Source organism: Mustela erminea, chromosome 5, assembly GCF_009829155.1.
Source record: "Mustela erminea isolate mMusErm1 chromosome 5, mMusErm1.Pri, whole genome shotgun sequence".
Classification (NCBI taxonomy): Eukaryota; Metazoa; Chordata; class Mammalia; order Carnivora; family Mustelidae; genus Mustela; species Mustela erminea.
In genome coordinates this window covers 103,428,931-103,479,850 of record NC_045618.1, presented here as the reverse complement: position 1 = coordinate 103,479,850, position 50,920 = coordinate 103,428,931, and the positions used below count along the sequence as shown (strand labels likewise).

General features: G+C 37.8%; 1 protein-coding gene and 1 non-coding gene across 3 annotated transcripts; both read left to right on the top strand.

The window, feature by feature from the left end:
* Positions 1-9,561: 9,561 nt before the first annotated feature.
* On the top strand, positions 9,562-48,697 carry DLGAP5 (DLG associated protein 5). Of its 2 annotated transcripts, none has more exons than XM_032344287.1 (19): positions 9,562-9,712; positions 11,117-11,355; positions 15,097-15,290; positions 17,803-17,865; positions 19,551-19,635; positions 19,746-19,868; positions 20,843-20,913; positions 23,238-23,512; positions 24,587-24,717; positions 25,048-25,177; positions 27,794-27,879; positions 28,623-28,783; positions 33,284-33,376; positions 36,375-36,594; positions 40,480-40,672; positions 43,549-43,606; positions 44,176-44,422; positions 46,261-46,307; positions 48,322-48,697. In XM_032344287.1, exons 2-19 carry the CDS (start codon positions 11,118-11,120, stop codon positions 48,460-48,462), a joined length of 2,556 nt encoding a protein of 851 aa, XP_032200178.1. In that variant the 5' UTR covers positions 9,562-9,712; position 11,117; the 3' UTR covers positions 48,463-48,697. The 2 variants fall into 2 exon arrangements, with proteins under 2 accessions (XP_032200178.1, XP_032200179.1); XM_032344288.1 differs by lacking the exon at positions 9,562-9,712 and adding an exon at positions 9,770-10,234.
* On the top strand, positions 19,121-19,226 carry LOC116592161. The gene has a single exon (XR_004286346.1). It is a non-coding gene; the product is annotated as a U6 spliceosomal RNA (small nuclear RNA).
* Positions 48,698-50,920: the final 2,223 nt, after the last annotated feature.

Below are 50,920 nucleotides of genomic sequence, written 5' to 3'. Positions count from 1 at the left end.
ATCTGACTTTTGATCTCAGCTCAGGTCATGATCTCAGGGTCGTGAGTTTGGGCCCCACGTTGGGCTCTGAGCTGAGTGTGAAGACTACCTAAATAAATAATAATAATATAATATAAAAGAACTACTATGATTTAAAAGACTGAAAATAGCACAATGTTCAGAGGTTACTAGTATACATTAAAATAATAACTAAATAATAAAGTAACCAAAACCTCACTAATTTTAGTTTAGTCATTAATAGCAGGCCTTCACTAAGCAGTTCTGGTTAGCTGATTAAGTGATTGCTTAGCTGGGACACCTGGGTGGCTCAGTTGGTTAAGCAGCTGCCTTCGGCTCAGGTCATGATCCCAGCGTCCTGGGATCGAGTCCCACATCGGGCTCCTTGCTCAGCAGGGAGCCTGCTTCTCCCTCTGCCTCTGCCTGCCATTCTGTCTGCCTGTGCTCGCTCTCTCCCCCTCTCTCTCTCTGATAAAGAAATAAAAATAAAATCTTAAAAAAAAAAAAGTGATTGCTTAGCTAAAAAAGGTGATTAGTGCCGACTGGGATCTCCCTAGCTCCTCTGGATTTGATACGAGGTATTTATTTATAAGATCACCGTTGGAAGAACGATTTGAGGGCAAGAACTGTATCTTACTCATTTATGATGTCCCCAGTGCTTAAATAGTTCTTACAGCTCAATGAATGTTGAACTAAATTCTACAAAAAGATTTAAAAGTTAGGTAACCATTTATCAACATTTGGTGGCTTCTATAACAGATGTTTTTAAAGGTAAATAAATAAATACAAATTAATACTACAGTTTGGTTAATTGTAGGTCATTGAGCTCATCCCCGCCGTCTTCCCTATTAAAGGTGGTGTATCTGCCAAACTGAGAAAGTACTTTGAGACAGAAAAATGATGCAAGCCGCTCCGTTCTGTTTAGAAACTTTCATCCAGGGAAACTTACAGACAGGAGGGAAATCCAGTAGACAAATGATCCACTCAGCTCTCCTCTGCCCTATTCTCTGCCCAGTCCTGACCTTAATCGCCAGGGCGTGGTAGTGAGGTCACAGGGTAGTTCTCTAAAGTGGCACCATCTGAGAACCGGTCATGGTCTCAGGGTGATGAGATTGAGCCTCCTGATGGGCTTCCTGCTCAGTGGAGAGACTGCTAGAGATTCTTTCCCTCTCCCTTTGTCCATCCCCCATCCCTGTTCTCTCTTAAAATAAATAAATAAATCTCTAAAAAAAAAAAAACATATATCTCTCAAAGATCCTATATACTATATCAGAACATAATTAGTAATTTTGGGAAAATAGTGTATACAGACTATGTTATTTCTAAACATCCTTTCCTTTCTTGCTTTCTCTTTCTCTTGCCAATCAAAAAATACTTTAACAACAACAGCAGATTTTATCTATACAGAGCTTTACAGTTTTCAGAACATTTTCACATGTATTATTTCCATTTCATCTTAAACACAACTCTATCAAGTGTGTATGTAAGTAGACATGATCACTCCCATGGTTTGTATATGGGAAGACAAAGCTTCAGAACCATGAAGGTTCAGGTGTGATTTGGTTAAAGATAAACATTTCCTATACCTCATCACAGGAAATTATAGGGCTTTCTCCCGGGATATCTACATTTGCTAAAAATTTTGAGAATAACATAACACTTTAATATGAAAATAAATTCCATATAGAATTCACATTTTATGGAGAAAAATACATCAATATGATTTTTAAGGAAAAACATAAGTTTGACTAACTTTAGAATGAGATGGACCATGCTGGGCTGCTGTCTCAGGCCACTGAAGATACCACCAACACTTCTCTACACTTAGATCTGTGCAAAGGAAAACATTTAAGAAATACAGCTGGAAAAAAAAAAAAAGAGAAATACAGATGAGACTGCAGACATGAAGCAGAGGTGAGTTGTCCCACTGATATCTGCCCAAATTCACAAACCACTGAATCAAGAGCAAGTAAAATGGATATTGTTTGATGCTACAAACATTAGGATAGTTTGTTGCACAGCAGTAGATAACTGATATAATCCTCCTTGTATATTTTCATTCATGATATTATTTGTGTCTCTTTTTTGGATCCATCTTACTAACATTTTATTTATTTTAATTTTTTTAAAGATTTTATTTATTTATTTGACAGGCAGAGATCACAAGTAGGCAGAGAGGCAGGCAGAGAGAGAGAGGGGGAAGCAGGCTCCCTGCTGAGCAGATAGCCTAATGTGGGGCTGGATCCGAGGACCCTGGGATCATGACCTGAGCCGAAGGCAGAGGCTTTAACCCACTGAGCCACCCAGGCGCCCCTCTATTATAATTTTTATAAAGAATCAAGTTTTAACTGTGTTGATTTTTTTTTTAACAGTGTTGATTTTCTTAATGTATCTTTGCTTTCTATTTCATTGTTTTCTTATTTTTCTTTAACTATTTCTTTCTATATTCTTTTTTTAAACTTCATTTTTTAATTAATCTCCTCACCCAATGTGAGCCTCAAACTCATCACCGAGATCAAGAGTTGCATGCTCTTCTGACTGAGCTAGCCAGGTGCCCCATTTCTTTCTATTTTCTTTGGCTTTATTATTTTATTTCTGATTTCTTGAGAGGAACACATAGCTTATTAATATTGATATTTTTTCTTCTTTTCTAATTTAAACATTTAAGGCTCAAAATTTCCCTCAAAGCATCAATTTTCCTTTCTCCTACAAGTTTGATTGCATTTTTAAAATTACCGTTTGGTTTTAGGCATTTCAAAATCTCCCTCATAAGTTCTTTTTATTTTTTTATTTTTATTTTTAAGATTTTATTTGTTTATTTGACAGAGATCACAAGTAGGCAGAGAGGCAGGCAGAGAGAGGGGGGAAGCAGGCTTCCCGCTGAGCAGAGAGCCCGATGTGGGGCTCAATCCCAGGACCTTGGGATCATGACCTGAGCTGAAGGCAGAGGCTTTAACCCACTGAGCCATCCAGGTACCCCCCTCATAAGTTCTTTTTAAAGCAAGAGTTCTTTAACAGGAATTTTTTTAAAGTTTATTCATTTACTGAAGATTTTTTTGTTTGTTTATTTAACAGGAATTTCTTAATTTATCATTATGGTCTTAATATCTAACTTCATTGGAATCTATTCATTGAAGTTTGTTGACATTTCTTCATGGTCTGCTATGTGATCATTTGTAGCTGTTCCATGTGTGCTTGAGAAAGATGGATTCTCTTATTGGTCCTTGTTCTTCTGGTCAAGTTTGTGAATTGTTTTGATCAGACCCTTCGTATATCCTTGCTAATATTCTGTATGTTTGGCCTATCAGTAATGACAGAGGTGCGCTGAATCACAGACAATCAAGTGGACTTACCGGGTTTTTTCTGTAGTTCTATACATTTTTGCTTCATCCATTCTGAGTCTATTTTATCAGATGTATACATGTTTCAAATTACTCTACCTGAATGAATAGAAACTTTCATCATGACACTGTGACTCTCTTCATCCCTAACAATGTATCAGCTTTCTTTTTGGCTAGTATTTGCCTGCCATAATTTATACCATCCATTTATTTTTCACTTCATGTCTGTGCTTTGGGCATATGTCTTATAAACAGCACATACCTGGATTTTTAAAATTCAATATATCTTCTGATTAGAGATTTATTCCACTTACACTTCCTGTACTTGTTGATATATGTATAAAATTTTCTATCATCTTAATCTGTAATTTCAGTTTCTCCCACATTTTCTATTTCTTACTTTTAAAAAAGTATTATATGTAAAAGCCCCTTATCAGATGAGAATTTGAGTACACCCTATTATCCCTTGCTTTCTCTTTACTCTTACCTTCTTTATCTTGATATTATCTAGAAACTTTCTTTCTAGGTCATTGTGAATGTATGTTATCTTTCCTCTGGTCTTAGCAGTTTTTAAACAACAACAAACATTACTAATGTGTTTGTTCATTTTCAAAAATCTTTTTTTTTTTTTAATTTATTTGAGAGAGAGAGCGCACAAGCAGGGGGAAGCAGACTCCCCGCTGAGCAGGGAGCCCGATGTGGGACTTGATCCCAGACCCTGAGATCATGCATGACCTGAGCTGAAGGCAGACACTTAATCGACTGAGCCACTCAGGCACCCCCAAACACCTATTTTTATATTCCTCTCTAAATCTCCTGGAGCTCTCAGCTGCTGCTATATAGGAACAGGCTCTGTTGTCCCAAGAGAATGGTAGCAGAGACGTGAAAGCCAAATTTTTACCATTTCCTATTTTACTCTCCACTGCCTCCTGTCCCAAGCCATATCCATCTTCCATAAACACCAGTTCAGAACAGCCACATTGCCCCAGAATTTCCTCTTTCCTTGGTATTTGGATGTTTACTAGGTAACTTGGCATTTTTCCCCCTCTGTAGCTCCTTTGAGGTTGATCTTGGAAGAAGGAGGCAGCAATTTTACTTGGTCAGCATCTTGGTAGGAAACAGAACTACAACTAATTATTTTATTTAATCTTCCCAACATTCCTAAGAGGTAGATAAGGACATGGAGAATTGGGGAACTTTCCCAATGTGAAGCTGCAATTTTAAAAATATATATATTTATTTACCTGAGAAGGAAAGAGAGTGTGCCTGTAGGGGTGGGGTGGGAGGAGGGGCAGAGGTAGAAGGAGAGAGAATCTTAGGCAGCCTCCACGCTGAGCCTCTGGTGCAGGGCTTAATCTCAAGACCCTGAGATCACAACCTGATATGAAACCAGGAGTCAGAGGCTTAACTGACTGCGCCACCAAGATGCCCCTAAAGGTGCAATTTTAAACTGCATCTATTTGACTCCAAAGCCCGTGTGCTTTTTCATCCTCAAATTAACATTGAAACAAGCCGTATTTTCAGCTAGGAAGATAAAAATACCTTGGTTTGAGTCGTGGATCTGCCACTTAAATAGCTGTGGGATCTAACACAAGTCATTAGTCCTCAAAGTCCTTTCCATCAATAAAACATTATTTCTTACTTACACTCTCTGCCTGTGTTTCAGTAATTCCTAGTGAAGCTTTAGTTCATTCCACTATGGTTTCTGCCACCTTTAATCTCAATTGAGATTATTCTCACCAAAGTTGCCAATCTCATCCTTGTTGCTAAATGGATTGAACATGCAATGTTGTGTCCTTCCCATATACCATGCTTTGTTTTATATATATATATATATATATTTAAGATTTTATTTATTTATTTGACATAGATCACAAGTAGGCAGAGAGGCAGGCAGAGAGAGAGGGGGAAGCAGACTCCCCGCTAAGCAGAGAGCCTAGTGTGCGGCTCGATCCCAGCACCCTGGGATCATGACCTGAGCTGAAGGCAAAGGCTTTAACCCACTGAGCCACCCAAGTGCCCTTGTTTTATATTTCTTAATACACTAAAGTACTACAGTTTTAGTTAACTAAGAAAAATCGCCCGAATGGCCATACTTACAGATTTCATTTATATGCAGTGCTGGACCTTTGAGATTAGTGAAAAAAGATTAGAGATACCACACACAAATTAATTTGAGATGGATCACAGACCTAAATATAAGAGCTCTAACTAAATTTCTAGAAGAAAACAGGAGAATAACTTCATGACCTTGTGGTAGACAAGTATTTCTTAAATAAACAAAGCACTAAGATAAAATAAAACATTGATAAATTAGACCCATCAAACTGAAAACATTTTATCTACTAATGATGCTATGAATAAAATGAAAACCAACAGAGTTGGTTTTCCAAGTTTTCTGTTCTTAGAGTGGGAGATTACAGATAAGCAAAGGGAGAAAACTAGAATGATTTATGTGGTAGTGGATTTCAATTGGAGACATCAGCATGACTTCATGATTAATTTAATATAGATACAGGTGGTTATGTATAGAAATATTTATAGATACAAATATGCATACCTTAGAATAGAAACCGGTATATTTCTTCCTTCTGTCACCTGAGAGACTATCCAGTAGCAAGAAGCCCATCTCATATCCAGAACTTGGTTTCTAGTACCATTCTCCAATAAGAGGAACCAAGGCTCATTAGAGAAATGACTGGACCTAGTAGTGGGGCAGTGAAAATGCAAGGTATGCTCAGAGCATCCTGCAGAGTCAGAAAGTAAGGAATTACTAAAATAAACAAAAACAAATTAAAAACAACCAAAAAAAAAAGTTCTTCGATCATGAAGATATATTAAAGTGACAGAAGAATAAACTGAAAAAGCTACCAATGGCCAAAGTTAGAAACATTTGAGCATAAAAATAAAGTAGTGTTAGAGTATAAAATAACATCCATGGGGTACCAGGGTGGCACAGTCAGTTAAGCGTTTGACTCTTGGTTTCAATTCAGGTCATGGTATCAGGGTCGTGAGATCAAGCCCCATGTAGGGCTCTGTGCTGGGTATGGAGCCAGCTTAAGACTCACTCTCTCTTCCTCTGCCCCTCTCACTATGCTCTCTCTCTCTAAAATAAATAAATAAATCTTTGAAATAAATATCCATGGGTCCTGATATAAGTGATTAAATAAATAAATAACAGAGAAAAGACAAATCTCCCATGCAAACCATTCCAAATAGCTTATGTTTAAAATGTCTGTCCTTCAGAAGATGGGGCATAACCTCCTATTCCTTAAGAGTAGGCTGTCCATAGTTATTTCCTTCCAAAGAGAACAGTCTGGAAAGGAGGAAAATTAGTAATCTTTCAGTAGAGAATTCTGACAAACACCACCTAAAAAAAGTGGTCAAGCTTAACATTAACAGTGATAAGTCATGTTGATATTACATACTCGATGTGATATAATGGGGATGATGCTTCACCTCTATGGTCTTCCTTCCAAAAACCCATAACCCCAGCTTAATCATGGGGGAAACATTAGACATATTCCAACTGAGGGGCATTCTACAAAATATCTGATTAGTACTCCTCAAAATTGTCAAGTTTACCAAAAACAAGGAAAGTTCTGAGAAACTGTAATGGGAAAATGGATGTGGGACTTACAGGAACTCTATCATTTTTATAATTTTTCTGTTAATCTGAAATCATCCTAAAAGTTTATTATTTTGAAAAAGTCAATCAACAGCCTGGAAGAATACATTCAAAATACATATATATATGACAAAGGATTTGCACTCAGAAGAGATAGAACTACTACAAATGAATACTTTAAAGACAACCAAATTTTAAAAGATAACCCCAATTTTAAAAACAGGCCAAAGAACTGAAGAAATATTTCACAAGATATAAAAATAGTTAATAAGTACATGAAAAGATGGTCACCATCATTAGACATTGGGGAACTACAAAATTAAAACTCAATACCATTTCACACCTATGAGAGATATTTCAGGATTTCTTTCCTAGTGCCCACGGCTCTTGGTCATGCTGCTTTGAGGAATGAAGAGGTAGATCAAACAGAGAAGTGGGCTGCAAAGCAAAGTTTATTGAGTGATAGTACACAGCTCCCCAAGAGGGGGGCACCTGGGTGGCTCATTGGGTTAAGCCTCTGCCTTCCTCTCAGGACATGGTCTCGGGTCATGGGATCAAGCCCACAATGGGCTCTCTCCTCAGCAGGGAGCCTGCTTCCCCCTCTCTCTCTGCTTGACTTTCTGCCTACTTGTGATCTCTCCCTCGGTCCAATATATAAATAAAATATTAAAACAAAAACAAAAACAAAAACAAAAAGCTCCCTAAGAGGGAGGAGACCCAAAAGGGTTGCCACTGGAGTTTCTAAGTCTAGAGGTTTTTATGAGAATGTTGGGAGGCTGTTTAAATATGATTAACTCTCCATGCTCCTGTCACCCAATGCTTTTTTAAGGGTAGTTTCCTCTTGGTGGTGAAGGGGGTGGGGAAACGTTGTCCCTGCCTCCCTTTCTTACACTATCCTCCATTAGAGGAGTTAAAATTAGAGTGATGATTCCAAATGTTAGCAAGCATATCCATCAACTGGGGCTCTTATGTATCACAAGTGGGAAGGTAAAATGGTCTGACCATTTTGGAAAACTTCTTGTCAATTTCTTATAAAATTAAGTTTACCTACAACGACCCAGAAATTCCACATCCATATTTCCCCAAGAGAAATAAAACATGCCCACAAAAAGACTTGTACAAGAATGTTTATAGCAACTTCATTAATAATAACCCAAAACTGGAACAATCTAACTGCCCATTGGTAGGTGAATAGGTAAGTAAAGTACAGTTGATCCTTAAACTACAGGGGGTTAGAGGTATGAACCCCCTCACAGCAGAAAATCAGAGTATAACTTTTGATTCTCCCAGAACTTTACTAATTGATAGGAGCTTACCAATAACATAAACAGTTCATTAACATATTTTGTATAGGTATTATACACTCTATTCTTACAAGAAAGTAAGCTAGAGAAAATGTTAGAAAATTATAAGGAAAAGATAATACATTTACAGTACTGTATTTATATTTAAAAAAGAAAACAACAAACAAATGGACCCATGCAGTTCAAACCCATATTGTTAAAGGGTCAGTTATACACAATGGAATTCTTTTTGATAATCAAAACAACTAAATGTTGATTCACTCACAATAGGGATGGATCTCGAAAACATGAGAGAAAGAAGGAGGATGTGAAAAAAAAACCTACCACCTTTATTTTTATGATAGACATCAGAGTGGTTGTCTAAAAGGTGGGCAGTTGGAAAGTGGCTTGAAGGAACTCTTGGGTGGTGGTTACACAGCTCTTTATATTTAGTAAAATTCATCAAATATACACTTTAAAAAACCTGTTTTTCACTCTATTTGAATTTTACTTAAATTAAAAAAAAAAATGGAGGGGCGGGGGAAGACTGGGGGGTGCCTGGGTGCCTCAGTCCTTAAGCATCCAATTCTTTATCTCAGCACAAGTCTTGGTCTCAGGGTCCGGGGTTCAAGCCCCAAGTTGGGATTCCCTGGGCATGGAGCATACTTAAAAACAAAACAAAAACTGGCACCCTTAAAAAGTTGACACTAGGGACGCCTGGGTGGCTCAGTGGGTTAAAGCCTCTCCCTTCAGCTCAGGTCATGATCCCAGGGTCCTCCGATCGAGCCCCGCATTGGGCTCTCTGCTCAGCAGGGAGCCTGCTTCCTCCTCTCTCTCTCTCTGCCTGCCTCTCTGCCTACTTGTGATCTCTGTCTGTCAAATAAATAAATAAAATCTTAAAAAAAAAAAGTTGACACTACACAGTAAAATGAGAATTTGATGGCTTAAGTCCCTCCTTTGAAACGTTGAGGAAAACAGTCCGATAAACTCTGATTTTTGTGACTAAACAGGGAATTAAAAAGCCCTGGAAACTCTAAGCTCCTCTTCCTCCGGAAGCCAAGGTCCTTTCTCGGACACTGGGGATCCTGGGAGTACGTGTGACTCCTACGGCAGTTACGTGGGCCCAGGCCCAGAAATCCCATTGCTCCGCCTCTCATCAATTGCAGACCCGCCCATTCATTCCACTCACACCCATCCTTTGAACCGTCCGTTCACCTTTCAATCAATTCAAATATCGCCAGGCGCAAACCAATCGCAAGCCTCTTCGAAGGGAAGAGGCGGGCATTTTCCCGGAAGTATTGGTTAAAACCCCTCCAATCAGAGGCTCGGTGCGGGAAGTTTGAATTTTGCGGAGCTCTGGATTACGGGCCTCTGTTCCTGCTTCTGAGGCGGCAGTGTCCTTCAGACCCAAAGGTTCCTTTACTTTTAGTTCAGTTGAGGTGTGACTCCAGAAGCTGTCTCAGGTAAGTGGGTGCTGGGGAGCGGGCGGGAAGGAGCGGGCCCACTTTGTAGAAGGTCTGGAAGTCTCGGAGGACCGAGACGGTGGGCTAGACGCGCAGCTCAGGGGAGTCTCCTCGAGGACCGTGTTACAAGTCCTTCCTGTAGTTGATGACGCAGCCCTCCAGGAGGGTAAATATTTGTTGCCCTGACCTGTATGGTAGTAGTCTGCGTTTCGCCACCGGGGCGTAATTAGCCTTCGGGGCGGGACAGTATTTGTAGGTACCGCTAAGTCCTGTTGGCCCCAAATTTAAGTTCCCGTAGCTCTTCTCAGATCCTGTGAAAACTGAAAACATCCCGGCTGAGAACTTCTAGGCAAGCAAGACTAAGGTATTTCTAGATTTTCAAGCTCGAAGAAACTCCAGGAAGTCAAAGAACAGAGCTTAGATGTATGCGAAAAGCCAGGCTGCCTGACCTGGGATACCAGCTCCACCAGCCTTTAGCCGTGCTAACCCGAGCAGTTAATTTACCTCATCTGTATAATGGCGGTAATACTATCTTTTAGGGTTTAAGTGATTATTAAATATCCCTTTAGTGTTCGTTCTCTTTCTCCCTCTCCTTCCTTTCTCTGCGGTGTATAATGCTATGCTGTATTTTAAAATAACTAATCATAAGTTTTATTTTTTTTCTTTCATATGTAGTAAATTCATACTTGGCAGGAGGTGACAAATCAAATAGTAAAGGAGGATTCATGAAAAGCACAGTCCTTGGGTCCCTGCTGGCCCAGTTGGTAGAATGTGGGACTCTTCACCTCCCTGTAGGGAGTTCGAGGCCCAGGTTGGATGTAGAGTTTACTTTAAAAGAAAGAAAGAAAGAAAGAAAGAAAGAAAGAAAGAAAGAAAGAAAGAGAGAGAGAGAAAGAAAGAAAACAAAACCACAGTCCTTTGTCACTTCCCCATGGCTCTTGAAGAAGAATCTTATTGGCATCCAGGTCATATGCATTCTTATTTTTAGACTCTGTTGATTGCTTTAAATCCTGTAACATTTTAATTTGTTGCATTTCTTTTGCAAATTTTTCTTGTATCTGGAGTTTTCTGGCAGACTTTCTTAATTATTCTTGTTGAATAGTATAGTGTGCTTATAATTTTTTTTTAACTTCTTAATGCCTCCTGTTTATATTCTGGACCATAGCTTCCTGGGCTTCCCTTCATCTGTCAAGCAAGTTCCTGTTTAGAACTAAATAAGAAATATGTTTTATCTTTTGATAATCTCCTTCCCTCTCTTTAGTGTTACCTACTTATTCCTTGTGTGTGTGTGTGTGTGTATTTTAATGTTTTTATTTTCAAAGACTCTGAGATAGGATGGGAGTTGGATTGAAATCTCAGTTTTTTAAATAATAAAAATCCATGGTCTCTTTTTTCCGCTGATAGGATGTCTTCATCACATTTTGCCAGTCGACACAGAAAGGATTTAAGTATCGACATGATTAGAACCAGAATTGCTCATAGGAAATCACTGTCTCAAAAAGAAAACAGGCATAAGGAATATGAACGAAATAGACACTTTGGTTTGAAAGATGTCAACATTCCAACCTTGGAAAGTAGAAGTCTTCTTGAATTAGATGAGACCTGTCAAAAGCTTGTTCCAGAAAAGGCCAGTGTCAAGCCAAGTAAGTAAAGGTCCATTGTAACTTTAACTGCTTTGAAAAGTGAATAAAATTTGGTTTAATACCTGAGATTAAGAAAATCCTGAACAGAAGCATGGAGTTTTGAAACATTATTCTGGGTAACTTGGTATTTTCTACAACTAAATGCTCTTTGTTCAAGGTAAAGGCTGTGCAAGTCCCTGGCTAGGCTAAAGCCATTCACTTATAGAGAATTATAACACTGTATTATCTATATTGACTAATAGGAATCCTAAAGTTCTTACTTTTGGAGCAGTTAAGATGACTATTGACAAGAGAAATTGATTAGGGGCATTAAAAATAGAACTGAAATAAGGATACCTTATCAATGGGAAAGTTTCTCGGAAGAGCAAAGAATTTGCCCTTGCGATTTGTTAAAAGGACTTAGAGTCATTAGAAAGGAAAAAGCCAATTAAAGAAGAAAGGAATGACCTCAGCAAAAGATAAAAATAATAAAAGTAGAGTGTCTTAGAAGGCAAGGGATGCTATAGACAAGAAGGAAGAAAACTGGGAAATGACTTTCGAATTTTGCCAACAGGAACACTGGACCCCTATTTAGTTGCTTTATATAGCAGGCATTAGGAGTTGGATCGCAGTGAAATAAAGCGGGGGTAAGTGCTGAGTAAATGACAGAGATAGTTTTTTTTAGAAGTTTTATAGAGAAGGAAATGGGATGCTAAGTTGTTTAACTGTTCACTACTTCAATTTTATTATTTCTAGGACCATTGTAATATGTAGCACTTACAAGACTCCCTACATATTCAAGCTTAATCAATTCTCTAAATGAGAGTGTTGGGCTAAAAGATTTCTTCTGGATTTATCATGTTTGTGATTCTAAAGGAAAGTGAGAGAAAAGAATTGGATAAAAGTGTTAAAGGATTTTTTTTTTTTTTTTTTTGAGATGAGGTGATCCATGCATGTTTGAAGGTCAAGGAAATGGGCTGGTAGTTGAAGGGGAGAAAGTAAAGAGCAACATCTCTTAGAATTTGGGAGGAAATGAAAATGGGGTCATGGAATGATAGTGGATGGCTTTTCGAGAAGGAATGAGACATTTTTTTGTCTGGGAACCAGAGGTGTTATGACTCCTAAGTCATCTCCTTGCCTCTTCTCTTGCTCACTCAAATGCTCTATTCCTTGACCAAAATCTCAAATAAGTCTAACTCTTTCAGTATGCTATTAAAGTATCTGGTTTATTTTCCATTTGCTGAGGACCAGAAGTGGGAGTGAGCCTGGTGTGTTCCAGAGAAAGCAAGTAGGCAAGCATGGCTAGAGAAAAATGAATAAGGGGTAGTAGCTCCCACCCCTGTGGAGCCCTCAGGGGACATCATAAGGACTTTGGCTTTTCGTCTGAATGAAACGAGAAGCTATTAAAGGATTAAGAGGTGTTTATATAAATTTGATTTATGTATTAGAAGCATCACTTTGGCTGCTGTGTTGTGAATAGATTATAGGATAGCAAGCATGGCCTTAGGAAAACCCAAGTAGGAGACTATTACAATAATTTAGTTGATGATGGCTGGTCAAAATGATAGCAATAAAGATAGGTGGTTGCAATCTGGATAGACTTAGGAGGTTGGACCAATAAGATTTCCTAATGGATTGGATGTAGGGTTGATAAAGAAAGAAGAGCAGAATGACTCCAAGGTTTTTGGCAGCATCACTCAGGACACAGTCTTGCCCCAAAAGTTAAACTTGAGTCTAATCAAAACCTTAGATATAATTTCCAGTTTATAGAAAACATGAAGGCTAGAGGAATGAATAAAAAACATGAGAAAGCAGACAAATATACAGTGCAGGACATTCTGTGGGACAACTGACTAGCTTTTTTCAATAGGATCATAGCATGAGAAGTAAGGTGCCAATTGTGTTACAAATGAATACAGATGTGACAAAATATTGACGTTTCTGGAAGGACATGGGTTGGTCCGAGATCTCTCTCTGGCTGGTTGTGTTTGGTCACAAGCAAGTCTCTCTGTTTGCTCCAGTGTGGTGTGTAAGTGTTACCTTTTACAGCATCAGAAAGATTGAAATACTGGCAGGGATGTGACCATCGGGAGATCACTGGAGGAAAGAAAGCCTGAGAATTGAGAAGCCCGGGTATTGGAGGGGTCATCAAGATTTGTACTATGATAGTGACAGAGAGAGTGAGAGTGAGCTAGGAGCTAGAGCCTTCGAGGGACAAGAGGAAACTTGGAGGGCCTATAGAAGACAAGCTGGGGTACTGGATAGTGGGATCTGATGACATGAAATGTAAAGGTGGGATCTTTACACTGGAAATCACGGAAGCAGTGATGAGGACACCTCCCCTCTTTGGGTCCAGTGATAGCACTGGTGTGAGATGAGAAAACAGTCAACCGTGTGAGAGGACTGCTGGGGAGACTGTGTTCAGGGAGAGCCAGGTTTCAGTCAGATCAAGAGATGACAGGAACATTTAGAGGAGAAGTTGAGAATCCAGAGGTTTTGTTGCTTAACCATTTCAGCATCTGTGCTTTTGCATGTTCTGTTCTGGCTTTTTTTTTTTTTTAAACAACGTTATTGAGGTGTGATTTACATGGCATAAAAAAAATCTACCTATTTTTAAATACATGCTTATTTTTTAGTAAATTTACTTACTTGGGGTATTATTTTCATGAATTATTTTTAACCCTTACCCAGTAGGCAAATAGAATCATTCTTCAGAACCTTTCTCAGGTATTCTCTTTTCTGAGGAGCCTTTCCTGGTCTTCCCATAGAGAGGTTTTTTCTGATTCTCTATTGTGTGCATTCTCCTATTTGTTTCATACTAAACCAGACTGAAGCTGTTCATTTCTCCAGGATGCTGTGAGCACTTCAAGGGCAAAAACTTACTTATTCACACTGCCTAAGCATGTCTTGCACATAGCCTCTTCTTCCCAAACCAGTTAAAACAAACAGTATGTAGATGGAAACCCAAGTTGAGCTGAAGAAACTGACAAGTAGCCCTAATATTGGGTATTCATTAACCTAACACTTAGTGGCTTAAAACAATTTCAACATTTATTATTTCACACAGTTGCTGTGGGTCAGGAATTGGGGTGCAGCTTAAATGAGTGGTGCTGGAGGTCACAGTCAAGATGTCATCCAGGGATGCATCTTGCAGGCTTGACTCAGACTGGGTGGTTTGCTTCCAAGATGACTCACTCCCATGACTGGCTAGTTGATACTGGCTTCTGGCAGGAGGCCTTAGGACTTTGTCATGTGGGCATCTTTATAGGGCCATTCAAGTCCCCTTAAGACTCTACAAGGCCATTGGCTTCCTCCAGTGCAAGCAGTCCAAGAGGGGCCAAGGCAAACATTTCAATGTCTATAATGACTAGTCTTGGGAGTCAAAACCATCATTTCATGGTATGTTGTTGGTTACCAGGCCAGCCCTGTTGAGTGTGGGAAGGGATGACATGCAGGCATCATCACCAGGAGGTGAGAATCATTGGGGTCAACTTGGAGGGTGGCTAGCATACAAGCACATTAATTCAAAAGTGAAGTAATGCATGCTTACTGTGTAGCAAGCAGTTAATAAATATTTGAAAAGACAAAGGCAAAGAAATATAAATTTTAAAAGAAGAGAGGTTGAAATAACTTGTTTGAGTGATAAGGAATTAACAGAAGTTACTGAAAGCATTTCTTAACAGTAGTCGAAGTTAGAAGTTAGACATTTGCCTAATTTTTTTTTCTGAAATGTATTATATACTGTGGGTTTTTTCTACCTAGGGTCAGTGAAAACTCTTCTAGGTGATCAACGAAAGCAAATGCTCCAAAAATATAAAGAAGAAAAGCAGCTTCAGAAATTGAAAGAGCAGAGAGAGAAAGCTAAACGAGGAGTATTTAAAGTGGGTCTTTATAGGCCTGATATGCCTTGTTTTCTGTTATCAAACCAGACAACTATGAAAGCTGAGCCAAGAAAGGTAAATTTACTATCCTTATTAGTAAATAGTAAATTAGTAAAATCAGGTCTGTTGATGTAGTTTATAGGTTCTTGAGATAGGAAAAGAGTGGGCAGAAGTCAGTCTCCAGTGAGTGACTGAGGAAGACTGGTCTGAGTGGCTGGAGTACTGAAAGAAAATGGTCAGTGAGTCAGGAAGGATGAAATTTGAACTGGGGCAGTGGGATTTGTAATTTAGGCAGTCGCTGGTGATGTGCTATTTTAAAGATAAGTATAAAAGATCTTAGACTGTGTACTCATTCCTGATTTAAATATGAACTGAATAACATAAAACCTATTGAATACTGCCTGTTTTTCTGGGCTTTCACACATCTCATTGACTTATTTAGATGATCTTTGATTTTTTTACTATTATCTGTGAATGACCTTCAGATAAGGGGGAAGGGACCCAAAATCAATACAATAGTGTTTAGGTAGGATGATATAGATAAATATATTCTATATATCAGAGGAGGGAGAGTTTATTTATGTTTGGAGGAACGTCAAAGAAGACTTGGAAGGGATTAGATTTAAGCTGACTTTTTGAGATAGGATACCAATCATTGGTCTAAACTATAGACAAGTATTTAAAAATGTTCAAAATATATGTAAGGGGAAGCAAATGGACAAAGGAAGAGAGAGAAAGAGAGATAAGCAAAGAAGCAGACTCTTACCTCTAAAGAACAAACTGATAGTAACTAGAGGAGAGGTGGGTGAGGGGAGGGGGTCAAACAGGTGATGGGGATTAAGGAACACACTTGTCATGATGAGCATGGAATGATATATGGAATTGTTGAATCACTATATTATATACTTGAAACTAATATAACACTGTATGTTAAGTATGCTGGGAATAAAATGAAAAACTTAAGGAAATATATATATTATAGTGTGTGTATTGGGAACAAGAGACCCATCACAGTATTAAGTAATAAGATTCACCAATAATTTTTTTTTATTTTATTTAGATGGCCACTGTTGAATGCTGGTGGCCGTGCAATCTAAGAAGGGCCTAATTTCTTTAGCACTAGATTTCCCCTGAGATTTAGGGAAGAAAATGACTTCTTATCTAAGAGAGAAATCTGATTAGGTCTAAGAAATTTTACAGAGTTGGGGTGCCTGGGTGGCTCAGTGGGTTAAGCTTCTGCCTTTGGCTCAGGTCATGGTCTCAGGGTCCTGGGATCGAGCCCCACATTGGGCTCTCTGCTCAACGGGGAGCCTGCTTCCCTATCTCTCTGTCTGCCTCTCTATTTGTGATACCTCTCTGTGTTAAATAAATAAATAAAACCTTTAAAAAAATTTTTTTTATAAAATTGATAAATATTGATAAAATTGATAAAGATCGTGCCACTTTTTTTTTAAAGATTTTATTTATTTATTGGACAGAGAGATCACAAGTAGGCAGAGAGGCAGGCAGAGAGAGAGGAGGAAGCAGGCTCCCCGCTGAGCAGAAAGCCCGATGCACGGCTAGATCCTAGCACCCTGGGATCATGACCTGAGCCGAAGGCAGAGGCTTAACCCACTGAGCCACCCAGGTGCCCCTCTTGCCACTTTTTAATCAGTCTTTCTCATGTTAGTTTTTTTCCACATTTTGTGATCAAGTCTCCATTTTCTTATTGACAGTGGAGAAATGCATAATCATGAGGCTCGAAGGCAAACTGTAAAAGCCGGGAGAGTAAACTATATAGTATCTTTTCATTAAACAGAAAACAAAAGATCCTAATACTCTAGTCTGTTCATCTACTCCCTTCTGAATAAGTCCAGCAAATCTTGTTAATGAGGGTTCAAATACCTGGAAATTATGGTTTGAAATTTCTTCTTTCGGCTCACCAAGAAATGAGCTTTTGGGGTTTTTTTTAAAGATTTTATTTATTTATTTATTTGACAGAGAGAGAGATCACAAGTAGGCAGAGAGGCAGGCAGAGAGGGGGAGAAGTAGGCTCCCTGCTGAGCAGAGAGCCCGATGTGGGGCTCGATCCCAGGACCCTGAGATCATGACCTGAGCTGAAGGCAGAGGCTTAAACCACTGTGCCACCCAGGCACCCCAAAAAATGGGTTTTGAAGCTGCTAATTTAAATGTACTTTAAGCCAAGCCAGAACCAGAAAAAATAGGAATTCAAGTTGGCAAGTATCTTTTGCCATAAATGATCAAGGATAAAATTTAACTTTAAAATGGAAATTTTAGGGACGCCTGGGTGGCTCAGTTGGTTAAGCAGCTGCCTTCGGCTCAGGTCATGATCCCAGCGTCCTGGGATCGAGTCCCACATCGGGCTCCTTGCTCAGCGGGGAGCCTGCTTCTCCCTCTGCCTCTGCCTGCCATTCTGTCTGCCTGTGCTCGTTCTCTCTCACTCTCTCTCTGATAAATAAATAAAATATTAAAAAAAAAAATGGAAATTTTATTTCAAGAGAGACATGAAATTAAACTTTTGCCAATTCATTTTTTTTTTTTTTTGCCAATTCATTTTTTAAACTTTATTTTCTTTGACTGTTTTAAGGCTGTTCCATCTTCTGAACGGATTACAAGGTCAAAGGCCAAAGACCAAATGGAGCAGACTAAGGTAGAGTTGACAGTTAGTAGGTAATTGTTTCAAAGATGACAAATTGTACTTTTCTTCTCAGAGTAAATTGGTTTTTAATCTAATACCAGTTTTAAGTGTGGTGATTAATTTGCTAGAGTTAATGATACCAAAATCTGTATTATTGTTAATGGTGATAAAACTGTCTTGGCTACTACTGAAATACTCACTGAAAATATCTTTGCATGACATCTTTTGTGAGATGTATGCTAAACCTATGTCACACTCTTTTGTTTACTGGGCAGTTACTGTTATGCATTCTGTTATGTCATCGTAAAATATGATAAAAAATAAAATAGAGCACCTAGGGTGGGTGTTATAAACTTACAGGTCTTCAAAACACCATGTGACTGAAGTTATTAGGAAGATTACTAAAATAAAGGGATGTGGGCAAGGAAGAAAATAGTATGCCTCTTCATCAGGTGAGGAACCTGAATTTCATGTATTCAATAACATTTGAGTCTACCCCGTTTCTCTCTAGGGTATAGTAGTGAACAAAATGAACAAAATTCCTTGTTTTCATTGAGCTTACATGTGAGATAGACAATTAAAAAAAAATGTATATAGCAGATCAGATGGTTGTATTATAGAGGAGGTTAAAAAAAAAAAAAAGAGCGAAGGGAGAAGGGGAGTACTAGAGTGGGTGTCAGGTGGAATTTGGATTGGGGCAGTCAAGTAGGGCCTCACTGAGATGGTGGCATCTTGAGTGAAGTCTTGAAGGAGTGGAAGAGTGAACCATGGGAAAGAGCTTTCTATCCAGAAGTTTCTAGACACAATTCAAAGGTCTTGAAGTGAAAACATGCCTGGTATGTTTAAGGATTCTCAGAAGATTATAGACAGCTATTTTTAATAGCTCAGGTTATTAGCATTTTCTTTTTTTAAAGATTTTATTTATTTATTTGACAGACAGAGATCACAAGCCGGCAGAGAGAGAGAGGAGGAAGCAGGCTCCCCACTGAGCAGAGAGCCCGATGCAGGGCTCGATCCCAGAACCCTGGGATCGTGACCTGAGCCGAAGGCAGAGGCTTTAACCCACTGAGCCACCCAGGCGCCCCTTATTAGCATTTTCTAAAGTCTAAGATTCTAAAGAAGCTATGAGGAAAATTTCCATTGTATAATGCAAACCTTTTTTCTTCATCTCATTTTATTTGGGGAAGTAGATTTTTTGCCAGGTCATTTACAATAAACAGACTTGAGAAATGGGGTCAATTTACAGATAAAATATGTAGCAATTTGAGTGCTTACTTCGCTCGCACATACGCTAAAACTGGAACAATCCAGAGAAGGTTAGCTTGGCCCCTGCAGCAGGATGCATGCAAATTCATGAAGGGTTCCATATCCACCCCACACCCCCACTGCCCTCCCTGGCACTGCCTCAGCCTTGTGTTTGTGGTTCTGTTACCCCTCATTTATTCATTGCTATTTTTACGATGTCTCCCCCCTCCCCCATTTCCCCCTTTTGTAAGTGACCCCTGGGGGGATGGGGTTTGCTCAATCCTTCTCTCCATCTCACTCCACTCCTCTTCAGAAGAAGGTGGGGGTAGCAGAGATGTGTGGGAGTCTGTATGGTTGAATGACTAAAATGACTTGGAAAACTGCCCCCCCAAAAAAGTGGCAATTTGATTCATTATGCAGTTAAATCACATAGCACCTAATCTTTTAAATAGATTAATAATGGGAGTGATGTTCGAACAATCCGACCTGGTCAGAGACAAACTTCTGAAAGAAAAGTGTTGGACAAAGAGAAAAAAGGTAGGAATTTAGCAGTTATTATATTATATATCTTAATAAGCGCTGATGTTGCCACAACAGTAATTTAATAATAGCAGCAAGCATTTGATTTGGTTATTTTTTTCTCACAGTCACACTGCCCGTAATGACCACATCCATGAGAATGACTCGATCAGCCACTCAGGCAGCAAAGCAGATTGCCAGAACCGTCTCCTCGACTACAACAGAAAAGCCAGTTGCAAGAGCTACTAAAGGTAAGAACTATTTCTTGATCAATGGCTGTTCTAGGATGTTTTGGTCTTTGATGCTTTTGAGTTCAGTTTTAAAAATCATCATGTACAACTCTGGATAAGAGGCAAAGAAATAAGAGATTCCAGTTCCCAAGGTAGTTTCCATGCCTCAGCAGTCAACTACACACAGTGGGTGCTCAAAGATGGAAGTACCTGATCTGGTGTTAGCAGAGCTTCAAAGAGAGAAATGAATAACCCAAATAAATTAGAGCCCGTCCGTTTGGCGAAATACAATGGAAACCTCGCAGAACAGTGTTATGAAAGAATTAAATAGATTAAGTGCACAAAGAATAACAGATCAAATTCTGAGCACTATGATCACAATCCTAAAACATGTATGTGACTATGTGAACCTAGGATAAAACTGGAAAAATATATCCTAGAGTGTCAACAGTGATTGTTACTGAGTAATGTAATCTTGGGTTTTTTTTTTTTTAAGGTTTTATTTATTTATTTGACAGAGATCACAAGTAGGCTGAGCAGCAGGGCAGGGGGGGTGGGGCAGGGTAGCAGGCTCCCTGCAGAATAGAGAGCCTGATGTGGGGCTCGATCCCAGGACCCTGAAATCATGACCTGAGCTGAAGGCAGAGGCTTTAACCCACTGAGCCACCCAGGCACCCCTTGGGTTATTTTTTTTTAATTTTGTGGGGGTTTTGTGCTTTTCTTTATTTTCCTAATTTTCTATAACAAATAGGTATTTGGTAGTCAGAGACAAAAGTAAAATATCTTGACACCTTGGTTTTGTTTTGAAAACAGATGGCCTATACTTGGCAGGAAATTTCATCTGTTTTTATCTCATTTATTACTCTTTATCAAAAAATCCTTTAAGATATACATTCTTCTTGTTGCCTTTTTTCCTTTTCCAAATGACCTGATCCTTTAAAAGCAGTATTTTCTATCTAAGTCAAAATGGCTGTCTTATTTCACTTTTATTTTAGATAATGAAACAGAAAGAAAGACCCCAAATCAAGGAAGACCTGCCAAAAAGATAGAAACAAAACCTGACAAGGTAAAGTATAAACACCTATTTATTTCTTGATACTTTGAAAATCTTATTGCTATTTTCATAAAGTTGAAATTAAGCATACTGAACTGTTTCAAGAGGTTTAAGCTACATGTGTGTTAAAACGTCTTGAGCCATTAAGAAGCATCAAAAGGATTTACTTTTGTAGTCTTTCAAGTATTACATCCTCAGAGCTTTATAGCTAGAGAAAACATAATTTGGTTAACGGGAGATAAATATAATAACACAGCTGACAGAAACCTTCACACAGAAATTCACTAAGAGATAAGATAGAGTAGAGTGAAATATATTGACTTTGGATTCATTTAGGCATGACTTTGAATATTGTCTCTGCTTCCAATTAGCTAGATAACCTTGGGCAAGTTATGAGTTTGTTTTCCCATCTCTAACTTGCACTACTTTACATAAAGTAGTTTTAAGAATGAAATAATCTGGGGACGCCTGGGTGGCTCAGTTGGTTGAGCGACTGCCTTCGGCTCAGGTCATGATCCCAGCGTCCTGGGATCGAGTCCCACATCAGGCTCCTTGCTCAGCAGGGAGCCTGCTTCTCCCTCTGCCTCTGCCTGCCATTCTGTCTGCCTGTGCTCGCTCTCTCTCCCTCTCTCTCTTTGACAAATAAATAAAATCTTTAAAAAAAAAAAAATGAAATAATCTGGGACACCTGGGTGGCACAGTCAGATAAGCATCCGACTCTTGGTTTCAGCTGAGGTCATGATCTCAGGGTTCTGGGGCTGAGCCCTGCGTCAGGTTCCATGCTCAGTGTGGAGTCTGTTTGAGATGTTTTCTCTCTCCCTCTCCCTCTGCCCCTCCTGCTCGTGCTGTCTCCCTCTCAAATAAATAAATAAAATCTTTTTTTTTTATAAATAAAATCTTTTTAAATAAATATGAAATAACACAAATTTCTTTAAGATTTTATTTATTTATTTGCTAGAGAGCACAAGCTGGGGGAGCAGCAGGCTGAAGGTAAAACAGGCTCCCCGCTGAGCAAGGAGTCCCCAGGACCCTAGGATCATGACCTGAGCTGAAAGCAGATGGGTAGCAGGCTGAGCCATCCAGGTGTCCCATGAAATAAGCTAAATTTCTGACAGCATCTAGCATAGAGCCTAGTAGAATCTTCAAAAAAGAGACACCAATTTGAGGACCCAATTCCTTGGCTTATGATCCACGTTATAATTCCATAACCCTAAAAACAAAAGTTTTGCCAGAGTGTACGAAACCTGGCTAGATTCTCATAAGAATCAAACTTAGCTCCTCCAAGGAAGGCAGTATAGGATAAATCTTTGTAAGCAAGCAGCTGGATCTCATAGTTCTTCCCATAAGATTGATTTCCTCCATAAGGGTTAACCTAGGTTTTTACTTTCACTGCCATGTTGGCCTCAGGGACGTTGTCACCCTTAAATTCTTGTCCAGGTTGAGATACTCTGGTTCCTGTTCATATCTTGTCAAAAATCAGAAACTTCTAAAAATTATATTTAAATGACTACATGAAATGGATGAGGGGAAGTCAAAAGTTACAAACTTCCAGTTACAAAATAAGTAAGTCCTGGGATGTAACATATTACATGGTGACTGTAGTTAATAATTCCATATTGCATATTTGAAACTTACAAAGAGAGTAGATCTTAAAAGTTCTCATCACAAGAAAAAAAAACTTTATAACTATGTATGGTATTAACTAGACTTACTGTGGTGATCATTTCATAATATATACAAATATTGAATCATGTTATATACTTAAACCTAATGTAATGTTATATGTTAATTTATATCTCAAGTGAAAAAAAAAAACAAATTGACTTGAAAAAGAAGATATGCTTCACATTTTATATGGTTCATCTTACTGTATAACACTGAAAAATAATTTTGCTTATATGACAAGGTTATTTATAATCAAGATTATTTGCAAAAAGGATTTGGTACTGGACAGAAGTAGTCATCTAATAAACATTGGATTTCTGATTCTGAAACTATTGTAATTATCAGCATAATCTAAGTAAAAAGATTTTGTTTTTGTTAGGTGAGTTAATTTTTCCACCTTAGTTTTCATATATTTTAATGTGTTGTAACACCTAAAACTATTATTTATTCCTATAACGAAGATTGGTTCTCTCTCTTTCTGGATCATAGTAATGGTTTATTGCAGGTGGTCTTATGATTCCTTCTATTCATTTCACTGTGTTTGTGTTTGTCTTTTTAAATTATGTTTGTGGGACATATATCTCAGTTTCCACATTTTCAGTCCTGTAAGAATCGGTCAACTGTATCCCCAGAAGAGGAATTCTCACTCTATTCTGTTTACTCACAACTAGGTCGTTTCTTTCAAAGTCGATAGTGAAGAAAATACTTTGGGTTCACAAACCAGTGCAACTAAGAGAATGGATCCAGATGGAATCTTACCAAAGATGGAGAACTTACCTAAGACAAACACTGCAAAAATGAAAGGGAAGAAATCCTTTGCACCTCAGGATTTTATGTTTCAGCCGCTGGATGGCCTGAAGACCTATCAAGTAACACCTATGACTCCCAGAAGTGCCAATGCTTTCTTGACACCCAGTTATGCCTGGACCCCTTTAAAAACAGAAGTGTAAGAATGTAATGTTAATGAATTTCTTGCAAAGATAGGTAACAAATGCCTTTCTTAGATTTAGCAAGTGCTTTTTAAAAGTTCTTATTTAGTTTATTTACTTGTAAATCGTGAAATTTTGGTTTTTAAAAAAATGCTTCAGGAAGCTACAATAATCTATTTGACACTTTTGCTATTTCCTGTGCATTGTTATTAACATTATTTTGACAGTACAATTTGTGTTTTGTTGCTTTTAATAAATGACTATTTATCACTTATAAATAAAGTTTTAGAAAGAAGTAATTGCTATAATACTGTAGCTCAGACATGGGCTTTTGTTTGTGAGAGTTACTTTAGAAAAATTACCTCTAAAGGCAAAAATGATTAACTTGCAAAATGAGGGGCAGGCCTTATGGTGGGATCACTTGGAATCTTTAAAAGGGAAGATTGTTTTGTAGACTGGCTGTTGGCAAATTTACTAGAAACTGCTCAGCAGCAGCAAGACTATTAAGTGTTTGTTCCGCTAAGATCTTCAAATCTTTAGATCTCATTACAATTAGTAAAGATGGGCATCCCCACTATATAGGTGTTTAAATTTTTCTGCTCTGGAATATAAATATATATATATATATATATATATATATAAATTTTTTTTTAAGTTTTTTTTATTTATTTGACAGAGAGAGATCACAAGTAGGCTGAGAGGAAGGCAGAGAAAGAGGGAGAAGGAAGCATGCTCCCTGCCAAGCAGAGAGCATGATTCGGGACTCAATCCCAGGACCCTGAGATCATGACCTGAGCTGAAGGCAGAGACTTAACTCACTGAGCCCACCCAGGCGCCCAGATATGTTGTTTTTAAAATGAACATACTTCTGGGGCACCCGGCTGGCTCAATCAGAAGTGCCTGCAACTCTTGATCGTGGAGTCATGAGTTCAAGCCCCACGCTGGGTGTAGAGATTAAATAAACAAACTTTAAAACACCATACATTTCTATTTTTATCTCAGGTTTTTAAAAAGCAATGTAATTTTGAAATCCTTCAATTAGATGTATAAGATTTATGGTTCAAGAAGTATATTTTTGCTCTTGTTTTCAGTGATAAGACTCAAGAAGTGACAAAAGAAATTTTGGCTCAACAATGTAAAACTTACTCTATGCAGACAGTACATCAAGATTCAGATAAACTACAGTGTACTTTGGGTTCTCTAACAGTTTGGAATAAAGGTATGGTATTTTAATTAAATATTTACTTGCCTTCTGGATTGTGATTTATCAGAGATTTGTTTTCGATCCCCACAAGGTTAGAAGAGATGGGAAACATGGGGAAAGACATCTGGGATTAGGAATGCAGACTGAGAAAAAGGAGAAAATAAATGTAAATTTGAAGAGATGAAATCATTGAGACCTTTTAGAGGAGATGTGGTAAATGAAATCATTGAAGCAGAAATAAAATGTTAAAATTCAACAACAAAAGAATGAAAGGATTTTTAAAATTTGTCTTTTGTAGGGAATGTCATTTTAAAAATGTTTCTTTGACATTTATATGTGGTGTTTTCTTTGTAGAACATGTCTTAAATAAAGATGAGACTACTAAAAATTCAGATGGCCTTACAATAAAAGAAGTTCCATCACTTGAAATAAATGAAGATCAGGTATCTCAGCCCCACCACGATGTGCCATATTTCAGGTTTGTCCAGGTGTTCCTAGTGTAAGAATTTGTATTAATGTGTAGATATTTAAAACGGAAATTAAACTATTTTAACCTTGATATAATAGATAAATTAGACTCTGGGTGATTTTCATTTGTTTTTTAAAATGTATTTTTTCAGTAGCTAGTATTTTCTTTCATGTGGTTTCCAATTTGAAAGGTAGAAAAAGGTACAAGTGAGAAGCCCTTTCTCAACTGTCTCCTAACGCCGCAATTCAAACCTTCCATGGAGGCAAGTGTTATTCATGCTTTGTGAAAGAAAACTTTGAGATAGGTAAAATATATAGGGAGACAAACATATGTATTTTTTCCTTTTTTTATACAAATAATAGCTTACTATTCTGTTTTCATTTAATGTTTATTGTAGGAGACATTCCATTTTAATACTTAAAGAGCTTTTTCATGTTGTTATTTTGTTTTTGGGTGTGGGTATGTGTGTGTGTTTAGTGACCACATAGTATCCAATTATGTGGAGGAACCACAACTGACTTAATAGTATATTGCTGTTGCTGATTATTTACATTGAGTTCTGTCTTTTACTAATACACCCAAGGCTGCAAAGAACAACTTTGTATACTTTGCAGTTCTCTCATGTGAAAATATGTAACGACCTCAATTTACATTCCCTTCAGCAAGGGAGTATGGGGAGTTCCTATTTTCTCCTACTCCCCCCGACCACACCAAAAAAAAGAACCAAGTTAATATTTTATAAAAGAAGGATAGTGGGAGATGTTAGGAAACTCTTTGGCCTACTAAATCATGAGATAGGATTACTTTTCTCCAACTGTGAAGAGTGAAAATTAACATCCTATTTGGGGAACCTCAACCATGTCACCTACAGACTTTGGAAACAAGTCAGAGGACTGCATTTGGAGACAGGCCCCAACCTTCCACATTACACAGGAAATGATTTAATGTTGCTATTTTTTTTTTAAGCTTTTTATTGTGGAAAATTTTAACATATATGAAGGTGCAGGGACTTGTACACTGAACCCCCATCACTCATGTTCAGTCTTGTTTCATATTTATTCCCATATACTTCTGACTCAAGATATTTTAAGAATATCCCAGATAATCATATCACTTCATCCATAAATATTTTTGTCGGTATTTTTCAAAGTTAAAGACTCCTGTTAACATAACCGTAACACTTATTGTAGTTAACATAATCATAATAATTACTTGATGTCATAAAATATCCAGTCAATATTCAAATTTTCTAAATTATAGTTCACATGCAGGCATGCACACATACATGTTTATGTATATGTTGTGGGTTTTTGGCATTTTTTTTGTTTTTTGGTTTTTTTTTTGAGAGCAAGCATGTGTGCATGCAAGCGAGGGGCAGAGGGGCAGAAGAATAGGGAAAGAGAGAATCTGAAGCAGACTCCAGCCCAGCGTGGAACCTCACGCAGGGCTCATCTCACAACCCCAAGATCATGATCTGAACTGAAATCAAGAGTCACACCCTTAACTGCCTAAGCCACCCAGGCGCCCCATGCTATTATTCATGAATGAACATAGCAAGAACATTCTCATACCTTTTCCAATATAATGTTAACAATTTTTTGAGCTTTGCCAATTAAGTAGATAAGAAATATTATCTTGCCTATAGTCTCAATATTTATTCAATTATGAATATCTTTTTATATGTTTGAAAGCCACTTCAATTATTTTTAGAGCACAAAATTTTAGAATTATAAAGGATTTTAGCAATTTAGCTAGTCCATTGTGTTTTCAACTATGAGACATTGAGATAATAAGCAATTTACCCAACTAAATGTCAGATCTAAGCCAGTTCTCTTTTCTAGTAAATTAAGTCATTCTCTGTCATGCCACTGGATATAAACAGCTGAAGTTTTCTTCTAAAAAACAAAAACTATTCTCAGTTTCTCCTGTGAGGATGCTTTTCAGAAAGAAACAGATTACGCTTACCTTAGGCCTGTGTTTCTTAACCTTGGCACTATTGACATCTTAGACAAGATAATTGTTGTGGGGACCACCTTCTGCGTTGTAGGTTGTTTGGTAACATCCTTGGCCGGTAGCGCTCCTCCGGTTCATGACACACAAATGCCTCTAGACATTGTCAAATGTGTCCTAGAGGACAAAATTGACCCCCGTTGAGAACCGCTGCCTTTGGAGTGGCAAGCAAAGCCTAATAATTATAGAGAATCAGAAAGGCTCTATCATTGTTGTTTCATACTTAACAGTTTTAACCTTCAACTTACTCTTGAGAGTTGGGTTGGTCTTAGCTCCGTGGACAATAACAAAGAGCTAATAACAGGAGAAGTAAGGAAATCTGATTGTATAAAGTCTTTAAAAAATAAGAATGGAAGAAATTGGAAATACTAGCATGAAAAGCGGCTCTTGGCATTAACCATTTGGGTATGTTTTAGGTGTAGAAAGAGGGACAGTGTATCAACTTGGATTTGTGGATTTTAATGTATCACAGTTCAGAAAGTCAGCATCAACTCTGAAAAATTAACATGTGACTGTCTTTTAAACCTTCCTAATGTTACGTGTGCCAGAATGTGAATACTTAGGTATTAATATAAGGAACATTAAATAAAACTGAAATGTATGTCATAATTTTAGAAATATTCTTCGGTCAGAAACTGAGAAATTAACTTTGCACTGCCTTGAGTGGGACAGGAAGCTTGAATTGGACATTCCAGATGATGGTGAGGGAACATTTATATTTTTTTGTTTTAGTTTTGGTTTTTAAAATATGGTTATATTTATCCAAAACAAAGATCTATGGTTGTCCAGCTGAACTGGCTATATTGTTATTCAAAGCAGCAAGAATTTTTCATATCTCAACATATGTTTGCTAATATCTCTGTACTAAAATGGTACATGATTTCAAAGATTTAAGTAATTAGAATATTGATTGTTATTCCTGAAAATTAGACATTTACCTATTATTCAATTGATATAACTATGAGTGGCATCTGTAACTGTTATTGTCTAATCAAACATAAATATTCTAAATGAAAATCACCTAAATCAATATGGAACAGGTTTTCAGGAAAGTTCCTTAATCTTACTTATTTGGGGAAGCTGTTTAGAAAAAAAATCATTTGTGTTTTGTCAGTGTGAAGTCTTTCATTGATACTGATGTGTGATGAATTCTTATTATAGTTTGTGATTGAATTCTTATTAAATACAAGGAGAGTGCTCTTGATTGTACAGCAATATGTATGAGAATGAATATTGCTAATTTTTAGCAGGAATTAAAGCAGATAGTAAATGCTCAGTATTTGTAAAATAAAGTTTTGTAGTGATATTTTTTGTTTTGCATGAAGGTAAGAATTTGATTCTATAAGCCTGAGGTTATTTACTTTTGAGGTCTTATCAGCTGGTAGGCTGGCAATAAAGGTCCAGTTTTGTCCTTTAACTTTCAAAAACTTCATATTTCCTTTAGCTAAAGATCTCATTCGCACAGCAGTTGGGCAAACAAGACTCCTTATGAAAGAAAGGTTCAAGCAGTTTGAAGGACTGGTGGACAATTGTGAATATAAACGAGGTGAAAAGGAGACTACTTGTACAGATCTGGATGGATTTTGGGATATGGTTAGTTTTCAGGTATGTAGCTAAGCATTTTCTGTGTATTAACTCTGTGGGTCTTTTTGAAAATGGAGTTAGTAAAAATAAAATAATGGGGATAATGGGTGCTTATTTTAGGTACCTGTAATATTAAATGAGATATTAGATAATATTTTTATAAACTGTAAAGCACTGTCTAAATTTTAAAGATTGATTGATTATATAGCAGGAAAGAGAGCACAAGCGGTGGGAGGGGTAGAGGGAGAGAGAATTTAATCAGACTCCCTACTGAGCATGGAGCCTATCATGGGGCTTGATCCTACAGCCCGAGATCATGACCTGAGCTGAAACCAAGAGCTGGATTCCTAACTGACTGAACCACCTGGGTGCCCCAGTACTGTCTAAATGTTATAACTATGTCCACTTCTTTCCTATGTTGTCAGGGTGATTTCCAAAAGGTTTGGAAATTGAGATTATATTCAACTGTTGTATAGACTTTAATAACTATATTTGAGAAAAATGAACAAATTTAGTCTTTACTAGTTAAGATCAGCTAGCAATTACTGAGTTCTTACTGTGTGCCAGGCATCATGCCAGGAGTTGAAAAACAGGCTCATTTTCTCTCCCAGAGAAGTTTGTAACTTATTAGAGAGTCAGACACAACATATAACTGCACTCTAATGTACGTACATACTCTAATGTAATGTATGATAGTGGAACTCACTAGGAAGATCAGGAAAAGTGTGGGAGGACATGACACTTTCTATAGCTTTTTGACCTTAACTTAGAGATTAACATACAAAATACTATTTCAGGAACCAGTAGCCAGCAACATACAAAATACCATTTCAGGAACCACTAGCCATTTGAGGGAAGCCTCAAACCTGAGGGGAAAAAAATAAGTTAAAGCACCCCAGAAAGAAAGCTCTTTGGTTGGAGGAAATGAGGATAATAAAGAAGAAAATAACTTTTTTAAATGCAAATGTTAGTATTCTCAAAGAGACCAGACATTTCCTCTGCCAAATAAGAGCAGCTATTAAAAAAAGAACATTCCAAGAACAACAAAAATTACTCTTTGAAGTTAAAAACTATGAGAGCAGAAATATAAGATTCTATAGAAAGTTGGAAAATGAAGTTAATGTGTGAGGATGCGGAATCTTAGGAAAACTCATATGCTGTTGATGGGAAAGTAAAATGTTACCATCACTTTGGAAAATAGCTTGGCAGTTTCTTAAAAAGTTAAATGTAAATTTACTATATGTCTCAGCAATATCTAGATATTTACCCCATGAGAAATGAAAACAAATGTCCACCCTAAGATTTCTGCGTGAATATTCCCAGAAGATTATTCATCTTCACCAAAGTAGAGACAATCCAGTTGTCCCTCAACTGATGACTAGAGAGTGATGTATTTATACAGTGAAATGCTCCTCAGCAATGAAAAGCAACAAAGTACAGATACATGTTATAACATGGAAAAACCTCAAAAACATCATGCTAAGTGAAAGAAGCCACATACGAAAGAATATATATTGTATTATTCTATTTAATATCAACTGTCCAGAGAAGACAAATCCACAGAGAGTTACTTGCTTGGGGCTGGGTATGGAAATGGGGATTGACTAGCAAGCACACAGGAAAGAAGATCTTTTATGCTAAAAATATTCTACATTTGGATTGTGGCAATGGTTGCACAACTCTGCCAATTTACTGAAAATCACTGAATTGTGCATTTATATCTGCTAAGTTTTATAATATTAGATTAAACCTCAAAATAGTTCTCCCAGAGCTAACTTGAAGAGGCTCCCAAAAGCCAAAGCTGGGAAATGATCAGTAGTTGATAAACATAAACAATATGAAGACATAAAAAATCTTCAAATATATCAATTAATACAACACTGAAAAACACAAAATAATTGGCTGCTTTTTTTTTTTTTTAAGATTTTTCATTTATTTATTTGACAGACAGAGATCACAAGTAGGCAGAGAGAGAGGAAGAAGCAGGCTCCCTGCTGAGCAGAGAGCCAGATGCGATGTGGGGCTCAATCCCAGGACCCTGGGGTCATGACCTAGCCAAAGGCAGAGGCTTTAACCCTCTGAGCCACCCAGGCGCGCCTAATTGGCTGCTTTTAAAGGATGGTAGTGAACCAGCTCATTATTTATTTTATTTATTTTTTTTATTCATATGACAGAGAGAGATCACAAGTAGGCAGAGAGGCAGGCAGAGTGAGAGGAAGGGAAGCAGTCTCCCCGCTTAGCAGAGAGCCCGATGCGGGACTCGATCATGACCCGAGCCGAAGGCAGAGGCTTTAACCCACTGAGCCACCGAGGTGCCCCAAACCAGCTCATTATTATGAAAACTGGTAAATATATAAAAACTGGACATAAACCAACACATCATCCTGACTTCCTAAACACAATTCACATCTGGGCTATACAGCAATAGACATTATTATGTTTTCTTCCTTTTTTCTCTACTGAATCATTTTTGCTTTTCATTTGTTTAGTCTTTCTGTGTCTATCATCAGTTCACCTCTAAAGTCTGTATAAACCTCCTCAACACAATTTAAAAAGCAAAGAAATCAGGTATTATATTTAGTTCAGCTTCCCAGAGCCCAATCTCACAGAGCCCTATGTCCTCCTGCTCCAACCTCAACTACAGATTCTTAACTGCCCACCTCAACTCACCTCAGGCCCCCATTCCCATAGCCCCCATCTGGAGATCAGTCCCACCTTCTGCTTCTTCATTTACTCCCTCATTTTTGGTGATATGTTCTCACTTGGTTTCCTAAGAAAAGGAACATGAGGGTAAAATTTGAGACATTGGGTGTCTAAAAACTGCCTTTTCACCCTCACACGTGATTGGCTGGGTACAAAACTCTGGGTTGGAAGTTATTTTCCCTCAGAGTGTTGAGGGCATTTTCTCTCAGCTTTCAGTGTTTCAGTGTTGCTGTTGAGAAATCCAAGGCTATTTTGATTCCTGACCCTTTATATAAAATTTGTTTTTTCAAATTAAGTTGGATGGCTCTAGATGTCTGAGAACTCTTTCTGCCTAATGTCAGCTAACAGATTATCCTATGTTTTCTTCTAAAAGTATTGTAGTTTTAGTTCCACAGTTTGGTATCTGATTCATTTGAGTTCATTTTTGTGTATGATACAGGTAAGAATCTAAATTCATCTCTTTTTTGTGGATATTCAATTTCCCCAGCACCGTCGTTGAAAAAACTATCGTTTTCTCATTGAATTGTATTGACACATTCGTTGAACATCAGTTGATCATAAGTGTAATCCTGAGTCTTTTTGAAACTTACATTTTTTCAGGAGAGAAACTGAGAAGACATATGTGTATATATGCGTAGTAGGGGAATGTGGGCATGTTTGCCAAAACTGTTGACGGTTGTGACCTCTTTGGAGGAGATTGGAAATACCAGATGGATAAGGATCATACACTGACATCACTGAAGCCATCTTTGGCCCCCCATCTTGTTTATTTATTTATTTATTTATTTTTTAAAGATTTTATTTATTTATTTATTTGACAGACTGAGATCACAAGTAGGCAGAGAGGCAGGCAGAGAGAGCGGAAGCAGGCTTCTTGCAGAGCAGAGAACCCGATGTGGGGCTCAATCCCAGGATCCTGGGATCATGACCCAAGCTGAAGGCAGAGGCTTCAACCCACCGAGCCACCCAGGTGCCCCCCATCTTGTTTATGTCTGCACAGTGACCTCTCTCGGAGCTATGTGTTTTAGACTCAGTGGAGGTTAATGTAAGCCCTGACTGGAATGTGGGAAGGCTTGTTCTAATCTTCCCTAAAGTGGCACACAGAAAGCACCCCTTCAGATAACTAGAAGAGATGAGGATCATACCAGGAGGATAAGGGTCTCATACGTTCTCATTCTGCTAGTGGATATATTATTTGAATCTTTTTAAATGACATTGTGTCAAGAGAATGAGAAGGCAAACCATAGACTGAGAAAAAGTATTTGCAGAAGACATTGTGTTTAAAAATTTAAAAAAAGAAAAAGAAGACAAAATGTGTTCTGTGTTCACATTGTATAATTTAGGAAACAAAACATAAAAACATATAAATATCTCCTGCATTTTAATGGTCAAAAATAAATTAGGAGGGTTCTTCATATTTTATGTAGATATTAGAAGCTTGTAAAACAAAAAATGACAGCAATTTACCATAAGAATTCTTTTTTAGGGAGACGCCTGAGTGGCTCAGTCGGTTAAGTGACTCATGTCATGATCCTAGAGTCCTGGGATCAAGTCTCGCATCAGTCTCACATCGGGCTCCTTGCTCATTGGGGAGCCTGCTTCTTCCTCTGCCTGCCACTCCCCCTGCTTGTGTTCTCTCTCTCTATTGAATAAATAAAATCCTTAAAAAAAAAAAAAAAAAATTCCTGATTTGAATACTAAATTAAGAATGACTTAGTTTAAATTATATGCCACCAGTCCAAGTCACCATTCTTAATTTTTTTTGAAGCTTCAGTGGTTAGCTTTAATCTGATAAACTTGTACTTTATTTATTAACAGATAGAAGATGTAAACCAAAAATTCAACAATTTGACCAAACTTGAGGAATCTGGATGGCAGAACAATAATAATATAAGCAAAAAAGTTGTTCGGGTAAGTTTGTGTTTTTATATCCAAATTTCTCATACAGACTTTTCTACTTTAACAAATTTTTATTTTTAAGCTTTAAAAACATTTAGCTTCAGATTTTTTATCTTTTTCAAATAAAGTTCCATGTATTAATTACAACGTCCTGATTGCCTTTGAAGAAAGAATAAGGAAATGGTCAACACTAAATTTAGTGTCATTTCTGGAGGGAGGGAGGGGCCGTAATTGAATTGGGACTCCTAAAGGGCTTCTAAGTTACTAAACAGTGGGTATCTGCATGTTTGTTTTATACTGCAAACTGTGCATCTCCATTTTGTTGTAATTCTAATAGTAGCACTACATAATTCCTATAATGTGTGGTCTGCGCCAAGTACTGTTCCACGTATTTCACTTGTATAAACTCATTTAATCATCACAACAATCCTGTTGTGCTCCCCATGGGGTTCTGCTCCCCATTTTACAGTTGAGGAACCTGACAACCAGAAATTACTTGCCAAAAGTGGAGCTGGGTTTCAGGGCCAGACTTTCTCGTTCCAGAATCTGTGTTTCTTAGTCAGTAGACTATGCCACCTCTCTTTTATGTAGTCTTTTGAGTGATCTATTTCAAAATGAAAGAATTCTTAAATAGCAGAGAGGAACAAATGGCTCTTTAGAATATCTATCTTCTTCCCTATGCTTTATCTTGTAAATTTTCTTATTTTCTGTAACATTTGCTTTGTTAGCATGATACATTTCCATTCCTGTCTCTTTGTTTCTAATAATGTTTTGAACTCAAATGTTCTTGGGCAGATGATGCTTCTCAAACCACTTTGCATGTTGCCAGTTTTTCTTTATATTTTAGAAGACCTTTGGTTTGGAATCAGGTTTCTAAATTGGTTATTATTATGTAATCCAAATAAGATCTGTTTTAAATCCTACCGTAGGAGTTTAAGGTGGTAGAATATTAAAAGAACCTATTACAGTGTCATTTTACTAATGAAGTCTCATGACAAGTGACTAAATTAAATGAATGGATTTCAGATCTGTGAAATGGGGAAGAAAGCTGGAATATTTTGAAGCCACTGTGGGTATTTCTTATTGAGTACCTGGTCCTGGAAACATCAATGTCATCAGTGCTCCAGATAATGGCTGTGTCAGCATGACATTCAGTCAGAGCCTTGTAATTCTGTCCCTCATCACCAGGTGTCTCTGTCTCCTCTTACTTTATTCTACAGGCTGCTGTTAAGATTATGGGACAAATAAACTAAAACTATTACCTCTACTTTGATACCCTTCCCTCTGACCTCTTCTTCACTGATCTCTCATCCCATCATTTAGCCTTGTTTTCTCCTTTTCCATCAGTTTTTAGATATGTTTAAGAGTCTGAATTAGTTGGATTAGAATTTATCTTTATTTCCATTAAAGAAAAAAACATCTTGTGATGTTCCCAACTCCTTATCACAGACAGTCTTCTAGAAAAAGCTGTCTGTACTCTGTTGCTACTCTGTTGGTTCTCACTTCTCTCTCCAACTCACTGCAATTCAGCTTCACCTCTCTCTCTGCCTCTAGAACAGTTATCACCAAGAGTATTGATTCTCTAGTCACTGAATTATTAGATACTTAATTTTAAAATCCAACCCCCTTGCAGGATTAAATGTGGTTGATTCCCTCTTTCTTGAGATTATATTCTGATTCTCCTCCTGCCTCTGTGCCCATTCTTCAGTCATGTTTGCAGTTTGGTTTTCCTTTTATCCCTTACATGTTTGTGATATCCGTATTTCTACCTCAACTCTATTTTTTTTCTTCCACATTCTCTCTGTACAGTCTTACCCATTCTGTGATGAATCCCAAATCTGTATTTCAAACCACACTTAATGTTAAGCTCTAGCTCTATATATCCTGACTCCATGTACCTTAAGATTTTAAGTTATGTTCCAAACTAAAGTCATCTGGACACACATCACTGTTTCTCTGTCTCAGAGAATAGTATTGGCATTTCACTAGATGTCCAAGGTAGAAACCCGGCTATCTTCTTTAGTCCTTTCTCTGGTTCATCATCTCTACCACACACACATATCCAATAGATTGCCAAGTCCTCTCAGTTTGCCCCCTTAGATATCTCTTGAAGCCATTCATGTTTTTCCATTTTCCTCCTTAACCTAACTACTGTCAGCTTTTCTTATTATCAGTACAGTAGTCTTCCTAACTGGCTGGTAGCCCTCCAGTCCCTTCTCTGGGCCATGGACAGAATGGCCTTTCTGAATCACAAAGCTGATGATGTTACTCTACTGATTAAAAATCATCGATAAGGGATGCCTGGGTGGCTCAGTTGGTTGGACGACTGCCTTCGGCTCAGGTCATGATCCCGGAGTCCGGGGATCGAGTCCCGCATCAGGCTCCCAGCTCCATGGGGAGTCTGCTTCGCTCTCTGACCTTCTCCTCGCTCATGCTCTCTCTCACTGTTTCTCTCTCAAATAAATAAATAAAATCTTTAAAAAAAAAAAAAAAAAAATCATCGATAAGCTCTATTCCTATGTCCTCTGTATAAATGTAGCTCCTTAAAATGGTTACCTGCAAGGGATTTTATAATCGACCTGTTGCTTACCTCCTTCCACTTTACCTCCTCTGCATTTCCTTTCACTTCTGGCTTTGCAGCCATGCTGTTCTCTGTGCTCAGACCTTTCCTCATTCCATCTGGTAGCCTGGCTAACCGTGATTCCAGCACAGGCTACTTCTGTCAGCCTTTCTTGATGACTTAGGTTATAGCCTTGTTTTGTCTTACAGCTGTCTGATTTTGTCCAAATCTTGACATTTATTATTCTTAGTATCTATATCTAGCCCTTCCTTAAGCTGTGAACTCCTCGAGGGCAGTGGCTTGTCCTTTGCCTTTGGCCTCTGGCATTGTTAGCACATACAAGGAAACTGCTTAGCATATGATGACTGTGTTTAATATTTTATGTATGTTTTAATTGTTTTTCTTATAAGATGATAACGAGTAGCTTTAATACATAATTTCTCTTTGCAGAAGAAAGTTGTCTCAGGGGTAGCAAGTAAGCCCAAACAGGACGATGGCGGAAGAATTGCAGCTAGAAATCGCCTCGCTGCCATAAAAAATGCGATGAGAGAGAGGATGAAGCAGGAAGAACCTGTGGAGGCAGCGTCCTCTGTAATGCCAAAGGAAGTTGATAAAATAGTGTTTGATGCTGGATTTTTCAGAATCGAAAGTCCTGTTAAATCCTTCTCAGGTTCGTTTTTCTGCTAACTCATTGAGAGAAATACTTGGGAGCTTAGGTAAGAGGCCGAAAATAGTTTTCATATGAAGCCAACCGAGTCTCTTTGAGTCTGGAAAGCAGACTACATACTCACTTACATATATGCAAGGTGCGTTTGGATGTATAGGATTAGATGAAATATGCTGTGTCTTCTAAAATGGCTCTTATATTTTCTAAGCAATTTCACATCTGTTATTACCGCTTAACCCCATGGTCCTGTGTAGGTCACAGGATCCCAAGAGGTAAGGGACATGATGGAAGTATGAGAAGTCAGGTGATTTTCTTCAGGTTAATCAGCTGGTTTAGAATTTAAGCACAAGCATCTCAGGCATCAAACCCTCACCCTTCTTTAGCTGTGCTTTAAAATGAAACTTATGGAAAATGGAAGTTCGGTTTAGTTTTCATTTGTATTTAAAACTTCTCAGATTTTATGAAACAGTGAATGTACTAATTTCCTACTTTAAAAATATTCCAGTGAAACCAGCTTTTTTTTTTTTTTTAATTTTTTTTATAAGCATATAATGTATTATTAGCCCCAGGGGTACAGGTCTGTGAATCGCCAGGTTTACACACTTCACAGCACTCACCATAGCACATACCCTCCCCAATGTCCATAACCCCACCACCCTCTTCCTACCCTCCGCCCCCTGGCAACCCTCAGTTTGTTTTGTGACATTAAGAGTCTCTTATGGTTTGTCTCCCTCCCGATCCCATCTTGTTTCATTTATTTTCCTACCCATCAAACCCCCATGTTGTATCTCCACATCCTCATCAGGGAGATCATATGATAGCTGTCTTTCTCTGACTAACTTATTTTGCTAAGCATAATACCCTCTAGTTCCATCCACGTCATCGCAAATGGCAAGATTTCATTTCTTTTGATGGCTGCATAGTATTCCATTGTGTATATATACCACGTCTTCTTTATCCATTCATCTGTTGATGGACATCTAGGCTCTTTCCATAGTTTGGCTATTGTGGACATTGCTGCCATAAACATTCGGGTGCACATGCCCCTTCAAATCACTACGTTTGTATCTTTAGGGTAAATACCCAGTAGTGGCAATTGCTGGGTCATAAGGTAACTCTATTTTCAACTTTTTGATGAACCTCCATGCTGTTTTCCAGAGTGAAACCAGTTTTTAATACTTCAGGAAACCATTCTTATGATTTTCTAACTGACCTTATGATTTTTCTTCATGAATTTTTAGTAGTTATTTTTCATAGGCTGTCTTTATTAGGTTGAATTTATATATGTAGATGGAAATTATTTAAAAGCCACGTGATAAGAGGTCAGAGCTGAAGTGATCTCTTCCATAAGTTTCGGTGGACACTTCTATCAGTGCTTTAAGTGCTAGATGTTTGTTTTCAAGGAGAAAGGGGCCAAGCCCTCTTCAGATACCAATCAGCTGAAGGGATATTTTTTTCCCTATTATTTAACTGTGTCCATGGGGAAATTTTCTGAACGTAAATTTGAGCTGCTATCTAATATTTATATTAAAATGGAAATTTATCACCTCAAGTATATTATATATAACCTTCCTGTCAGTTTAGCTATCACACCTGGTGTAGTTTCATTTGGATTCTTTACTCTAAGCAGCTGCACCTCCAACAAACCCAGGAATTGCTTCCTGCTAGTAACACGGCTCCTTGCCACTAACTTCCCAAGGAACTCATCACTGTTCTTTCATGTACCCAACTTGGCATTTATGACTGGGGAGATTAAGGTTTATGGCCCAAAGATATCTTGTTAAAACTGAGTTCTCATTACAGAGCACATGGTTTGTATGAGGCTTGTTACAAAGCAAAGTCCCCCAAGGAAGGCCCCTCACCCCATTTGTCACTCCCTAGAGTCAGCCACTTTTAGTTCTCTTTTGTTTTCTTTTTCTTTCTTTCTCTCTCTCTCTCTCTTTTTTTTTTAAGATTTTATTTATTTGTCAGAGAGAGAGAGAGTATGAGAGCACAAGCTGCAGGGAGGGGCAGACAGAGGAAGAAGCAGGCATCCTGCTGATCAGGGAGCTGGATGTGGGGCTCAGTCCCAGGATGTTGGGATCATGACCTGAGCTGAAGGCAGACACTTAACTGACTGAGCCATCCCAACCACTTTTAGTTCTTAGGGTTTTGTTGGAGTCTTGAGTTGTTCGACTATGTGGATTTTTTCCCCCCTCGAATTGTGCAGTGTATTTTTTGTGTTCTTGTGTGTGTGTGTGTGAATTGTTCCTTGAATTTACTCTCCTTGGTCCTCTCTGATCTTTCTTTTTAGAAACATCTATTTTATCTTTTTTCTGGTAAATAGACTATTTTTATAATTTTTCCTATACTTGTTTTTTACTTCCTTATTTCCTCAGCTTTCATGTTGGCTCTCATGGTTGTTTTTGGTTTTTGGTTTTGCTCTCATAGTTTAAATTCCCAAGACCTCTTTCTCATTCTTGGAATGTCCCGTTTTATAACATTCTGTACTTCTTTGTTAAGTGCACTGTCTTACCTTTCTGAGGATGTTAACGATAGCTTTTATGTTTTCTTTCCCCTGTACAGTCAGTATTTGTTCCAAGAAACTTTCATTTGTTTGGTTTTTGTTTCCATCTCTTGTACTGGAGGATTTCCTTGGGAGTCTGGTGATCATTCATTGGCTGCTTATGGTTAAGAATAGGTCGCTGTCCAGTAGCACGTGGGTAATCGGGGCTTTACTGTGGGGTGATTTACCTGGGCCATTGTGCTAGGAATCTGTACATCACTATATTTAATTCTTTTTTCATGGGCTAGTTGGCTCCCCAGAAAAGATTATTCCTGTCTGTTGCCTAGAGGGTATTATTCCGGCCGGCCATCTTTCAGGAGCCAAGTGGGAAGGAAAAAAACTAAGCGTCTGAACTGTTTGTTTGTGATCCCCTTTTTTCCATATAGTACCAATCTCCTAACCTTACCTGGTATCCCCTAAGCCAGAGACTTTTTCTTTCACTTTTTCAGGAAGTAAACCTTTCTAGTCTTCTGGTTTGGGTGGTGAGGGTGTGGGGGCATGATGACACAGTTGCCTACCTGTGCAGAATGAGGAAAGGGCTCCATTTGTTCTTTCTTTAAACTGACTTTGAACCAATCTTCTGTTTTTAGCTCCCTTCTCATCTCTGTTTCCAGACGTACTTGAGACCACCAATTCTTTTGAGGGATGCCATGGTATAAATTGGGTCATTTCTCCTCTTTCCTGACTGTGACTGGTGGCTTAGAATTTATTTTCTTGGGTCTACTAAATAATATCCCACTCACTCATCTAACATTACAACTTCCAAAATTTTCTGGTTATTGTTTCTTTTTTTAGTTCCCTTTGTCCTTGAAATTGTGTTTCAAATTTAAAAAACTGAGTAAGATCTCCCTTGTAGTTCAGTTGGTTAAGTGTCTGTCTTCAGCTCAGGTCATAATCTCAGGGTCCTGGGATTGAGCCCCATGTGGGTTTGTCTGGTCAGGTGGGGAGTCTGCTTCTCCCTCTGCCCCGCCCACCCCTACTAGTGAGCACACTCTCCCTCTCTTTCTCTCTCTCTCTCTCTCAAGTAAATAAATAAAATCTTTTTAAAAAATAAAAAGCTCCTGAGAAATAAAAGGGGAGGCATTCTTTGTCCTTGTAACATTCTGCCTTTTAAGATGATCTCTGTTACTGCTTATAGTAGTGGGATGTCAAGAGGAAACAGAATCTAATGTGTGTGTTGAATACTATCTTTAACTGAAAGTCCCAGGCATTCGTCTTTAAAAAACATTATGGAAGAGGCTAGTTGGTAGGGTAACAGGAAGAACTTGCACTGTCTTGTTTGGTATAATGAAAAATGACTGAAAGAACTTTTTGATATTGAGATGATTTCTCTCATCTTCTAGGACTTTCTATCTCTTCTGAACATCTTTCTCAAAGACATAGGACACCTAAGTCTGTCAGTAAAAGTGCGACTGAGTCCAGGGCTGAGATGGATCATCGAAGACAAACGATGTCACCACAGAATCCTGATCCTCAAGGTACCAAAAGTGAGCATGTCGATAAGGAGACTTTGCTTTCAACTATTCCTAAAAACAGGTATTTCTTTCATGTGTTATCATTAAGAGTATAACAGATGCTGGGGTGCCTGGGTGGCTCAGTTGGCTAAGTGCCCAGCTCTTGGTTTAGGTCTGGGTCATGATCCCTGGGGTGGTGGGATTGAGCGCTGTGCTCAGTAGGGAGACTGCTTGAGGATTCTCTCTACCCATGCCCCCCCCCACACACACACACACAGGCATATGTGCGCGTGCGCGTACTCTCTCTCTAAAAATAAGTAAATAAGTCTTTTAAAAAGAAGTATAACAGATGCTGACATTAAAAATCAATTCAGATTGTTAGCCTGGTAAAATATGCAAGATCTATGTTTTTAATTAGATTTCACAATGACTCTGTAACGTGTAAGAAATGCTTCTATTGTCTAAGTGAGGGAACTAAGGTTTACAATTTTAGATCGATTATTGGTTATATTTAAGCATGCAAAGTAAATTCTGCAGAACTAAGAAGAAAAGAAGCAATACAGTGTTGTTTGGTGCTAAACACAGTACAGCTCTGGTGCTTGGCAGCTCTGAGCTCAAAACCAGTTCTATGGCATATGAGCTGTGAAACTTTGGGAGTTTGATTAACTCCCTTAGCTTCAGGTTCATCATTTATGAAACACCAGTGCCAGGACTTCCCTGCAGGGTCCTTGAGAGATAGGCTATGTTGTACCAGCCTCTACCGAAAGTGCCTTGAGTTTGCTATCTTGCATAAAAAAGGGAGAGCTCATGTGTACCAAATAATTATACGCTAGACATGGTTCTAGGTTATTGACATGTATTATCTCATTTCATCTGTAGAGCAGCCCTGTTGCGGGGGGAGGGGAACCAACCCTGTGAGATACTAGATCCCCATTTTTCAAGTGAGAAGACGTGAAAAGTTAGTAACTTACCCAAATACAGCTTATAATTAGTCAAACTGGAGGCTGCCTCTATTCTTTTTGCTGCAGAGTATGGCCTCTGCACAAACACATCACAATGATCTATATAGTCCTTGTTCAAGGACCATAAATGTACCAGAAATCTGTGAGGAAAAAGATAACTTAAGGTAAGGAGAAAATAAAATTGTGGTCTGGAACCAAGAGAGAACTATTGGTTTTATTATTATTATTGTTATTATTATTATTAAAGATGACTTATTACTTTTTTTAAGATTTTATTTATTTATTTGACAGATAGAGATTACAAGTAGGCAGTTGCCTACTATTAGAGCCACCCAGGTGCCCCTGTTGGTTTTATTATTAATCTGGAGATGGGATAGCATTGAATACTCAGTCATTAAAGCAAAGAAGGTTGTCGGGGTGCCTGGGTGGCTCAGTGGGTTAAGGCCTCTGCCTTCGGCTCAGGTCGTGATCCTGGGGTTCTGGAATCGAGCCCCGCATTGGGCTCTCTGCTTGGCGGGGAGCCTGCTTCCTCCTTTCTCTCTCCGCCTGCTTCTCTGCCTGCTTGTGATCTCTGTCAGGTAAATAAATAAAATCTTTAAAAAAGAAAATAAAAGAACACCTTATGAATTGAAATAGAGGAAACAAATGAAAGTTTCTGCTCTTAAATATTTTATGGAACAAATTTTAAAATTTCAAATTTTTTAGTATGAACAAAGTTATATTTAGATTTTGTTGGGACTAAATATTTTAGGTGTTCTAGAAATCTGTGGATTATAAAATACCAATTTATTGTCATTTCTTAAATGCAAGTTGCTTTACTTTATATATATATCCTCTAGTTTATTATCTTGTGCTAAGAAGACCCATAATTGTATTTAAAAGATTTTACAGGGGCATCAGGTGGCTCAGTCAGTTAAGCGTCTACCTTTAGCTCAGGTTATGATCCCAGGTCCTGGGATCGAGCCCCACATCAGGCTCCCTACTCAGCAGGAAGCCTGCTTCTCCCTCTCCCACTCCCCCTGCTTGTATTCCCTCTTTTGCTGTCAAATAAATAAATAAAATCTTTTTTTAAAAAAAAAGGTATTACAAGTATTCTTTAAATTTTTCTTACTTGATTCCCAAAAGTAATCCTGAAAGATCATCTTACATACAAACAACTTTGTGCAGTGAAGGCAAAGTGGAGTTGAAAACTAGAAAAATAACATATTAAAAAAAAAATGACTTGCAAGAGGTTGAGACAGGTTTTTTTTTTTATTATTTTTATTAATATGTAATGTATTATTTGTCCCAGGGGTACAGGTCTGTGAATGGTCAGGCTTACACATTTCACAACACTCACCATAGCACATACCCTCCCCAATGACCATAATGGAACCACCATCTCCATACCTCCTTCCCCACAGCAACCCTCAATTTATTTTGTGAGATTAAGGCTTTCATGGTTTGTCTCCCTCCCGATCCCGTCTTGTTTCTTTTTTCCTTCCCTACCCCAAACCCCCACTCTGCCTCTCAAATTCCTCATATCAGGGAGATTGTATGATAATTGTCTTTCTCTGATTTACTTATTTGGCTCAGCATAATACCCCAAGTATTTTTAATGAAATACAAGTTACAAACTTCGAGATTAGAATTAGAATTAAGCTATAACTAACAAGTAAATGTAGTACACAATAACTGACTTGTTGCTTTGATCCCCAGGAGTTGGCTTTATTCTAACCTTTCCCTAGTATGTATGTATCTCTGGATTTGGTGAGATTCGCAAGACTGCCGGTGGACTCAGCAGCATGGTAACAGGCTGTGAGCTTTCTGGGGAGGAGTGCACCCAGTCTGTGTGGCCATCCCACTATAGCTGTAGTCCCAAACTAACTTCTCTGGACCAGGTCTGATCTTGGACCAGGCTCCATCTTTGACCCATGAAGGATAATATCAAAACACAAGTAAAAAAGATAGCAGTATGTTTAATTATCTGATTATCTGCTTTTTTTTTCTTTTTTAGGAATAGCATAGAAGAAGCTCAGCATTCTGGATTACAAGATTTAATTGAAGTAAATTATGTAAGTCCCACTCCAGTATATAGATCACAATTTATGTCATTATATATAGTAACTCCATAAGCAACCCCCAGAATTTTCAACAGAAATCTAAACCAGTCATTCAAATGATACTTCTTGTTTTAAAGGCCTTTGTCTTGTTTGAAAGCATAGTCCCATTTTGTGTTAACTCACATCAAGATTTTTTTTTTTTAAATAAGGTTTTATTATAACAGCCATACTTACGTATTGTATCTGGCTGCTTTTGCAATACAATGGTAGAGCTGAGTAGTTGTGGCAGAGATTCTGTGGTTCACAAAGCCTAAAATAGTTTGCATCTTGCCTTTCCCGAAAAAATGTTTGCCAGTCACAAAACTGGAAAATTGTAGATACTTGCTGAGAAGCTTCCTTCAATTATACCATTGCCATAATATTCTTTGAATTAATTGTTCAAGAAGCAAGATAGTAGGAGTTACAGTGTTCTTTAGCCTGTGTTCAGAATGTTGTTCTACTGTTTTTATTTTTAATAGCAGCAAGACTTTTATTTTTTCTAATTTTTGGTAATTAAATGTAAAAATCTTTTTTACTTCCAGGATGCAAACAAGATAAACTTTGAGACGGATTGTTTACCCAGTGAAAGAATGAATTTGCCTCTACTTGCTAGTGAAGTGGCAGATGATATTAATACTAATGAAAAGGAAGAAATTCCAGATGGTGTAGAAGGGATGGAGCTACATTCTTCAGTCACAGCACAGGATGTTTTGATGAGCAGCCCTGAAAAAAATATACCATCACAAAATGACATCTTACAGGAAGAGAAGACTAAAATTTCTCAGTCAGGTGAGCTCTTTTAAATATATTTAGATGAGGCTTTGTTAAATAAATGAACTTGGACTAATACAGAGATTATTGTGACTACTTCTAGGAACCAGTTTCTAATATTAAAGGTTGAAAAACTGGGCATTGACAAGAAACACTTTATAAGAATCGGCACATGTCGTAGTGTCCCACTGTACACATCAGACCTTTGGAAGTATACTTATTAAAAACGACAGCTAATAATCCATGTTGGAAATAAGGAGCGTTTTACATTAGACCAATCTGGATTCTTCATTGTGAAGACTCAGAAATTCCCCAAAGTTTATTTTTTTAGTTTACCTCCTTGTCAACACACATCCTCAAAACTTTCTTTAAAATGCCCTATTTTTCTTTCATAATGCCTTTTCCTATCTACTTTGTTGTGATTGTTCTGCAATAGGAAATGTCTCTTAGACTTTCGTTATAGTATAATGTGTGATAGTTTCGCCTACTGTTTTCATCTGCTCCTCAGTGGTGCTCTTCTGGCTGGGGCCTAAGGCAAAATAAACGTAACTTCGGCCAGACATTTAATGTACTCCAGCTATATTCTTGGGTGCCTTTTCTTTTTTTCTTTCAACCTTAGTATATTACCTGTTCATTATAAAAGGATGTAAATCAGGAATAACCATGTGAAAGAGATGCATAGGGCAAAGCATGGGGAAAAGGGACAGAGCTTCCATGCGTTCCAAATGCATCATTCTCCCCAGATTTCTATATATTCACTAACCTGGATGCTCAGTGATACCTTTAATATTATAAGCATGGGATTTGTTTATAGAAGACTTTTTTTTTTTTTTTTAAGATTTTATGTATTTATTTGACAGAGATCACAGGTAGGCAGAGAGGCAGGCAGAGAGAGAGGAAGGGAAGCAGGCTCCCTGCTGAGCAGAGAGCCCGACGTGGGGCTCGATCCCAGGAACCTGGGATCATGACCTGAGCTGAAGGCAGAGGATTTAACCCACTGAGCCACCCAGGCGCCCCTAGAAGACTCTTTTTATACTGAATTTAAGAATGAGAATTTTAGGGATGCCTGGGTGGCTCAGTTGGTTAAGCAGCTGCCTTCGGCTCAGGTCATGATCCCAGCGTCCTGGGATCGAGTCCCACATCCGGCTCCTTGCTCCTCAGGGAGCCTGCTTCTCCCTCTGACTCTGCCTTCCACTCTGTCTGCCTGTGCTTGCTCTGGCTCGCTCTCTCTCTGACAAATAATTAAAATCTTAAAAAAAAAAAAAAGAATGAGAATTTTAATAAAAAATTTAAATACATTTTTTTAAGAGATTTTATTTATTTATTTGACTGATAGAGATCACAAGTAGGCAGAGAGAGAGGAGGAAGCAGGCTCCCCGCCGAGCAGACCACCTGATGTGGTGCTCCATCCCAGGGTCCTGGGACCATGACCTGAGCCGAAGGCAGAGGCTTTAACCCACTGAGCCACCCAGGCGCCCCTTAAGTACATTTTTTTTAAATGCTATAGCATGGCCACATGGATGGCTCAGTTGGTTAAGTGTCTGCCTTTGGCTCATGTCATGATCCCGGGGTCCTGAGATCAAGGTCCATGTCAGGCTCTCTGCTCAGCGAGAGCCTGTTTCTCCTACCCCCACCCCTGCTTGCGCACGCTCTCTCTCTTTCTTGCAAAAATAAATAAATTTTTAAACTCTTTTAAAAAATTATAAAAGAATGCTGTAGCATAAAATGACCTAGATTTTTATCTTAGCACTTAATATATGGAGCTTTTCTTCATTTTTGTCTATTTCTTAACAACACCTGACTGCGAGGATATTTAAAAAGTTAAAAGTTGGGGTTTTTGTTGTTGTTTTTTTCAGTATTTGATATTAAAAGTCTTACTACTGAATGCCATCTTCTTGATTCGGTAAGTTTTCCAACTGAATTTGAAAAATTGCTTTATAGTCTAGATTTGTTTTATAAAATGGTATTACTCACTTTTCAGTTTGTGTACAAAGTTGGTTTCAGATTTATATGTTACTGTTTTATTTACTATGAAATTCATTTGTTACTCATTTTTCTCAAAATGGGAAAAAATGTGTTTATAAACTTTAAAAAATGTAGCATGTTTTAATACTACATTCTGAAGATGTATTTCCCTATATAATTTATGTATCAAATTTGTTATGACATATTGCTTGAATACTTAGATATCTAATTGTAGCTTGAATTATGCTAGGTATCTCAAAGTGATGTAAGAAAAAACAAGACAAGATTTCTTTCTTTAGAAACATGCATTTGGGAAGATAATGATAATATGGGAAGATAATGTCTGTCCTACCATTAGTCATCAGGGGTTATTTCCATTTTAATTCTTTTAGAGAGAGATATATATAGATATATAGATAGAGAGAGAGAGTAGATCTTCTACTCTCTCTTCTACTATTTTATTTAGAGGCTCCCCAGCCTTTATTTTTGGTGACCTCTTGCTTCTACATCTAGTTCAAACCTTAGCCCTTCTGTGAGGCCTTCCTGGAAAAGCTCTCCTCTCTCCCATATTAATTTGTATATATAAATGTAGGTGCACAATGCACACAATCTCTTAGGAATATAATATGAATGTTATATTCCTAAAACCCATTATAATTTTAGGAATCTGTTTCGCTTATTATCTGTAAATTCCTCTGTAGGCAGAGCTGGCACTGTGGCATGAATAAAATAGTGCACTCTTGCCTGCTGTTTATAACAGTGGTTTTCAGCCCTACCCCCAGATATTTTTATTTCAATCTGGAGTAGGACCTTTATCAGATGATTCTAATGTGTAGCCAGGTTGACCACCCTGGTTTATAGCCTTACTTTGAAATTTTCCAGGGCCAGTTGCTAAAATGGGTCAGGAAATGGCCTTGGTTTGCTAAACTTTGATCTCAGAATATAAAAAGTTCATTGAGGCAAATGTAGGATAAAAGCAATAGTTTTTGTTAACCTTGTAAAGCCTGGAAAATACTTGGCTTCCTTAAGCCACTAATTCCTTAAGGATCTCCGTATATGTTGGCTTTCATTATTTCCAAAGATATGCCTTCTTTTCATGCAGGCTTCTGGGCTGCCCTGTGTCTCAGGAGTAGAATGAAGTGTGTCAGTATGGACCTGTAGTGACCTGTAGTCTGCTTTCTTGATCTTAGAGTCAGGGATTTCATCTTCAGGCCAGTTGATATAAACCTGATTTAATCCTGTTCTCAGATCTGAACTCTGAATGCTTGGTTCTGATAATATAGGATATTACAAATAAATTTGGAATGTACTGTATCACATTTTGTGTTATACTAATACTATGATTAAAAGCGTTTCAATTATCTTATACGTTAGCTAGTTGACAAGTCTTGGTACTTTATAATTTAGTCTCCCTATGAATTCTTTTTTACTTTTCATATATATTAGACCTTGGACTTCTCAATCTTATTTTCCATAGGTCTGCTTTTCTAGTTGAGACCCAAATTATTACTTGCTTCTGTAGCATCATTTGAACCTGAAATAGGACTCGAGGGGGAACAAAGAAAAGGATCCTAGTAGGATCACATTAGTAAAAGGCCTATGAGGTGCAGTTATATGGTTTGGGATTTGTGGAATCTGTGTAAATGGCTTGAGATATGGTCTTAAATTTTATTTATCCTACATATACTGCTGAAGTCCATTTACATATTACTAGTCATCTTTGAGGCATATGTACCTAGCATACATTTTCAATTTAAAAAAAAAATATATATATATATATATATATTTGAAATTAGTTCCACTTGTAAGTAGCAAAATCATTGTGCTATTAATGGTTTTATTACTATATACCAAAATATTATTCATGTTATTAATTAACCTGCTATTTGCAATGTTGAAGGCTTAATTGGTAAAAACTCTGATTTAGTGACTTCTCTGAATTTATTCTCTAGCCCGGCCTAAACTTCAGTAGTACATTCACTCAGGTGGAGAGGAGACATCAAGATCATGCCAGACACATTTCCTTTGGGGGTAATTTGATTACGTTTTCACCTATAAGACCCCTCCGTGATGAACAACCAGAAGAATCTTGAATTTAAAAATAAATCCAAGTATTTTTCTTCATATTATCAATGTGATGTATTATTAGCATATTGAAAATTGAAGAGTATGTATTTGTGTTCACTTCTAGTCAATTTATAGTGTCATAAAATGTTTTAATATTCAGTGTTCATCAGAGTGTGTTTTAGCTATGATAGTGTTTCTTGAGGGAAGTGGGGATATTTTGTACATTAACTATGCAGAATAAAAAATGTACTTTACCTCGCCTCTCTTGTTTAAAATGTATAAGCTTAATTAAAACTAAGTGTATTTACTCAGCACTTATGAACATTCTTCAGTTTAATCAAAATATAGTATTAAACTTTGACAGAAATATTTGCATCTTATGCTTTATTCTTAGCTTGGACTCTTAAATTTGTTGATGTTGAGCAGCTTTGCATATTACATTTTTCAGAGTATAGTGAGTTCCTTTAAATGAGCTTTCTGGAATCTGAAGTTGTTTACATTCTGCAGTTTCAAACGGTTCAACTATTAGAGGGACCCATTAAATCTTTGCCTTTTTCTTTTCATTTTCCCCTTAATATACCTGGTAGTTTTAGGAGGAAATGCCTTCTTCCCTTGAAAAGAATTATATCAATCACTTAATGTGTTTGAACTATTTTCTCTTTTATAAACTCTTAATTTTAGGATTGTAGAAGACAGGGCCATAACAGCACCAGGAAGACTCATAGTAGCTAAGCTTGTAACCAGACCTGGGTCCAGTTATTTCTACCTCTAAATGAGTTAGGGCTGGTGGCATTCACCAAACAAGCAGCAGCTTATAAATGTGTATGATTAGGGGTTTTCAAAAAGAAAAGAAAACACATCCACTTTTGTTGTCAGGGAAAGGTATGTTAAACTTATATCGAGCCTATATGAGCAGTCAGGCCATGTGAGGGGCTGGCTTAGAAGAATGTTCTCAGAATGCCTAGTCTTACCAAAAGATAAAGGCAGCTTTAACATCCCATTAATGAATAATTCAAGGAAGACATGCAGAACAAAGAAACATATAAAAGTTGGGCTTTTCTAAGGGCCCAAGCATATGAGCATGCAAAAGAAGTTGGTGCAAGGTAACCCAAAGACTCAGAGTCTATATAAGGCAATATGCAACAAAATAATAAAATAACATTTGCCCACAAGGACAAAGCAGATGAGAACAAAAACAATGTCAGTAAATGTTATTTTTTTGGTGGGTTTGGTAAGATGTACTATGGACTTGTTCAGAGAACTTTTGGCTATTTAGTAATGGTAAAATGAAGTCAAACTGGCTTAATAACAGAGAAATTTATTATTTTTATAAGTTCCCAGGGTGATTCCTGGTGCTTTACAATCACCAGCTCAACAAAGGTTTCAAGGTCCAAAATTATGTTCACAGTTCCTTCTGTCATCCTTGGTGTCAGCTTCTCTGTGGCTGGGTCCTTTTGGGGTCACATATATTGTTAGTGTATTAAAAATTTTAGAGTATGTATTTGTGTTCACTTCTACTCAATCATTTTATATAGTGTCATAAAATGTTTTAATATTCAGTGTTAAAGTGTTTTAGGCATGATAGTGTTTCTTGAGGAAATTGGGGTATTTTGACAATCCATTTGGGATTGTCTTTAATCTGGATTCCTTATTTTATCTAGGATTATATTTGAATAAAACCATGACTGTTAGGAAACAGGGAATGGATGGATAAGCAGCTATTAATGTACCCTACAACTAGATAGTGTGTTCTTAGGCTATTGGACTCTAGAATTATGAGATATTAGAAAAATCTTTGAAGATACTAGGAAAAAATGCTTTGGTAGAACAAATGCCTTTCCAAAAATGGGGGGAAAAAAGAATTTCCATTTGTTGAGGACCTCCTATATGGCAACCCCTTTGTGAACATTTATGAACATTTGTGAACATTTATTCAACGATCACAGTAACCCTACAAAAGGTGTATTATACCACTATTTTATAGACAAAGGAACCAAGTCTCAGGATTTAAGTAATTTTATGTGGAACAAGTTCCCTCTTTCTTCTATAGCTTATGTTTTTCCACTTAATCATAGATAGAATCAAGATGAGAATAATAGAGTAAGGAATTAACAAACTGTGATATGCTGCTCGCATCCCTCTTTAGGACTGAAATACTTTTTCCTTTAATTGTTAGAAGTGCTATTAGACGGCTTTCTGAAGACAGCCACTTCTCAGATCATACTGTTTCTCAGGTGGCCTGTATTTGTTGACTGATTGAACTGAAGAGATAAAGGACTGTTCCCCCTCTTGACAGCTCCAAAGGGTCATCCAGCTTCAGAACCCCTGTAGGGTAGGCTGAGGCATCAATAACCAAACCTTCTCCCTCTGCCCGGTCGTGTGCCTTCTTGTCCTTCAGCTGTTGATGTCAAGATTCTCCTCCATGAGCCTCTTGGGTTCTAATCTCTGCTTCCAGGGAACCCAACTTGTGACAATAAAATTATC

Coding starts and splice junctions, on each gene's coding strand:
- DLGAP5 (XM_032344287.1), top strand. CDS start 11,118: ATGTCTTCATCACATTTTGCCAGTCGACACAGAAAGGATTTAAGTATC. Junction 20,914..23,237: donor TAGAAACAAAACCTGACAAG/GTAAAGTATAAA, acceptor ACTCACAACTAG/GTCGTTTCTTTCAAAGTCGA. Junction 28,784..33,283: donor GGGATATGGTTAGTTTTCAG/GTATGTAGCTAA, acceptor ATTTATTAACAG/ATAGAAGATGTAAACCAAAA.